Genomic DNA, 72,089 nt, shown 5'->3' with positions numbered 1-72,089 from the left:
ATCCGAAGCACAACTGGTGGCTTTCAAGGCAACGGAGGAGAAGAAGGAGGACTCTACACCAAGTAGACTACCAAACGACGCTTCAAAGCTCGACAACGAGGAGATGGCTTTGATCATCAAAAGCTTTCGCCAAATCCTCAAGCAACGGAAGGGGAAGGATTACAAATCCCGTTCCAAGAAGGTTTGCTACAAGTGTGGTAAGCCCGGTCACTTTATTGCTAAATGTCCATTATCAAGTGACAGTGACAGGGATAACGACAAGAAGGGCAAGAGGAGAGAAAAGAAGAGGTACCACAAGAAGAGGGGCGGTGATGCCCACGTGTGCCGCGAGTGGGACTCCGACGAGAGCTCCACCGACTCCTCCGACGACGAGGACGCCGCCAACATCGCCGTCACCAAGGGACTCCTCTTCCCCAACATCGGCCACAAGTGCCTCATGGCAAAGGACGACAAGAGGAAGAAGGTTAAATCCAAATCATCCACTAAATATGAGTCTTCTAGTGATGATAATGCTAGTGATGAAGAGGATAACTTGCGTACTCTTTTTGCCAATCTTAACATGGAACAAAAAGAAAAATTAAATGAATTAATAAGTGCTATTCATGAAAAGGATGACCTTTTGGATTCTCAAGAGGACTTCCTAATTAAGGAAAATAAGAAACATGTTAAGGTTAAAAATGCTTATGCTCTAGAAATAGAAAAATGTCAAAAACTATCTAGTGAGCTAAGCACTTGCCATGACACAATTGCCAACCTTAGAAATGAAAATGCTAATTTATTAGCTAAGGTTGATTCTCATGTTTGTAATGTTTCAATTTCAAATTCTAGAGATGATAATGATGATTTACTTGCTAGAATTGAAGAATTGAACATTTCGCTTGCTAGCCTTAGGTTTGAAAATGAGAAATTGATTGCTAGGGCTAAAGATTTTGATGTTTGCAATACTACTATTTCCGACCTTAGAGCTAAGAATGACATATTACATGCTAAGGTTGTAGAATTAAAATCTTGCAAACCCTCTACATCTACTATTGAGCACACTTCTATTTGTACTAGATGTAGAGATGTTGATGTTAATGCTATTCATGATCACATGGTTTTAATTAAACAACAAAATGATCATATAGCAAAATTAGATGCTAAAATTGCCGAGCATAACTTAGAAAATGAAAAATTTAAATTTGCTAGAAGTATGCTCTACAATGGGAGACGCCCTGGCATCAAGGATGGCATTGGCTTCCAACAGGGAGGCAATGTCAAACTTAGTGCCCCTCCTAAGAAATTGTCCAACTTTATTAAGGGCAAGGCTCCCATGCCTCAGGATAACGAGGGTTACATTTTATACCCTGCCGGTTATCCCGAGGACAAAATTAGGAGAATTCATTCTAGGAAGTCTCACTCTAGCCCTAACCATGCTTTTATGTATAAGGGTGAGACATCTAGCTCTAGGCAACCAACCTGTGCTAAGTTGCCTAATAAAAAGACTCCTAATGCATCAAATGATCATGACATTTCATTCAAAACTTTTGATGCATCATATTTTTTAACTAACAAATCCGGCAAGGTAGTTGCCAAGTTTGTTGGGGGCAAACACAAGGGCTCCAAAACTTGTGTTTGGGTACCCAAAGTTCTTGTTTCTAATGCCAAAGGACCCAAAACCGTTTGGGTACCTAAAGTCAAGAACTAAAATTGTTTTGTAGGTTTATGCATCCGGGGGCTCAAGTTGGATACTCGACAGCGGGTGCACAAACCATATGACAGGGGAGAAGAAGATGTTCTCCTCCTACGAGAAAAACCAAGATCCCCAACAAGCTATCACATTCGGGGATGGAAATCAAGGTTTGGTCAAAGGTCTTGGTAAAATAGCTATATCTCCTGACCATTCTATTTCCAATGTTTTTCTTGTAGATTTTCATTAGACTACAATTTGCTTTCTGTATCTCAATTATGCAAAATGGGCTACAACTGTCTTTTCACTGATGTAGGTGTCACTGTCTTTAGAAGAAGTGATGATTCAATAGCATTTAAGGGAGTGTTAGAGGGTCAGCTATACTTAGTAGATTTTGATAGAGCTGAACTCGACACTTGCTTAATTGCTAAGACTAACATGGGCTGGCTCTGGCATCGCCGACTAGCACATGTTGGGATGAAGAATCTTCACAAACTTCTAAAGGGAGAACACATTTTAGGACTAACAAATGTTCATTTTGAGAAAGACAGGGTTTGTAGCGCATGCCAAGCAGGAAAGCAAGTTGGTGCCCATCATCCACACAAGAACATCATGATGACCGACAGGCCACTGGAGCTCCTACACATGGATCTATTCGGGCCGATTGCTTACATAAGCATCGACGGGAGTAAGTACTGTCTAGTTGTAATACCCTAATAGTGAGAGCAATAGAAGATACAAGAAATGAGAAATATAAAAGGATAAATGGATCACTTGTGTTGTTATTCCCATTTTAGCATATTTCAAACCACGGGATTAACCCTAACTACCTATAAAAAATATACAAAGTAAAAGAATGGTGCATCATGTTGGAGATTTTGTTTGCTTGTGCATTTAAATAATAACAACAATATATTAGTAGGAATACAATAATGAGTGGAGAATATGAATTAGCCACTAGATTGAAACTTGGGCTTGGAAAGAAATGCTATAAAATTTATAAATAAAATTCACACTAGTATGTTCAAATTATGTATTTAATTGAGAACAATAAATTCACAACATCGGTTGAATTCAAATTTGAAATTTGAAAATAAAAAGAAAAAAAACTAGAAAAGGGAAAAGAATAAAGAAGGGAATAAGACCTATTTGGGCCGAATCTATTTTGGCCCATTTACCCCATCTCTACTGTGCGGCCCATCTGATCCTCACTTTCTCATACGTGCTGGCCATCCAGCATCTGCACGGGGGCGTGTCTTGGCGGTTGGCGCTGGCACTCAGGGCCCATTTGCCAGCGAGCCACACCGTGTACGCATCATCTGCTGACCCGCATGCCAGCCCTGCTCCATCCGTGTGGGCCCCTATGGACAGCTCTATCCCCACCAACAAAGCGCCGTCGAGTCCATCGCCGTGGAGACCGGGATCCGCCCCACGAATTCGGCCCGGCCGTTGCAACCTTGACCATTTGGTGCCAATATAATGCTGGCCGCCACTTCGCGCGTTCGTCCCAACCCTGATTGAAGCCAGAACCACCCACAAACCGAGAATTTTGTGCCGCCGCGGAGGAGAAGGGTGGCCGTAGTCGTCCAAAACTCCGGTGCACCAACGCTGGGCCTGTTCTGGTGACCGATGGGTGTCGCGGGTGTGTGGTGCTAACCTTCGCGCCAACTCCGGGGAACTGGGGTGTTCGGCTTGGGCGCAACTCCTCATCGACGATGTTGTTGCATGCCGGAGCCGCCGTGCGTCATCGCTGGGGTTCTCTGCTATACAATCTGCGGTAATGATTCCCCCTTTCGTTTCGTCTACTCTCCAATTTGGTTTTGCAACGGGTGGGGCGGCGAATAGTGCTCGGGAGTAAGCTCCAGCGAGGTATGGCCATGGCGCCGCCGCGCCAGGTGACCGCGCCGCCGGTGGGTTGGTCGAGCGTGGGCAGAAGGGTCCCTCCGTCCGATCTTGCCTGGGCGGTCTAGATTGGATGGGGGCATGGAGTAATTCTAGGCGTTGGATCGCGATCGTACGGGTCTGGGCTATCACGATGTATTTTAAATCTAAACCGTAGAATCAGGATCCTGCGGTCACCATGCCCTACCGGTTCAGTGTTCCGCTGATCTAATCCGGTCCCTTGAAAACTAATCCAACGGCTAGGATCCATTCATACCCCTTCGATCGGCCCACTTTGCACATGAGACCCCGAAGAAATCACAAATCAACCCGCCATCCGCTCATACTGTGCTCTGTGTCTTAGAAAACTTGCACCGGAGCCCCTGAACTTTCTGAAAAATGAGGCCCAGTTCAGAGACGTTTAAAAACAGAGAAATAATATTAGAAATTCATTTTTAATACAAAAACAAATCTAGAAACTTGTAAAATTCATAGAAATTCCATTTTTGGTCCAAATTGAACCATTCCAATTTCTAAAATTTTGTAATAATATTCTTTATCATTTAGTATCTCTTTTTTTTTGACATGAACTCAGTTAGAAAATTAATTTATCATCTAATCCTATTTTAATCACATTAAACCTTAGGAAATTCATAACTTGAAATCTATAACTCCAAATTTAGTGATTCCAGTTCCTATGATCTCATTTTAATGTGTAGATTTTTGCTGTATATTTTATTTGCATGTTTGATGTGATGTTAATTTATGCTATACTATGTATGTATTGTGTTGATGCGAGTAGACGAGCAAGCCACTGTGGAATCTGAGGTTCAACAAGTAGAGATAGCTGAGCAGGAGCTCATTGAAGGCAAGTTGTGCCCTTGATCACTTACTTTTTCCCAGCCATGTTCTTATTAATTATAATGATCTGCATAGGATAATTTTGATGGGACCCAATAGGTTACCCTAGTTTTGGCTATCTTTATACCTTGTTTACCACTGAAATATTTCTTTGGGTAGTACCTGCTATTGCTTTATGTGGATTTGGGTATGAAGATACTTTATTCATAATTACTCTTTTATTCTCTTTTATTATTACTGTTCATGTTAAGATCATTAAATTAATGGGAACATGGAGCGACCACCCGGGAAAACAGTGCTACCACAAGGGTTTAATGGGACGCCCTTGGCTGATTAACTAGGAAAGCTAGTGGAGGGCTATCTTACCCGAAAGGGGCAAGGGCAGTAGGGGAGTGGTCAGTGTAGGGAGGTCCCTGGTAGATTTTGCTGCGATGGCGGTCAGCCAGGAACCCTGCATTGGAACTTCCTATAAACTGTAGCGGGTAGTCTGAAGCTAGTGGAACTTTGTAAAGGCCTCGTAGTGTTACCCTGCCTCGCCTCCTCGGTAGAGGTGTATGGGATTGGCCATCTCTTGGCAGATGGGTAACATGACTTGTGGGTAAAGATGCGCAACCTCTGCAGAGTGTAAAACTAGTATACTAGCCGTGCTCACGGTCATGAGCGGCTCGGACCCTCACATGATTAATTATGGAACTTAAATTTAATTTGACATTTGCATCGCATTTGGGATTATTTTACTATTACTTTTCTTTATTATTATTAAGGTTTGGTATTTACTTGCACTTAGTAACTGCTAATAAAATTTTGACCAACTTATAAAAGCAATGCTCAGCTTCAGCCTTTATTTCATTGATCAGCCTTACACTTCATGAACTCCCACCTTTGGTGAGTTCATGCCACATTATTCCCCACGACTTGTTGAGCGATGAACGTATGTGAGCTCACTCTTGCTGTCTCACACCCCCCCACAGGAGAAGAGCAGGTGGTTCAGGAGGAGCCACAAGGCGAGGAGTATGATCTGATCTAGGTGGCGTTTCTCAGTCGACATTAGCGCCGACGATCCTTAGTTCGTTTTATATTTACTCTTTTATTTTGTAATAAGACTTCCGCTATGTAATAAATACTCTGATGATTGTGACATTTATCTCTATACACTCTGTTATTATATATGTTGTCTTCTTGGCGCATGTATGAGATGCACCCGGCTTTGTTCCTTAAAACCGGGTGTTACAGAAGTGGTATCAGAGGAAATGTTGACTGTAGGACGAAACCTAGATAGAAATGGACAAACCCTATCCTACTTATCTTACTCTGACTTATTCTATACTCATCTCATCTTGATCTTGTCTCACCTTTTGCTACTCTACTCTGATTGATCTTATCTTTTCTACTCTGAGACAAGATGGATTTCACACCTTGGAATCTTACATTTATGACCTTTTTAAGAGATAGAGAACCTAAGACAAAATTTAAAACTATTTTCTCTATTAAAAATGTTGGTTGATTGTTCTGATGATCAATGCCTGATTTGCTTCTTTGATTGATTGAAATAGTATAGATGGGCATCTTAGCATGTACCACCATAAGGTAATGTATTAGCGTTAGTGGATAACACACTAATCTACTTAGCTAATAAATCCCCCACAATAACAATTCCTCGTAATTACTCGCCTTGTCTACAATTCTTCCTTTCTTACCCTATGTTTCTAACCCAGATGTGCTACCCCTATAGTGTTAGAAGAGAGCACTATAGATGTGATCCTTGATATGTCATGGTTAAAAAAAGACAAAGGCAGTTTATACACTGTGCTAAAGGAACCATAGAACTCACCAGTTCCAAAGGAGAAAGATTTGAAGTTGGAATTGTAGTAACTACCGCCACCAGACTAGCGGCATTCTTAGTAGATGGGAAGTTCGTTGGTGTCAACATCCGTGTGGTTAGAGATTTTTTTGGATGTCTTCCCAGAAGAGTTGCCAGGGATGCCACCATATAGGGAAGTTGAGTTTGTCATTGATCCCTTACCTGGGACTGCCCCTACTTTCAAACGGCCATACAGGAGGTCTGTAGAAGAGTTAAAGGAACTTAAGAAGTAATTAATGGAATTACAAGAGGATGGGTACATTCATCCGAATTCTTTACCTTATGGAGCGTCGATTCTAATTGTACAGAAGAAAGAAGGATCACAAGGAGTGTACGTGGATTACAGGTCCCTTAACGACGTCACTGTGAAGAACAAGTGTCCATTACCCCGCATTGAGGATTTATTCAGACAAGAGGTGCAAGGGTATTCTCGAAGATTGATCTCCGATCGGGTTATCATCAAATGAAGATTAGGTCATCGGATATTCCCAAGACATCTTTCTCGACTCGATATGGATTATATGAGTTCTCTGTTATGTCGTTCGGATTAGCTAATGCACCAGCTTATTTTATGGATTTGATGAATAAGGTGTTTATTGAGTATTTGGACAGATTTGTCGTAGTATTTATGGACGATATTCTTATCTATTCTAAGAGTGAAAGTGATCATGAGGAACACCTGAGATTGGTGCTACAGAAGCTACGAGATAATCAACTCTATGCCAAGTTTAGCAAGTGCGAGTTTTGGATTGACAAGGTGCCATTCCTTGGTCATATTATTTCTAATGGAGGAATAGCAGTGGATCCTGCTAAAGTGAAGGAGATAATGGAGTGGAGAGTGCCCACTACAGTTACGGAGATTCGGAGTTTCTTGGGACTCGCAGGATATTATCGGAGATTTATTGAAGGGTTCTCTAAGATTGCCAAGCCTATGACCTCGCTTTTGGAGAAAGGAAGAGAATTCAAGTGGGATGAGAAGTGCCAAGAAAGCTTTGATCAATTGAAGGAAAGACTAATGTCGCCGCCAGTATTGATTATGTCAGATCTGCAGAAGGGATTTGACATTTATTGAGATGCATGTGGCCAAGGCTTGGGATGTGTATTTATGCGAGAAGGACACGTGATTGCCTACGCATCTCGTTAGTTGCGGAAACAAGAGTTGAACTACCCCACTCATGTCTTAGAACTGGCTGTCGTTGTGCATGCACTTAAGATTTGGAGACACTACATTATGGGAACTAAGTGCCAAGTATACACGGATCATAAGAGTTTGAAGTATATATTCACTCAGAAGGATCTCAACCTTAGGCAACGTCGTTGGTTGGAGCTCATTAAGGATTATGATTTGGAAATTCACTATCACCCAGGCAAGGCAAATTTGGTTGCAGATGCCTTGAGTCGAAAGGAGCATGTTCACTCCGCTTTCGTTGTCCAGCTACCTGATGAATTAGCAAAAGATTTTGAGAAGCTCAACCTGGGAATTGTGGCACATACGGAAGGAGTTACCATTGAGCTAGAACCTACCTTGGAACAAGAAATTCGTAAAGGTCAAGTTGGTGATGCTAAGATTCAGGAGATCAAAGATCTAATAACAGAGGGTAGAGGCCCGGAGTTCACAGAGGATGAGCAAGGCACAATATGGTTCAAGGATCGGATATGAGTTCCCGAGATTGAAAGCCTTCGTGTGACTATTTTAAAGAAGGCCCATGACTTGGATTATTCTATTCATCCTGGTAGTACTAAGATGTATCAGGATTTGAGGCAGAAGTACTGATGTATGAATTGGAGAGATATGTGGCTACACATGTGGCTATGTGCGATGTGTCAAAGAGTTAAGGCAGAACACCAAAGACCAACTGGACTATTATACCCATTAAAGATACCTGAATGGATGTGGAAAGAGATTGGTATGGATTTCATTACTGGATTGCCTCGCACCTCGAAAGGATATGGTTCTATATGAGTTATTGTGGATAGACTGACCAAAGTGGCTCATTTCATTCCGGTCAAGACTACTTATAAGGTATCTCAATTGGTAGAGTGATATATGGCACGGATTGTATGCCTACATGGTGTACCAAAGAAGATCGTTTTGGATAGAGGATCACAATTTACCTCTAGATTTTGGAAAAGTTTTCATGAGGATATGGATACAAAGTTGAATATTAGTTCGGCCCACCAACCTCAGACTGATGGACAGACTGAAAGGACTAACCAAGTATTGGAAGATATGTTGAGAGCTTGTGCCCTTCAGCATGGTGGTAGTTGGGATAAGAGTCTACCATATGCTGAGTTCTCTTATAATAATAGCTACCAGGCCAGTTTGAAGATGTCACCGTTTGAGGCTTTGTATGGGAGAAAATGCAGGACTCCTTTGTATTGGGATCAGACTGGAGAAAGACAGTTCTTTGGGCCTGAACTGATTCAAGAAGCAGAAGAACAAGTCCGTATAATTCGAGAGAATTTGAGGGTGGCTCAAACCAGGCAAAAGAGTTATGCTGACAATAGAAGGAGGCCACTGGAATTTGAAGAAGGAGATTATGTGTACCTCAAGGTTTCACCACTTCGTGGAATGAGAAGGTTTTAAGTCAAGGGCAAATTGTCCCCTCGCTTTATTGGATCATTCAGAGTTTTTAGGAGAGTTGGAGAGATGGCCTATCAACTCGAGCTACCTGATAATCTATCTGATGTGCAAAATGTATTCCATGTGTCGCAACTTAAGAAGTGTATCCGTGTCCTTGCGAAACAGTTACCAATGGAAGAGCTCAGTTTTCAGGATGATTTGACTTACACGGAGTATCCTATCAAGACTCTTGATACATTGACTCGAGTTACAAGAAATAAGGCTATAATGATGTGCAAAGTACAATGGAGCTATCGTGAAGAAGATGAAGCTACTTGGGAAAGAGAGGAAGAGCTTCGCATAGATTTTCCCCATCTTTTCCCTAGATCTTCTTAAATCTCGAGGACGAGATTATTTTTAAGGGGGTAGGATTTGTAATACCCTAATAGTGAGAGCAATAGAAGATACAAGAAATGAGAAATATAAAAGGATAAATGGATCACTTGTGTTGTTATTCCCATTTTAGCATATTTCAAACCACGGGATTAACCCTAACTACCTATAAAAAAATATACAAAGTAAAAGAATGGTGCATCATGTTGGAGATTTTGTTTGCTTGTGCATTTAAATAATAACAACAATATATTAGTAGGAATACAATAATGAGTGGAGAATATGAATTAGCCACTAGATTGAAACTTGGGCTTGGAAAGAAATGCTATAAAATTTATAAATAAAATTCACACTAGTATGTTCAAATTATGTATTTAATTGAGAACAATAAATTCACAACATCGGTTGAATTCAAATTTGAAATTTGAAAATAAAAAGAAAAAAAACTAGAAAAGGGAAAAGAATAAAGAAGGGAATAAGACCTATTTGGGCCGAATCTATTTTGGCCCATTTACCCCATCTCTACTGTGCGGCCCATCTGATCCTCACTTTCTCATACGTGCTGGCCATCCAGCATCTGCACGGGGGCGTGTCTTGGCGGTTGGCGCTGGCACTCAGGGCCCATTTGCCAGCGAGCCACACCGTGTACGCATCATCTGCTGACCCGCATGCCAGCCCTGCTCCATCCGTGTGGGCCCCTATGGACAGCTCTATCCCCACCAACAAAGCGCCGTCGAGTCCATCGCCGTGGAGACCGGGATCCGCCCCACGAATTCGGCCCGGCCGTTGCAACCTTGACCATTTGGTGCCAATATAATGCTGGCCGCCACTTCGCGCGTTCGTCCCAACCCTGATTGAAGCCAGAACCACCCACAAACCGAGAATTTTGTGCCGCCGCGGAGGAGAAGGGTGGCCGTAGTCGTCCAAAACTCCGGTGCACCAACGCTGGGCCTGTTCTGGTGACCGATGGGTGTCGCGGGTGTGTGGTGCTAACCTTCGCGCCAACTCCGGGGAACTGGGGTGTTCGGCTTGGGCGCAACTCCTCATCGACGATGTTGTTGCATGCCGGAGCCGCCGTGCGTCGTCGCTGGGGTTCTCTGCTATACAATTTGCGGTAATGATTCCCCCTTTCGTTTCGTCTACTCTCCAATTTGGTTTTGCAACGGGTGGGGCGGCGAATAGTGCTCGGGAGTAAGCTCCAGCGAGGTATGGCCATGGCGCCGCCGCGCCAGGTGACCGCGCCGCCGGTGGGTTGGTCGAGCGTGGGCAGAAGGGTCCCTCCGTCCGATCTTGCCTGGGCGGTCTAGATTGGATGGGGGCATGGAGTAATTCTAGGCGTTGGATCGCGATCGTACGGGTCTGGGCTATCACGATGTATTTTAAATCTGAACCGTAGAATCAGGATCCTGCGGTCACCATGCCCTACCGGTTCAGTGTTCCGCTGATCTAATCCGGTCCCTTGAAAACTAATCCAACGGCTAGGATCCATTCATACCCCTTCGATCGGCCCACTTTGCACATGAGACCCCGAAGAAATCACAAATCAACCCGCCATCCGCTCATACTGTGCTCTGTGTCTTAGAAAACTTGCACCGGAGCCCCTGAACTTTCTGAAAAATGAGGCCCAGTTCAGAGACGTTTAAAAACAGAGAAATAATATTAGAAATTCATTTTTAATACAAAAACAAATCTAGAAACTTGTAAAATTCATAGAAATTCCATTTTTGGTCCAAATTGAACCATTCCAATTTCTAAAATTTTGTAATAATATTCTTTATCATTTAGTATCTCTTTTTTTTGACATGAACTCAGTTAGAAAATTAATTTATCATCTAATCCTATTTTAATCACATTAAACCTTAGGAAATTCATAACTTGAAATCTATAACTCCAAATTTAGTAATTCCAGTTCCTATGATCTCATTTTAATGTGTAGATTTTTGCTGTATATTTTATTTGCATGTTTGATGTGATGTTAATTTATGCTATACTATGTATGTATTGTGTTGATGCGAGTAGACGAGCAAGCCACTATGGAATCTGAGGTTCAACAAGTAGAGATAGCTGAGCAGGAGCTCATTGAAGGCAAGTTGTGCCCTTGATCACTTACTTTTTCCCAGCCATGTTCTTATTAATTATAATGATCTGCATAGGATAATTTTGATGGGACCCAATAGGTTACCCTAGTTTTGGCTATCTTTATACCTTGTTTACCACTGAAATATTTCTTTGGGTAGTACCTGCTATTGCTTTATGTGGATTTGGGTATGAAGATACTTTATTCATAATTACTCTTTTATTCTCTTTTATTATTACTGTTCATGTTAAGATCATTAAATTAATGGGAACATGGAGCGACCACCCGGGAAAACATTGCTACCACAAGGGTTTAATGGGACGCCCTTGGCTGATTAACTTGGAAAGCTAGTGGAGGGCTATCTTACCCGAAAGGGGCAAGGGCAGTAGGGGAGTGGTCAGTGTAGGGAGGTCCCTGGTAGATTTTGCTGCGATGGCGGTCAGCCAGGAACCCTGCATTGGAACTTCCTATAAACTGTAGCGGGTAGTCTGAAGCTAGTGGAACTTTGTAAAGGCCTCGTAGTGTTACCCTGCCTCGCCTCCTCGGTAGAGGTGTATGGGATTGGCCATCTCTTGGCAGATGGGTAACATGACTTGTGGGTAAAGATGCGCAACCTCTGCAGAGTGTAAAACTAGTATACTAGCCGTGCTCACGGTCATGAGCGGCTCGGACCCTCACATGATTAATTATGGAACTTAAATTTAATTTGACATTTGCATCGCATTTGGGATTATTTTACTATTACTTTTCTTTATTATTATTAAGGTTTGGTATTTACTTGCACTTAGTAACTGCTAATAAAATTTTGACCAACTTATAAAAGCAATGCTCAGCTTCAGCCTTTATTTCATTGATCAGCCTTACACTTCATGAACTCCCACCTTTGGTGAGTTCATGCCACATTATTCCCCACGACTTGTTGAGCGATGAACGTATGTGAGCTCACTCTTGCTGTCTCACACCCCCCCACAGGAGAAGAGCAGGTGGTTCAGGAGGAGCCACAAGGCGAGGAGTATGATCTGATCTAGGTGGCGTTTCTCAGTCGACATTAGCGCCGACGATCCTTAGTTCGTTTTATATTTACTCTTTTATTTTGTAATAAGACTTCCGCTATGTAATAAATACTCTGATGATTGTGACATTTATCTCTATACACTCTGTTATTATATATGTTGTCTTCTTGGCGCATGTATGAGATGCACCCGGCTTTGTTCCTTAAAACCGGGTGTTACACTAGTTATTGTGGATGATTATTCTCGCTTCACTTGGGTGTTCTTTTTACAGGAAAAATCTCAAACCCAAGAAACCTTAAAGGGATTCTTAAGACGAGCTCAAAACAAGTTCGGCTTAAGGATCAAGAAAATTAGAAGCGACAACGGGACGGAGTTCAAGAACTCTCAAATCGAAGGCTTCCTTGAGGAGGAGGGCATCAAGCATGAGTTCTCTTCTCCCTACACGCCACAATAAAATGGTGTAGTGGAGAGGAAGAATCGAACTCTATTGGACATGGCAAGGACCATGCTTGATGAGTACAAGACTTCGGATCGGTTTTGGGCCGAGGCGGTCAACACCGCCTGCTACGTCATCAACCGGTTATATCTACACCGAATCCTCAAGAAGACATCTTATGAACTCCTAACCGGTAAAAAGCCCAACATTTCATATTTTAGAGTCTTTGGTAGCAAATGCTTTATTCTTGTTAAGAGAGGTAGAAAATCTAAATTTGCTCCTAAGACTGTAGAAGGCTTTTTACTAGGATATGATTCAAACACAAAGGCATATAGAGTCTTTAACAAGTCCACTGGACAAGTTGAAGTTTCTTGTGACGTTGTGTTTGATGAGACTAACGGCTCTCAAGTAGAGCAAGTTTATCTTGATGAAATAGGTAATGAAGAGGCTCCATGCATCGCGCTAAGGAACATGTCCATTGGGGATGTGTGTCCTAAGAAATCCGAAGAGCCTCCAAATGCACAAGATCAATCATCCTCCTCCACTCAAGCGTCTCCACCAACTCAAAATGAGGATGAAGCTCAAGTTGATGAGGTAGAAAATCAAGCAAATGAGCCACCTCAAGATGACGGCAATGATCAAGGGGGATATGCAAATGATCAAGACAAGGAGGATGAAGAGCAAAGACCGCCACACCCAAGAGTCCACCAAGCAATCCAACGAGATCACCCCGTCGACACCATTCTCGGCGACATTCATAAGGGGGTAACTACTAGATCTCGTGTTGCGCATTTCTGTGAGCATTACTCTTTTGTTTCCTCTATTGAGCCACACAGGGTAGAGGAAGCACTTCAAGATTCGGATTGGGTGGTGGCAATGCAAGAGGAGCTCAACAACTTTTCTAGGAATGAGGTATGGCATTTAGTTCCATGTCCTAATCAAAATGTTGTAGGAACCAAATGGGTCTTCCACAACAAGCAAGATGAGCATGGTGTGGTGACAAGGAAGAAAGCTCGACTTGTGGCCAAGGGATACTCCCAAGTCGAAGGTTTGGATTTCGGTGAAACCTATGCACCCGTAGCTAGGCTTGAGTCAATTCGCATATTATTGGCCTATGCTACTTACCATGGCTTTAAGCTTTATCAAATGGACGTGAAGAGTGCCTTCCTAAATGGACCAATCAAGGAAGAGGTCTATGTTGAGCAACCTCCTGGCTTTGAAGATAGTGAGTACCCTAACCATGTTTACAAACTCTCTAAGGCGCTTTATGGGCTCAAGCAAGCCCCAAGAGCATGGTATGAATGCCTTAGGGATTTTCTCATCACTAATGAATTCAAAGTCGGAAAGGCCGATCCTACTCTATTCACTAAAACTCTTGAAAATGACCTGTTTGTATGCCAAATTTATGTTGATGATATTATATTTGGGTCTACTAACGAGTCTACATGTGAAGAATTTAGTAGGATCATGACACAAAAGTTCGAGATGTCTATGATGGGGGAGTTGAAATATTTCTTAGGATTTCAAGTGAAGCAACTCCAAGAAGGCATCTTGATTAGCCAAACGAAGTATACTCAAGACATTCTAAACAAGTTTGGTATGAAGGATGTCAAGCCCATCAAGACACCCATGGGAACTAATGGGCATCTCGACCTCGACATGGGAGGTAAGTCCGTGGATCAAAAGGTATACCGGTCGATGATAGGTTCTTTACTCTATTTATGTGCATCTCGACCGGATATTATGCTTTCCGTATGCATGTGTGCAAGATTCCAAGCCGACCCTAAGGAAGCTCACCTTACGGCCGTAAAACGAATCTTGAGATATTTGGCTTACACTCCTAAGTTTGGGCTTTGGTATCCTAGGGGATCCACATTTGATTTGATTGGGTATTCGGATGCCGATTGGGCTGGGTGCAAAATCAATAGGAAGAGCACATCGGGGACGTGCCAGTTCTTGGGAAGATCCTTGGTGTCTTGGGCTTCAAAGAAGCAAAATTCCGTCGCTCTTTCCACCGCCGAAGCCGAGTACATTGCCGCAGGCCATTGTTGCGCGCAATTGCTTTGGATGAGGCAAACCCTGCGGGACTACGGTTACAAATTAACCAAAGTCCCTTTGCTATGTGATAATGAGAGTGCAATCAAGATGGCGGATAATCCCGTCGAGCATAGCCGCACTAAACACATAGTCATTCGGTATCACTTTTTAAGGGATCACCAACAAAAGGGAGATAACGAGATTTCTTACATTAATACTAAAGATCAATTAGCCGATATCTTTACCAAGCCACTTGATGAATAAACTTTTAACAAACTTAGGCATGAGCTAAATATTCTTGATTCTAGGAACTTCTTTTGTTAAAATTGCACACATAGCTCATTTATATACCTTTGATTATGTCTCTTTCATGTGCTATGACTAATGTGTTTTCAAGTCCATTTCAAACCAAGTCATAGGTATATTGAAAGGAAATTAGAGTCTTCGGCGAAGACAAAGGCTTCCACTCCGTAACTCATCCTTCGCCGTCACTCCAAGCAACTCTCCATTTTTGGGGGAGAAAAGCATGAGCACCAAGCAAAAGGACTCCATCTTTGGTATAATCTTCACTCATTTATTTATGACCAAAGGGGGAGAGAGTAACTTATTAGGGCTCTAATGATTCTGTTTTTGGCGATTCATGCCAAAGGGGGAGAGAGTATGAGCCCAAAGCAAAAGGACCGCACCACCACCAATTTCAAAAACTTAGTTTTTCAAAGAGTATTTTCAATTGGTATCTTATTGTGTTCAAAAGGGGAGAAAGTAGTATTTCAAAAATGATATATCAAAACCTTCTTGAACACTAAGAGGAGGATCTCATTTAGGGGGAGTTTTGTTTAGTCAAAGGAAAAACATTTGAAACAGGGGGAGAAAATTTCAAATCTTGAAAATGCTTCATAAAATCATATTCATTTACCTTTGACTATTTGCAAAAGAACTTTGAAAAGGATTTACAAAAGAGTTTGCAAAAACAAAACATGTGGTGCAAGCGTGGTCCAAAATGTTAAAAACAAAGGAACAATTCATGCATATCTTGTAAGTATTTATATTGGCTCAATTCCAAGCAACCTTTGCACTTACATTATGCAAACTAGTTCAATTATGCAATTCCATATTTGCTTTGATTTGTGTTGGCATCAATCACCAAAAAGGGGGAGATTGAAAGGGAATTAGGCTTACACCTAGTTCCTAAATAATTTTGGTGGTTGAAATTGCCCAATACAAATAATTGGACTAACTAGTTTGCTCTAGTGTATAAGTTATACAGGTGTAAAAAGGTTCACTCTTAGCCAATAAAAGACCAAGTATTGGGTTCAACAAAAGAGCAAAGGGACAACCGAAGGCACCTCTGGTCTAAGGCACCGGACTGTCCGGTGTACACCGGACAGTGTCCGGTGCACCACCGGACAGTGTCCGGTGCACCACCGGACAGTGTCCGGTGCACCAGAGGACTCCAACTTAAACTCGCCACCTTCGGGAATTTCCAGAGGCGCTCCGCTATAATTCACCGGACTGTCCGGTGTACACCGGACAGTGTCCGGTGCTCCAAGGAAGAGCGGACTCAGGAACTCGCCAGCTTCGGGAAACTACAACGGCTGCTCCGCTATAATTCACCGGACATGTCCGGTGTAACTGCGGGGCAACGGCTACTTCGCGCCAACGGTCACCTGCAACGGCATTTAATGCGCGCCAGAGCGCGCAGAAGTCAGGCACGCGCGTAGTGGCGCACCGGACACTCTACAGTACATGTCCGGTGCGCCACCGGACATCCAGGTGGGCCCAGAAGTCAGAACTCCAACGGTCGAATCCCAACGGCTTTGGTGACGTGGCTGGCGCACCGGACATGTCTGGTGTGCACCGGACTGTCCGGTGCACCATGCGACAGATAGCCCCACCAAACGGCTAGTTTGGTGGTTGGGGCTATAAATACCCCCAACCACCCACCATTCATAGCATCCAAGTTTTCCACTTCTCAACCACTTACAAGAGCTAGGCATTCAATTCTAGACACACCAAAGAGATTAAATCCTCTCCAATTCCACACAAAGCTTTAAGCGATTAGCGAGAGAGATTTGCCGTGTTCTTTTGAGCTCTTGCGCTTGGATTGCTTCTTTTCTTTCTCACTTGTTCTTGTGATCAGAACTCCATTGTAATCAAAGCAAGAGGCACCAATTGTGTGGTGGCCCTTGCGGGGAAGTTTTGTTTCCGGTTTTGATCTGAGAAGAGAAGCTCACTCGGTCCGAGGGATCCTTTGAGAGAGGGAAAGGGTTGAAAGCGACCCGGTCTTTGTGACCACCTCAACGGGGAGTAGGTTTGCGAGAACCGAACCTCGGTAAAACAAATCCTTGTGTCATACTTCTTATTTGCTTGAGATTTGTTTTGCACCCCCTCTCGCGGACTCGTTTTTATTTCTAACGCTAACCCGGCTTGTAGTTGTGTTTATATTTGTAAATTTCAGTTTCGCCCTATTCACCCCCCTCTAGGCGACTATCAGTACCCTTTACCCACAAGTCATGTTACCCATCTGCCAAGGGATCACGACTTCCCATACACCTCTACCGAGGAGGCGAGGCAGGGTAACACTACGAGGCCTTTACAAAGTTCCACTAGCTTCAGAAAACCCGCTACAGTTTATAGGAAGCTCCAATGCAGGGTTCTTGCCTGACCGCCATCGCAGCAAAATCAACCAAGGACCTCCCTACACTGACCACTCCCCTACTGCCCTTGCCCCTTTCGGGTAAGGTAGTCCTCCACTAGCTTTCCTAATTAATCAGCCAAGGGCGTCCATAAACCCTTGTGGTGGCACGTGTTTCTCAAGTTAAGCTCTATGTTCCAATTAACATTAATGATCTTGACATGAACAGTAAATAACAACGGATAACAAAAGTATAATCATGAATAATGTGTATCTCAATGCCCAAAACCACATATAGCACTAGCAAGTACTACCCAAAAAGTTCAGTGGTAAACAAGGCATAAAGATAGACAAACTAGGGTAACCTATTAGGTCCCATAAAAATTAACCTATGCAGATCATTATGATTAATTAGAACATGAGTGGGTAAAAGAAGTGATCAAGGGCATAACTTGCCTGGGACTTGAGATTCCAGGTACCAACTTGCTTTTCAGATGACTCGTGTCCTCACTGCTAAACGTAGCAATACAGACAAACATGTATAGGCAAAATTAACATCACACCAAACATAAGAATAAACTAATAAACTACGTAATAATAATCTACGCGTCGTAACGAGATCGTGGGAACAAGAACCACTAACTTTGGAGCTACGAATATTGAGTTATGAATTTCTTAAATCATTTCGCACCTAGAATAGATTAATTCAATTAAGCAATTTTAATTCAAGTTTCATGGTTAAACAAAGGTACTAGGTGATAAACAATATTAATACAAGATTATAGAAACTGGAATGAGTCAATTCGGAGTTAGAATGAATTAAATACGGATTAAACAAGTTTATGGACTTATTTTTGTACTAAAATTCAATTTCCCTAATTATTTCTCTATTTTTATCTCCCTATGGACTGAGCGTCGAATTCCAGGAGGATTAGGGACTAACTAGCAATTGTTCCCCAGACTCAGAATTCCCCACAGTGTGGACTGCGGGTTCAATTTCCTACTTCCCGAGGGACTCATTTGCAATTACCCAGAACGAACGGGTATCGAGCGCTGGCAGACGTCGGATTAGAATTCTATGGCCACGATTAGAATACCACAGAAGCGAACCGGTACGCGATCTCTACCGTTGGATAAAGATCAAATGGCCCAAGCTTTATCACGCCTTGGTCTAATCCGAACTGCTCGCCAGGGATTCAACGGCCCGGATCACACGACAACTAGCATACACCTGATTAAATCTACACCGTTGGTGGCCTATCTGATTAGCAGATCAACGGTCACAAGACCTTCTTCCTCCCCGAGTCAGCACAGGCGGCGGCACCAAACCCCCACGGCGGCGACCGATGAGCCCCACCAGACCAGCCTCCTAGAGCGCGATACTTTATCCCAGAAGTCTCTACCCGAAAAAGAGGCTATGGTGAACTTGAGATCACTGGTCTTACCGTACATGGCGGGGCAGTGGAGCTGCCCACGGCGTGGAGCTACCGGCGGCGACAGTCTCACGACGATGAGCATTTCAGGGCACACCCAGGTCCAATCCTTCCTCCCGAAGCCATGAGTACATTCCCGGGGACCCGATGAAGCCCACAGATCCGTCTGCGCGCCCCGACCGACCGCATGAGCTTGTACCCATGGCGGCGGCAATTCCAGCGGCTGGCCTCCCCTGGTTTGCGGCAGAGACGAGCGCGCCAGGTATTTGTACCCTGAAGTAGTGCGCGTATCACGGCAGTCGTTGCGCGAGCGAGGGACTCGGTCCCTGCGCGGAATTCGCGGCGTCAGGTGCGCGCCTGCCCGGTTCGATGGAAACGATGAACAGGGTAGCGGATTGCGTCGAGCGCGAGCTACTGGACAGTGGGCCCAAGCCGTCAGTGAGGGGGGGGGGAAACAAACGGTGCGCGCGAGAGAGCAGTTGGGCCGCAACCCAGCCCATGCGGGTGAGGGGGATTAGGGTTGGCGCGGAAGTTGGGCCAAATTGCACCCGAGCGGCCCAGGAATGTTATAGTTCCTTTTTCTTTTTTTTATTTTCCCACCTTCTTTTCTTCACTTTCAAATTCAATTTGAGTTCAATTTTAATTCAAACTTTTTGTGGCTCTTTCATATTCAAATTTATATGTTCTATTCCTCTGAACATAGTATGAATAAATTTTATTTATTTACAAATTTATTCTGTTTTGCATAGTATTTTCTCTCTGTCTTTATATACATTATTTCCAATTTCCTAAAGTGCATTTTTTTTGTTAACTTCAAACTCTCACTCAAGTATTATATATATTATTATTATTTTAAATGCACAAACAAATAAGACCCAACATGATGCATAAGATGTTTATGTGCCACTTGTTAATTATTCACTTTTCAATGTGGTTATTCACATGTACCAATGAGTAAAGGCAACGCATATAGGGAGAATAATCTTAGTTCTTATGCTTTTACAAATTTGGGTATTACAGAAACCACTCGAGTGGATCCCTCGCCTGGCACGAGATCGGTCCATCATAAGTGACCAACCACATTAACTGCGCCTGGCACTAAGTCATAACGGAGGCGTGGGTCCCCTTTCCACTCACCCTACTGAAAGGGAAATGTGCCCTTGGGCCATTTCTAAGTATTTTGGTGATTGAGTGCCAACACAAGTGTTTAAATGTGAATCTATGCCCATGGATGGACAAAGTGCAAATAAAAAGCAAAGGTATGTTTCTAAGTCTTAGTACATTGGTTTTGTGTACTAATATACTTGTCTAAGTATCAGAAACAGAAAGAAGAAGAAAAGAGAAGAGTTGGTTGTGTACAGCCAAGAGGCTGTTTCGGTCTGGGGCACCGGACTGTCCGGTGGTGCACCGGACAGTGTCCGGTGCGCCAGGCTGGCTCGGGCGAAGTGGCCGCTCTCGGGAATTCACCGGCGACGTACGGCTAAAATTCACCGGACTGTCCGGTGAGCCAACGGTCGGCCGGGCCAACGGTCGGCCGCGCGATCTGCGCGGGACACGTGGCCGAGCCAACGGTCGGAAGGGGGCACCGGACTGTCCGGTGTGCACCGGACATGTCCGGTGCGCCAACGGCTCCCAGATCTGTAACGGTCGGCTGCGCCATTTTAGGAAGGAGATCGGGCACCGGACAGTGTCCGGTGTACACCGGACTGTCCGGTGCGCCCGATGACAGAATGCAAGATCAGCCTTCCAGAATTGCTCTCAACGGCTCCTAGCTGCCTTGGGGCTATAAAAGGGACCCCTAGGCGCATGGAGGAAGACACCAAGCAACCTTAGAGCATTCTTGATCATCCACACTCAGTCTTTGCGCATTCGTTTGTCATTCTCAGTGATTCGAGCTCCGTTCTAGTGAGAACTTTGAGATAGTCTTTTGAGCTCGATTCTTGGCCGTGTGTGTGCGCATTTTGCTGTGGATTTGTGTGTGTTGCTTCCCTCCCTTACTCCATATTTCTTTGTGAATCTCAAGTGTAAGGGCGAGAGGCTCCAAGTTGTGGAGATTCCTCGCAAACGGGATATTGAAAGGCAAAGCAAAACACCGTGGTATTCAAGTTGGTCTTTGGACCGCTTGAGAGGGGTTGATTGCAACCCTCGTCCGTTGGGACGCCACAACGTGGAATAGGCAAGCGTTGGTCTTGGCCGAACCACGGGATAACCACTGTGTCATCTTTGTGTTTGATCTCTTGTGGTATTGTGTTTTGTTGAGACTCCTCTCTAGCCACTTGGCGATTATTGTGCTAAAACTTAACAAGTTTTTGTGGCTATAAGTTTAAGTTTCACAGGATCACCTATTCACCCCCCCCTCTAGGTGCTCTCAATTGGTATCAGAGCCGTTCTCTTCAAGAAAGGGACTAACCGCCCGGAGAGATGGATCCTAAGGGCAAGGGGATGGTGACCAACGACAAGGAGAAGGAGACCTTCGTCAACAAGCCCAATGATGACAGGCCCACCGACTCAGGGTCGGGCCATAAAAGAAAAGACGGGAGGAAGAAGAAGACAAGGCGCATCAAGGAAATTGTCTACTACGACAGCGACGAATCTTCCTCCCCCCAAAAGGACGACGACGACGACGACGATTGACGAAAGACGGTTAACTCAAACTTTTCTTTCGATTATTCGCGCATCCCGCATAGTTCAAATGCTCAATTGCTCCCCATTCCACTTGGCAAGCCCCCTCACTTTGATGGAGAGGATTACGGATTTTGGAGCCACAAAATGCGTACTCACCTGTTTTCTCTCCATCCAAGCATTTGGGAGATTGTGGAAAGTGGAATGAAATTTGATAGCTCGGATAGCCCTGTGTTTATTAATGAACAGATTCATAAAAATGCACAAGCTACTACTGTGTTGCTAGCCTCTTTGTGCAGGGACGAGTATCACAAGGTGAGCGGCTTGGACAATGCCAAGCAGATCTGGGACACCCTCAAGATCTCTCATGAGGGAAACGACGTCACCTTGCTCACCAAAATGGAGTTGGTGGAGGGCGAGCTTGGACGGTTCGCGATGATAAGGGGCGAGGAGCCGACACAAACATACAACCGGCTCAAGACCCTTATCAACAAAATAAGGAGCTACGGGAGCACGCGATGGACGGACCACGACGTCGTCCGCCTAATGCTAAGGTCATTTACCGTTCTTGATCCTCATTTGGTGAACAATATACGTGAAAATCCCAGGTACACCAAGATGTCGCCCGAAGAAGTTCTTGGGAAATTCGTTAGCGGGCGAATGATGATCAAGGAGGCAAGGTACGTGGACGACGCCTTGAATGGTCCGATCAACGAGCCGCAACCCCTTGCTCTCAAGGCAACACGAAGCAAGGAGGCGCTACCCAGCAAGGTGGCACAAATTGAGGCGGCCGGACTTAATGATGAAGAGATGGCTCTCATCATCAAAAGATTCAAGACGGTGCTTAAAGGTCGCAAGGGACAGTCAAGCAAGACCAAAGCCAAGGGGAAGCGCTCATGCTTCAAATGCGGTAAGCTTGGTCATTTTATTGCTAACTGTCCCGAAAATGATAGTGATCAGGATCAAGGGAACAAGAGGGAGAAAAAGAAGAACTATAAGAAGGCAAAGGGCGAGGCTCATCTTGGCAAGGAGTGGGATTCGGACTGCTCCTCGTCCGACTCCGACAATGAGGGACTCGCCGCCACTGCCTTCAACAAGTCATCCCTCTTCCCCAACGAGCGTCACACTTGCCTCATAGCAAGGGAAAAGAAAGTAAGCACTCATGATGCTAGTACTTATGCTTCTTCAAGTGAGGATGAGTCTAGTGATGATGATGAGATAGATTACTCATGCTTATTTAAGGGATTATATAGATCTAAAATTGACAAAATTAATGAATTGATTGATGCCTTGAATGATAGGAATATACTTTTAGAAAAGCAAGAGGATTTGTTGTATGAAGAACATGATAAATTTGTAGAAGCTCAGAAATCTCTTGCTCTAGAAATTAAGAGAAATGAAATGCTCTCTAGTGAATTATCTTCTTATCATGAAACTATTGCTAAGTTAAAAAGTTTCAATGATGATTTAAATACTAAACTAGAAGTAGCTAGTAAATCTAATTCTTGTGTAGAAATTGTTGAAACTTGTAATAGGTGTAAAGACTTTGACATTGATGCTTGTAGTGATCATTTAGTTTCAATTTCAAAATTAAATGAGGAATTAGCTAGTCTTAATGCCCAACTTAAGACTAGCAAAAATGAATTTGACAAGCTAAAATTTGCAAGGGATGCCTACACAATTGGTAGACACCCCTCAATTAAGGATGGTCTTGGCTACAAGAGGGAAGCCAAGAACTTGACAAGCCATAAGGCTCCCATCTCCACCAAGGAGAAAGGGAAGGCCCCTATGGCTAGTAGTGTGCAAAAGAACCATGCCTTTATGTACTATGATAGAAGACAACCTAGAAATGCTTATAGGAGTTGTAATGTATATAATGCCTTTGATTCTCATGCCATGTTTGCTTCTAGTTCTTCTTATGTGCATGATAGAAATGTTGGTAGGAGAAATGTTATTCATAATATGCCTAGGGGAAATGTTGTTAATGTTCCTAGGAAAGTTAATGAACCTTCTACAATATATCATGCTTTAAATGCTTCTTTTGCTATTTGTAGAAAGGATAGGAAGATAGTTGCTAGAAAATTAGGGGCAAGATGCAAGGGAGACAAAACTTGCATTTGGGTCCCTAAGGATATTTGTGCTAACCTTGCAGGACCCAACATGAGTTGGGTACCTAAGACCCAAGCCTAAATTTGCCTTGCAGGTTTATGCATCCGGGGGTTCAAGCTGGATTATTGACAGCGGATGCACAAACCATATGACAGGGGAGAAGAAGATGTTCACCTCCTACGTCAAGAATAAAGATTCCCAAGATTCAATAATATTCGGTGATGGGAATCAAGGCAAGGTAAAAGGGTTAGGTAAAATTGCAATATCTAATGAGCACTCTATCTCTAATGTGTTTTTAGTTGAGTCTCTTGGATATAATTTGTTATCTGTTAGTCAATTATGCAATATGGGATATAATTGTCTATTTACAAATGTAGATGTGTCTGTCTTTAGAAGATGTGATGGTTCACTAGCTTTTAAGGGTATTCTAGACGGCAAGCTTTACTTAGTTGATTTTGCAAAAGAAGAGGCCGGTCTAGATGCATGCTTAATGGCTAAGACTTGCATGGGCTGGCTGTGGCATCGCCGCTTAGCACATGTGGGGATGAAGAACCTCCACAAACTTCTAAAGGGAGAACACGTGATAGGTCTAACCAATGTTCATTTCGAAAAAGATAGACCTTGTGCAGCTTGTCAAGCAGGGAAACAGGTGGGAGGCTCTCATCACACCAAAAATGTGATGACAACATCAAGACCCCTGGAGTTGCTACATATGGACCTCTTCGGACCCGTCGCCTATCTGAGCATAGGAGGAAGTAAGTATGGTCTAGTTATCGTTGATGACTTTTCCCGCTTCACTTGGGTGTTCTTTTTGCAGGATAAGTCTGAAACCCAAGGGACCCTCAAGCGCTTCCTCAGGAGAGCACAAAATGAGTTTGAGCTCAAGGTGAAGAAGATAAGGAGCGACAATGGGTCCGAGTTCAAGAACCTTCAAGTGGAGGAGTTCCTTGAGGAGGAAGGGATCAAGCACGAGTTCTCCGCTCCCTACACACCACAGCAAAATGGTGTGGTAGAGAGGAAGAACAGGACGCTAATCGATATGGCAAGGACGATGCTTGGAGAATTCAAGACCCCCGAGTGTTTCTGGTCGGAAGCCGTGAACACGGCTTGCCACGCCATCAACAGGGTCTACCTTCATCGCCTCCTCAGGAAAACTTCGTATGAGCTACTAACCGGTAACAAACCTAATGTATCGTATTTTCGTGTTTTTGGGAGTAAATGCTACATTCTAGTGAAGAAGGGTAGGAATTCCAAATTTGCTCCCAAAGCCGTAGAAGGGTTTTTATTAGGTTATGATTCAAATACAAAGGCGTATAGGGTCTTTAACAAATCATCAGGTTTGGTTGAAGTCTCTAGCGACGTTGTATTTGATGAGACTAATGGCTCTCCAAGAGAGCAAGTTGTTGATTGTGATGATGTAGATGAAGAAGATGTTCCGACAGCCGCTATACGAACCATGGCGATTGGAGAAGTGCGGCCACAGGAACAAGATGAACAAGATCAACCTTCTTCCTCAACAACGGTGCATCCCCCAACTCAAGACGATGAACAGGTTCATCAAAAGGAGGCGTGTGATCAAGGGGGAGCACAAGATGATCACGTGATGGAGGAAGAAGCGCAACTGGCACCTCCAACCCAAGTTCGAGCAATGATTCAAAGGGATCATCCCGTCGACCAAATTCTGGGTGACATTAGCAAGGGAGTAACTACTCGATCTCGATTAGTTAATTTTTGTGAGCATTACTCCTTTGTCTCTTCTATTGAGCCTTTCAGGGTAGAGGAGGCCTTGCTAGATCCGGACTGGGTATTGGCCATGCAGGAGGAGCTCAACAACTTCAAGAGAAATGAAGTTTGGACGCTGGTGCCTCGTCCCAAGCAAAATGTTGTGGGAACCAAGTGGGTGTTCCGCAACAAACAGGACGAGCACGGGGTGGTGACGAGGAACAAGGCTCGACTTGTGGCAAAAGGTTATGCCCAAGTCGCAGGTTTGGACTTTGAGGAGACTTTTGCTCCTGTGGCTAGGCTAGAGTCAATTCGCATCTTGCTAGCATATGCCGCTCACCATTCTTTCAGGTTGTACCAAATGGATGTGAAGAGCGCTTTCCTCAACGGGCCAATCAAAGAGGAGGTGTACGTGGAGCAACCCCCTGGTTTCGAGGATGAACGGTACCCCGACCACGTGTGTAAGCTCTCTAAGGCGCTCTATGGACTTAAGCAAGCCCCAAGAGCATGGTATGAATGCCTTAGAGACTTTTTAATTGCTAATGCTTTCAAGGTTGGGAAAGCCGATCCAACTCTTTTTACTAAGACTTGCAATGGTGATCTTTTTGTGTGCCAAATTTATGTCGACGACATAATATTTGGTTCTACTAACCAAAAGTCTTGTGAAGAGTTTAGCAGGGTGATGACGCAGAAATTCGAGATGTCGATGATGGGCGAGTTGACCTACTTCCTTGGGTTCCAAGTGAAGCAACTCAAGGACGGCACCTTCATCTCCCAAACGAAGTACACGCAAGATCTGCTAAAGCGGTTTGGGATGAAGGACGCCAAGCCCGCAAAGACTCCGATGGGGACCAACGGACACACCGACCTCAACAAAGGAGGTAAGTCCGTTGATCAAAAAGCATACCGGTCAATGATAGGGTCTTTACTTTATTTATGTGCTAGTAGACCGGATATTATGCTTAGCGTATGCATGTGTGCTAGGTTTCAATCCGATCCTAAGGAGTGTCACTTAGTGGCGGTGAAGCGAATTCTTAGATATTTGGTTGCTACGCCCTGCTTCGGGCTCTGGTATCCAAAGGGGTCTATTTTTGACTTGGTTGGATACTCAGATTCCGACTATGCTGGATGTAAGGTCGATAGGAAGAGTACATCAGGGATGTGCCAATTCTTAGGAAGGTCCCTGGTGTCGTGGAACTCTAAGAAACAAACCTCCGTTGCCCTATCCACCGCTGAGGCCGAGTATGTTGCCGCAGGACAGTGTTGCGCGCAGCTACTTTGGATGAGGCAAACCCTTCGGGACTTTGGCTACAATCTGAGCAAAGTCCCACTCCTATGTGATAATGAGAGTGCTATCCGAATAGCGGAAAATCCTGTTGAACACAGCCGCACAAAGCACATTGACATCCGGCATCACTTTTTGAGAGACCACCAGCAAAAGGGAGATATCGAAGTGTTTCATGTTAGCACCGAGAACCAGCTAGCCGATATCTTTACCAAGCCTCTAGATGAGAAGACCTTTTGCAGGCTGCGTAGTGAGCTCAATATCTTAGATTCGCGGAACTTGGAATGAAATGTAGCATACATGTGTTTATGCTTTTGATCATGATTCTGCATTTTGTTGCTTATTGTGGTGCTCAAGTTGTACAAACACTCCCTGGACCTCACAAGTCCTGTTTGCAAGTGATGCACATATTTAGGGGGAGCTGTGCTACAACTTGACCCTTTGAGACTAACCATGTACTTGAGTTTGGTTGTTTTAGTCTCCAAGGATAATTAAAAGGGAAAAAGGTGGACTTGGAGAAGGCAAGACTTCCACTGCACTCCGATGAAAAGAGTAACTCTTCCAAGTTCATCTTTAAACTCTTATTGCCTATTTGCTCTTAATTGAAGATTTTGGTCAGGCAATGGGGTTAAAGGGCCAAGATTGATCCCGTTTTGGTGCTTGATGCCAAAGGGGGAGAAAATAAAGGCCAAAGCAATAAATGGATCAGCTACCACTTGAGAAACTTTGAAAACAGTAGGATAGAGCTTTTGGTTTGTCAAAACTCTTGCATTGTCTCTTTTGTCAAAAGTTGGCCTCTTGTGGGGAGAAGTGTTGATTATGGGAAAAAGGGGGAGTTTTTGGAATCTTGAATCAATTTTCTTTGGAAAACCTCTTTTTATGTCTCTACAAGTGGATTTGACTTAGAGATAGGTTTTTGAGTTTGATTTGCAAAAACAAACCAAGTGGTGGCAAAGGATGATCCATATATGCCAAATTGAATCAAAATAAACTTGAGTTTTTATTTGAAGTGATATTGCACTTGTTCTAGTTGCCTTATGTTGTTTTGGCATAAATCACCAAAAAGGGGGAGATTGAAAGGGAAATGTGCCCTTGGGCCATTTCTAAGTATTTTGGTGATTGAGTGCCAACACAAGTGTTTAAATGTGAATCTATGCCCATGGATGGACAAAGTGCAAATAAAAAGCAAAGGTATGTTTCTAAGTCTTAGTACATTGGTTTTGTGTACTAATATACTTGTCTAAGTATCAGAAACAGAAAGAAGAAGAAAAGAGAAGAGTTGGTTGTGTACAGCCAAGAGGCGGTTTCGGTCTGGGGCACCGGACTGTCCGGTGGTGCACCGGACAGTGTCCGGTGCGCCAGGTTGGCTCGGGCGAAGTGGCCGCTCTCGGGAATTCACCGGCGACGTACGGCTAAAATTCACCGGACTGTCCGGTGTGCACCGGACTGTCCGGTGAGCCAACGGTCGGCCGGGCCAACGGTCGGCCGCGCGATCTGCGCGGGACACGTGGCCGAGCCAACGGTCGGAAGGGGGCACCGGACTGTCCGGTGTGCACCGGACTGTCCGGTGTGCACCGGACTGTCCGGTGTGCACCGGACATGTCCGGTGCGCCAACGGCTCCCAGATCTGCAACGGTCGGCTGCGCCATTTTAGGAAGGAGATCGGGCACCGGACAGTGTCCGGTGTACACCGGACTGTCCGGTGCGCCCGATGACAGAAGGCAAGATCAGCCTTCCAGAATTGCTCTCAACGGCTCCTAGCTGCCTTGGGGCTATAAAAGGGACCCCTAGGCGCATGGAGGAAGACACCAAGCAACCTTAGAGCATTCTTGATCATCCACACTCAGTCTTTGCGCATTCGTTTGTCATTCTCAGTGATTCGAGCTCCGTTCTAGTGAGAACTTTGAGATAGTCTTTTGAGCTCGATTCTTGGCCGTGTGTGTGCGCATTTTGCTGTGGATTTGTGTGTGTTGCTTCCCTCCCTTACTCCATATTTCTTTGTGAATCTCAAGTGTAAGGGCGAGAGGCTCCAAGTTGTGGAGATTCCTCACAAACGGGATATTGAAAGGCAAAGCAAAACACCGTGGTATTCAAGTTGGTCTTTGGACCGCTTGAGAGGGGTTGATTGCAACCCTCGTCCGTTGGGACGCCACAACGTGGAATAGGCAAGCGTTGGTCTTGGCCGAACCACGGGATAACCACTGTGTCATCTCTGTGTTTGATCTCTTGTGGTATTGTGTTTTGTTGAGACTCCTCTCTAGCCACTTGGCGATTATTGTGCTAACACTTAACAAGTTTTTGTGGCTATAAGTTTAAGTTTCACAGGATCACCTATTCACCCCCCTTCTAGGTGCTCTCACCTACGAGCCCCTTAGACCATAGAGCACTCATGACTTACGAACCCCTGACGAACAAGAGAAGAACCCAGAGGCCAGAGCCCCGCCGCCAACCCAAGACTTAAGGTGTGTTTGGTTGGGCTGTGGCTGTGAAAAAAGCTGTTGTGGACTGTGAGCTGTGGAAAAAGCTGTTGTGGGCCGTGAGCTGTTAAAAAGCTAAAAACTGTTTGGTGGAAACCACTAAAAGCCGTTAAAAATTCTTCGATATATGTTTTCACAATTCCATCCGAAAGCCACTAAAAGCAGGTCCTCGGGTGCTTTTAGTTTTGCACTACGAGAAAGTTGACTTTTAGAAAAAGCTGCTTTCTCGATCTAGCCCTTTGGTTTGGCTTTTGGCTTTTATAGAGCAAAAGCCAAATCAAACACACCCTTAGCTAGGACTCCACTTTGTCACCACCTCTACCATGAATAAGAGATTTGGAAGCATCTCCTCCCTCTTTCGTCCTCTTGTAACTCTTACTACGAACTTTGATCATCAATGCTGTCGATAGCGCAAGCCTTCGATGACGGGTAGTAGGGACGTTCTGCCCGAACCAATATAAATCTTGTGCTCATTGTGCACACCATCTGTTGGGTCTATGCTTCGGCGCCGAAGGTCTTCTAGGAAGAAGCGGTTTTTGGCTGAAGTTGCTTGAGTGAGATGGCCGAAGGTTCTTCATCATGAAGCTTCGGTATTACAAACCGACTTAAGGATGGAATGACCTTTTAGTCCATAAAGGTCTGGGTCAATGTTGTAAACTTTTATGAGGGGCATAATTGTAATTCCTCACAGGCTGTGTCCTGTGCCTATAAATAGTGAACAGTATTCCTTTACTGTTCACGCATTCTGGCTATTGTAATCGCAGCTTTCGGAAACCAATCTTTGCCAAGGCAGAGGTATAATTGTATTCAATAACTTAATATATTAAGTAAATTTAATGTTTGTACATGACTCATTTATCTTTTCATATCCTTTATCTTATCTTATGTCATTTTATATGAGAATATGATTACGAAGACCTAACCTTCGTAATTATATCCTCATGAACCTTCGTCCATGGTTCATTATCCTCAAGGGAATATTGTTTCATGGACGAAGGATGTTAATATTTAACATTTTATGTTGCCTTGTTCTTAATTCATAGCATTTGAGAACAAGTCCCCAACATTGGCGCCCACCTCCGGTGAACTCACTTCCACTTTTTTGAGCTGATGGCTTCGTTCAACGATCAAGCTGGAGCTGCTTCGGCTCCGAAGCTGCTACTTCCGATAACAGGCGGTTCATGTTCAGAGCCAGCCAACAAGAAGCAGAAGAAGGAAGCATAGAGAAGGGTACAGCATGTTGGGGTGCAAGGACCCTTCATCAAGTCAAGATGGTCTCACATCCCTATTACCTTCTCCCAAGAGGACCTCCAACTCAAGGATTACCCACACAATGATGCCATGGTTATCTCTTGTGTTATCAAAGGATTTCTGGTCCACAATGTCTTGGTTGACACAGGCAGTGCAGCTGATATCATATTTGCTAAGGCCTTCAGACAAATGCAAGAGCCAGAAGATAAGATTCATGATGCTACACATCCTCTCTGTGGCTTCGGAGGAAGGCAGATTGTAGCACTGGGAAAGATTACCATGTCGGTGACCTTCGGGTTCATCAACATTCAACAACACTAGAACTGAGCAAGTTATATTTGACATTGTTGACATGGAATACCCTTACAATGCAATTATTGGTCGTGGCACCCTCAATGCTTTCGAAGCAATTCTTCATCCTGCTTATCTTTGCATGAAGATACCTTCGGATCAAGGACCCATCGCTATTCATGGAAGTCAGGAAGCTGCCAGAAGGGCCGAAGGGAACTGGACTGACTCAAAAGCAATCCATAACATAGATGGAGCTGAAGCTTGTGAACAGTATAAATTCAGAAGGGAGAAAGCAGCTTCAGCGGATCAGCCGAAGCCCATGCTCTTATGTGAAGACATAGCAGAGCAGAAGGTGCTGTTGGGCTCTCAATTATCCGAAGAACAGGAGAAAACCTTGATAAGGTTTTTGTTCAACAACAAAGATGTTTTTGCATGGTCAGCCAATGATCTCTGCGGAGTAAATAGGGATGTTATTGAACACTCGCTCAATGTTGACCCATCCTTCAGACCTAGAAAGCAGAGGCTTCGGAAAATGTCTGATGATAAGGCCGAAGGTGCTCGTAATGAAGTTAAAAGACTCCTCAGTGCAGGAGTTATCAGAGAAGTAAAGTACCCAGAATGGCTAGCTAACACTGTTATGGTAAAAAAGGCCAATGGCAAGTGGCGAATGTGTATCGATTTTACAGATCTTAACAAGGCTTGTCCGAAGGATGAATTCCCATTGCCAAGGATAGACTCTTTAGTTGATGCAGCAGCTTCTTCAGAGCTCATGAGTCTGCTAGACTGTTACTCAGGCTACCACCAAATCTGGATGAAGAAGGAAGATGAGCCGAAGACTAGCTTCATAACCCCAAGTGGCACATATTGCTATCTTCGGATGCCTGAGGGGCTAAAAAATGTTGGAGGAAGTTTCAGCAGAATGACTGTGAAGGTTCTCCACTCTCAGATCGGCAGAAATGTGCTAACTTATGTTGATGACATCATTGTAAAAAGCACGAAACAGGAAAATCATATTGCTGATTTGCAGGAGACCTTCGCCAGTTTCAGACAAGCTGGTTTAAAATTGAACCCGGAAAAATGTGTCTTCGGAGTGAAGAAGGGAAAATTTCTTGGATGCTTGGTATCAACAAAGGGAATTGAAGCTAATCCAAGTAAAATTGAAGCTATACTTCGAATGGAGCCACCAACTACAAAAAGGGGGCCCAAAGATTAACAGGGAGGTTGGCATCTCTTAATAGATTTATAGCTAGATCAGCAGAAAGAAATTTACCATTCTTCGAAGTACTGAAATCAGCCGAAGTTTTTCAATGGGGACCAAGCCAACAAAAAGCCTTCGAGGAACTGAAGCAATATCTGATAGATTTAACAACATTAACTCCACCAATGCCAGGGGCTCCTTTATTATTATATGTGGCAGCTTCGCACTCAGCGGTAAGTGCAGCACTTGTTCAGGAGAAGCTTGATGGCCAAGTCAAGAAGCAGGTCCCAGTGTATTTTGTATCTGAAGTTCTTAGTATATCAAAGAAAAACTACACAGAATTAGAGAAGGTATTATATGCTGTCTTGATGGCATCCAGGAAGCTTCGGCACTACTTTCAAGCATACAATATTGTTGTTCCTTCTTCGCAGCCGTTGAAGGATATTATGAGAAATAGAGAAGCTACTGGGCGGATTGGAAAATGGGCTGCAGAGCTCAATGAATTTTGCATTGATTATGTGCATAGATCTTCGATCCAGTCCCAGGCGTTAGCAGACTTCATTGCTGACTGGACGCCAGGGGCTCAGGATGAAGAAACAAATAAAGATGCCGAAGTATGGACAGTGTTTTGTGATGGGTCTTGGGGAACCTTCGGGGCAGGAGCAGCTGCTGTGTTGGTCTCGCCATCCAAAGTTAAAACTTGTTATGCGGCAAGACTCGATTTTAGTTGTACAAACAATATTACCGAGTACGAAGCTCTGCTTTTGGGTCTTCGGAAGCTAAAAGCAATGGGAATCAGAAGGGCCATTCTTAAAACTGATTCCCAGGTTGTTTCGGGTCATATCGACAAAAGTTGCAAGGCTAAAGATCCAAAGCTTGAAAGATATCTAGACATGGTTCGAAGAATTGAAGCTTCCTTCGAAGGATTTTCTGTCAAGAATATCCCTCGAGGACAAAATGAACATGCTGATTTGCTAGCTAAGTCAGCAGCACAGGGGCTGCCTTTACCTTCGGATGTGTTCTTCGAAACAATAAAGGCACCTTCGATAGAACTTCTTGAAAGAGCAGTCCTCAATATATCTCCTGTTTATAGCGAAGATTGGAGAACTGAAATCATCTCTTACCTTCAGGGTAAATTCCTTTCAGATGACGAAACTTATAACAGGAGGATAGAGGCAAGAGCTCGTCCATATGTCATGATAGAAGGGGAGTTGTACAAGCGTGGAGTTTGTGCTCCATTGCTCAAGTGTTTATCTAGAACCGAAGGCATAGAGTTGATGAAAGAAATACATGCAGGACTGTGTGGATCTCACATTGGATCTAGGCCGTTACTTGGAAAGGTTTTCCGTCAAGGGTTTTATTGGCCGAAGGCAGCTTCGGATGCAGCGGAATTAGTTCAAAAGTGCGAAGGTTGTCAGAAATGTGCAAGAGATCAAAAACAACCTTCGTCCTTAACACAGCTCATACAACCCATCTGGCCATTGCAAAGGTGGGGCCTTGACTTGTTGGGTCCATTACCACCAGCCCAAGGGAACTTAAGGTATGTTGTAGTGGCTGTGGAATATTTTTCCAAATGGATTGAGGCAAAGCCTTTAGCCACAATAACTTCGGCCACCATTCAAAAGTTTTTCTGGCAGAATATTGTTTGTCGTTTCGGGGTACCAAAGGCCATAACTGTGGATAATGGAACACAGTTTGACTCCGAAGCTTTTAGGGATTTCTGTGATCAAATTGGTACGAAGATCCATTTTGCATCAGTCAGGCATCCGGAGTCAAATGGGCTCGTTGAAAGAGCCAATGGCATTATAATGACTGGAATAATGAAGTTAATCTTCAATCAACCCAGGGGAAAGTGGCCAGATCAGTTAACCAAAGTGGTGTGGAGCCACAACACAACAGCATCAAGGTCTACAGGCTTTACTCCATTCAAGTTATTATTCGGTGACGAAGCAATAACTCCGGAGGAAGCTAAAACTGGATCAATAAGAGTAGTAGCTTCGGCAGAATCAGGTTCTGAAGATGCTTATTCTGTGGAAAAAGATGCTTTAGAAGGGATTAGGCTTCAAGCTGTGGAAAATATCAATAAATATCAAGCCGAAACAATCAAATGGCGAGATAGAAAGGTTCGGCTAAAGAATATTGAGCCAGGACATTTGGTGCTTCGGAGAGTGGCCAACCCAGACACAGTGGGCAAGTTGCAGTTGAAATGGGAGGGACCTTTCTTAGTAGTATCTTCGTCAAGACCCGGTTCATACAGATTGAAGGATATGGACGGCAACGACATTCCTAGATCTTGGAATGCGGATGAGCTTCGGCGATATTATGTGTAACTTGATGTAACTTTTTTATGTTTTTTCTTTTTCATGGCACCCTTTTCCTTTCTGAAGGGGGAGAAAGGTTTTTAATGGGGCCATCACATGTAATTTCCTTTTTTAGTTTTATAAGAGCAAAATCCCCCAAAGAATGTAAATGTAAAAGCTGAGAACGCACCATCGAGTGCCAAAAAGTAAAAGATGAAGAAGCTCCAAAGTCGTTCCTAAGGGAATGCAGAGCTTACAGCGAAAAGTCAACGCTGATTCCGCCGAAAGTAAAAGGCGAAGAAGCTCCAAAGTCGTTCCTAAGGGAATGCAGAGCTGATGTGTGATTGTTTCTAAGAAAATAATGGCTGAGAGTATAGCTTCGGATATGTGTTGTGACATTCATTCGCACATCACATTACATCATAGCATTTGCATTCATAAACATTCATCCAGGCATATGTAGGGCAATCATCATCATGGCATAAGTAATTGCTTCGGCACCAGAGAAGAGCTTCTTCGCGTACAAAAAGGAGAGCTTCGGAAGAAAGGGAAATGTTGTTTTCTATGCTTCGCTGTGTACGAAAAGAAGGGAAGGTGTTTTTTTTCGCCTTCGGCTCAAAAAAGATAATTTCGTCCACAACAAAGCACTTCACATACATTAAAGGAAGGGTAAGAGCGTGATACAAGGTATGAACAGAATTCATTAAGCACAAGTTTAGTTACATTTACAAAAGTTATCTCAAAAGTTTCCTAAGTTTGTCTACAGTCTACTCCTACTTAATCTTCGGGGGATCTTAGCTTCGGCGTCATTCTTTTCAATCATCGGCTTCGGCTTCGTCATCCTATATGAATTAAATTGTTGTGGGTCAAAACCAAGCTTGAAGGAAAAAGGTAAGCGCAAGGTATGATTTCTTACTGGTTCAAGATGACTCCGAGCTTCGTCTCCAGCCTTTTCTCGCCCGCCTTTTGTCCATACCATTTTCACAAATCTATTGGAAATACTTCGGGCGAGATCAGGAGTGTCATCTAGGATTGATGGTGATAAAGTGAAATTGGGCCTATTGACAATCTTTCCGTGATCGCAGCCAGCTTTTAGGAAGGCTGCAGCAGTGCCCCGAGAAGCTACCCAGGCACAGAAGTCACCGTGCCCAGCTATAACTTCGTCGAGCTCGCCAATTTCACCCTCAATATGTTCGAAGGTCTTCGATAAATCTTCAGCTGAGGGGGTGAATTTCTCACTGCTGGCTCCAACTGAGTGAAAAAATTTTCTTAGTCGTTGAATGCATCTGTTGCCAAATTCCAAACATTTTTCTTGAAGGCCCGCCAATAGTTTTTTTCAAATCTGAATTTTGCTGAGCTTCGGCTTCAAGTTTTGTATTAAGTTCTTGCTTTTCTTGGTCAAACTGCTCAGATTGGCGGAGAAGCTTCGTGTTCAGTTCTGTTATTTTTGCTTTGGCTTCCGCCAATAAACCTTCGGTTGCCTGGAGCTCAAAGTTCTTTTTCTCGATAGCATCTGATTGCTCCTTTATTTTGCTTTCTAAATTTTCAATTATAGCTTCGTGTTTCTTGTCTTCAAAATCTTGCTGCATTGTCAAGGCTTTGCTCAATAGCATACTCTGCACGAAAACAACCTTTGTTAGACATGTTTTTATTATTAAAAACAATAAAAGTTAAGGGAAAAGTAGTTCACCTTGAAATTGGAATAAAATAAACTACCAACGATATGTTGCCGTCGGTAGCGGCTAATGTCCGTTTCTAGCTTCGGAAAACCGATACTCTTTGACAGAGTACCGATAACTTTGGCTCCAGTTTGGTTTCGGATACAATCTAATTTTTCATCATCAATACCTCCGAAGAGGAGTGCTCCTGGCTTGTACCCGCAAGATTTGGCATACTCTTTAAGCTCTTCTATTTCGGGTTCTGACAATTTTTCTCCAACTAAACTTTGAAGCATGAAGGCTTCGTTTTCTGAAGCTTCATCAGCAATTTCCTTCCTTTTCCCCGACGCTGCGGCCGCGGCCTCTTCGGCGGCGGTGGTAGCTTCTTCTGCAGCCATGTCTAACAATATTTTGTCAATGTGTTCGATCGTGCTCTCCAGGTTCAAATCTTCAGCTGAGGCAGCTTCGGCAGCCGCGACCTCCGAAGTTGTGATTTCAATATCTGTCCTTTCCTCAGCCGCTGGTGTCTTCTGAGCTGAAGCTCTTGGCGGTGTCTTGTCTATTACCTCTGTCACACCGATGATCCTCTGTCTCTTTACTTTAGTCGTTTTCTTCATTTTTTCGGGCTCCTTTTCCTTTTGAAAAAACATTGTCAGTTGAGGCCCCAATGGACTTAGCTTCGCAGGCAGGGATTCAGTCATTACCTTCAAAATTGCTTCCACATCGGTGGCAGAGGGTGATGCGGGGGTTTCTTCTTCGTCGGATGTTTTTCGCTTCGGAGAAGATGCTTTCCTCTTCTTCGGCATTTTCTTCTTTGGTGGTTCTTTTTCATCTTCATTTAAGGCTTCAGTTATCCTTTTTCTTTTCTGGCCTCCGGCACCTTTGTTCAGATTTTCATAGTCAGGGTATTCAAAACCCAAGGCATCCAGCACTCGATTCAGTCTTCGCTTCGGACGGGTGCCGAAGGCTGCAGTCATCAATTGATCCTCTTTTTTGGAGTAGTTGCCAAGTATTTCATTGCACATTACTTCAATCGTATCCAGCCACTCTTGGCAAGGTGTTTTAAAGTATTTCTTAAACTTGAAATAGTAAGGTAAACGCACAAGTTCACCTTCTTTCTTTTCTCCCTTTAGCTTCGGCATTTCCCATTCTTTTAAACTAGGAAAAACCTTGAAAGCCAAGAACTCCTGAACCAGGTCTCTTGTACTGATATGCTCTGCAATAATTCTGAATTCATCCATTGCTTTTTGAGTTGGACCTTCCGGTGTCATGTTGCAATGCGGACGGGTTTCTCCGAAGATTAGTTCAAGTGGACTTTGCACAAGCCTCTCCTTGTCATCATCAACCTTGACATAGAACCACTCCGACTTCCAGCCTGCTGCCCATTTGCTTCGGTAGCTGATTACAGGAAATTTTGTGGTTTTCCGGTAAGCAAAATTATAGCAACCAAAATTGTCATGCAATCCATCTTTTCTAGCCTTTGTCTGATAGTGTAGTTCGTGAACTCGACAGAAGCTGTCCGCAAACGGCTCCACCGCTTGGCTTCGGAGGGCCCAGATATAAACGCTAAGCCGAACAATAGCGTTGGGAGTTAGCTGATGAAAGTAGACACCAAACCTCTTTAGTACCTCTGCAATAATCCCATGTAGGGGGAACCTTAGTCCAGCCTTTAGAAAGCTCTTGAAAATGACAATTTCATCCTTCTCCGGCTTTGGGGTAGTCTCCTCTCCCCCGAAGCGTAATAGCTTCTTCTGATTCTCATTAAAAAAGCCCGACTTTACCATTTTGGAGAGATCAGCCTTCGAAACAGTAGACTTTCTGAAGTCCAAGTGACTGGGCTTGCTTGGCATGGCAATCCGATAATCGTCTTCGGGATCAGTTTCCTCAATATCTTCTCCTTCCGCTTCAGCAACTGCTTGTTCTGCCTGTTTTGCATCATCACTGGGAATCTTTTCCAAAGTTACTAGCCCGGACCTCTGCATCGCTTCGGAGATGGGAACAGACTCCGAATCTTCAGTTTCGCGCCCCTCACGCTCAACCCTAGCGGTAGAACGCACTCTGGCCATTTAATTCTGAATTTGTAAAAATCTAATACTTTTTTCCTCCCAAGTTTTTTTCTTCTGACGAAGCAGGCTTCAAACTGGAGCTTCGTTCGTTTCCGAGAGTTAAGCTTCGGCGGTGGTTAAAAATTTTGGCAGCAAAACAGTGCAAATAGCAATGAATGCTGTGGTAACTTCACACCTACTCGTCTGTTTATATAGTATTGCAGGTAGGAAGGCGAAGCGCCAGGATTTTTACACCAGGCGGGCACCCGCTCGCATTCACTGCAAGGTGGACCGCAGAGACCTAACAGTAACTCTGCAAGGTGGGACCGCTACGCGCTGGGAAACTAAATCGTTTCTCGACAACGAGCTCAGGGAAGGTGTTTTTTGGACCTTCGGCTCCCCGAAGCTTGAGAGGCTTTTTTCACGGATCAAGCTCGTTACGAAAAACGATCTAGCACCGCGAAAGGGGCTACTGTTGGGTCTATGCTTCGGCGCCGAAGGTCTTCTAGGAAGAAGCGGTTTTTGGCTGAAGTTGCTTGAGTGAGATGGCCGAAGGTTCTTCATCATGAAGCTTCGGTATTACAAACCGACTTAAGGATGGAATGACCTTTTAGTCCATAAAGGTCTGGGTCAATGTTGTAAACTTTTATGAGGGGCATAATTGTAATTCCTCACAGGCTGTGTCCTGTGCCTATAAATAGTGAACAATATTCCTTTACTGTTCACGCATTCTGGCTATTGTAATCGCAGCTTTCGGAAACCAATCTTTGCCAAGGCAGAGGTATAATTGTATTCAATAACTTAATATATTAAGTAAATTTAATGTTTGTACATGACTCATTTATCTTTTCATATCCTTTATCTTATCTTATGTCATTTTATATGAGAATATGATTACGAAGACCTAACCTTCGTAATTATATCCTCATGAACCTTCGTCCATGGTTCATTATCCTCAAGGGAATATTGTTTCATGGACGAAGGATGTTAATATTTAACATTTTATGTTGCCTTGTTCTTAATTCATAGCATTTGAGAACAAGTCCCCAACACCATCCAGAGTCCGGAACACGCACAACAAATTTACTTGTTGGAGTGAGGTTCGAAACACTAACAAATTCGATAAGTTCTTGGCCATTATCGCTCTGGTCAACCTGCCTATGGCTTATGATCAGGATCGTCGCCGTCGTCGTGATCACTATTTAGTTCTTATCATTTAGTTATTTTTGTAAAGATACATATGAGATACATCTGGATTTCTCCTTAAATCTGGATGTGACGTCTTTTGAGGTAGCTCTTCTGTCTCAGTTGCAGCCAGACATGAGGAAGGCGATGAAGTAGCAACACTTGCAATAGTCTTCTTTGTTGCATGTTTATGATAAAGAGAAGCGATGTTCCTTGTCCTCTTCATAATTTATCTCACCGACTGTATAGGAAGAGCAACTTATTATGGATAATTTATTGTTGCCAAGAAAAACTACGATGATGTCTGGACTATACTGATTTATATACAACAAATATTGGGTGAACAATATATGCCCACCTTCGCATTGCCTTGTCATCGATGCTCGCTCGTCTTCGTGCTTTGTGGATTATTTCCACATCATCTTGCACGAGGGCTGCTTCCCGGGCCGAGAACGAGATAAAAGCCAAAAATGGACTGGGTTGGATCCTCGAGCGGGTTAACCGAACACGTCTTATACCATGGGTTGGGAACCTTTCCAAACCATACCGACCCACGTGGTTTCTTTCCTGTTTAGGCCTTGTTCGTTTACGTCGGATTGCACCCGGAATCGTTCCAGCTAATCAAAGTTTATATAAATTAGAGAAGCAATCCGTCTAGGAATCGTTCTGACCCGCCAATCCGACACAAACGAACAAGGCCTTACTGTTGTTCTCGGTCCAAACGAATAAGATCTTTGACCTTGTTTAGATACTCTAGTATTCACTCTAATTCAATTCAAACAAAGCCTTAGGCTGAAAAACTTATGCGGTTTGAAGGATGAAATTGATGTCATAAGATTTTCGAGATGTTTTTTATTTGGTCTCGCTTCCGTTTAATTGTTTAATCTCCCTGGCACTTTTCCATGTCTATAACTTTATCAATGAAAGCTGAGACTTGATTTCACTAGAAGATAAATTTTTGGACGGTGTTGGAACAATGACCGGAATCGGAAAAAAATCAGATTAAGCTATTAATTACTTGACACTATTTTGGTCGTTTTGCTCGGTCCTTTAAAATAATTCATTTTTAATTATTAAACCCTTTGAAAGGTCATTAGCACCTTTTCAAGAGTTCTCGAAGGTCATTAACATCATTCAAGAGTTGGATAGTAATACTGAAAGTGGGCCGTGATGAGTATCTTTTCTTACTTAAATGACAGTTTTCTCTTCAATCCTATAGAAGCCACCTGGAAATAAATAACCAGCTGGAACCATGCAGAGACAGATGAAATGTTTTTATCTGGTGCAAGTCACGCCATTCTTTATTTTCAGAGGAGTGTACAAAAACATTTGTGGTGGCAAACAAATGGAAGAAAAAAATTACAAAAAAGTCCAGGTCAGCTAGGAACGGAACGGACTAGTTAAAATGCAAGTTGAAAAAATTGCAATTGGCAATGAAGAAAGTAAACAAAAAAACAAACAAACATTTGTCTAATTCACAATTCCCTTTAATTTGAAGCGACCGGCAGGATAGAGATAGAGGAAGAGTCTAATCAACATTTGGGTAAGTCTGACGGCGGCGGGAGCAGCTTCTGGTGCGGGAGGCTGCCGTCGAGCACCAACCATGCCATCCTGAGGCCCCATGTTGTGTGCGCCTCCAAATGGCAATGCATGAACCAGACCCCTGTACATTCAGTTCAGTTCAGTTCATAGAGCACGCGCACGCACATGTGTAAGAAAAAGGCACGCATGCAGAGGCAGAGCTGCTCTTAAGCGATGAGAGTCTTATTACCGGGGTTGTCGGCGAGGAAGCGGATGGCCACCCATCCGCCGGCCGGCACGCCGACGGTGTTGCGCTCGACGGGGTCGACGAGGTTGAACTTGGACGGGTCGTTGACGGGGTCGTAGTTGCCGTACCCTTGGCCGACCACGAAGAAGTTGAAGCCGTGCAGGTGCAGCGGGTGGCTCTCGACGCCGAGGATGCTGGTGCCCTGCATGACGAGCTCCACGTTGGCGCCGTACGGGACGACCATGAGCTTGGTCCCGCTGGCCACGTTGGTGTTGTTGGGCGGCGTCCCCGTGTAGTTGAACGGCGCCAGGGGCGCGACGGGGAAGTCCGGCGAGTAGACGCCGCTGGACAGGCCGGTGAAGTGGGAGTGCAGCAGCGCCTTGGTGGGGAGCACGAAGGAGACGTTGTTGACGGACGCCGCGAACTGCGTGGTGTTGGTGGGGCCCTGGCACGTGGCGTTGGCGGGGCACGGGTGCGTGCCGAGCCCGACCGCGAAGAAGAACCGCCTGTCCACCGTCCGCGGCACGGCCGCCGGGTACCGCGGCGTCGCGAGGCTGCGGAGCTTGGCCGTGAAGTTGCCGACGAAGCTGGTGTCGTTGAGCTGCGGCAGGGTCGGTCTGTAGAGCGGCAGGGCCTCGTTGAAGCTCCCCGCGGAGGCGGAGGGCCGGGGCGCGTCGGGGTACAGCTCGTACTCGAGGATGCCGGCGACGGTGGTGTTGTCGAAGGTGGCCGGCCTGGCGGTGGAGTAGGGCGCGGCGGACATGTAGTAGTTGGCGCCCGGGTAGGACGGCTTGGCGGCGAGCAGCACGTTGGTGGTCTGGCCCGGCGCGATGAGCAGCGTGTCGACGGTGAAGGGCTTGACGTAGACGGCGTCGACCTCGACGACCGTGAGCGAGTGGTTGGCGACGGAGAAGAAGAGCTCGTCGTTGAGCGCCGCGTTGATGAGGCGCAGCATGTACGTCTTCCCGGGCTTCACCTTCAGCTTGTACGTGTCTGTAGTGCGCAGGCATGCCACGCGGTGCGTGACCGGTGAGTGAGTGCAACGTTTCGTCGTGCGTCGAAGTCGATCGACGACGACGTGACGGAATGGGAAAGCGCACCTATCCGGAGGCGTAACTAAGATTTTGTTTACGTGCGACACCGGCGGCCGGCAAGCTAGGTTGCGTAAGTCCACCGGATGTGTTAGGATCCGACGACGACAGCGACGTCGTGCGAACATTCCCACAGAGATCCCGTTTCCAGAAAGGAACTCGGAATCTTCTCACCTTTGGTGACTTGAACCACTCACCTTAGTGAAAACGAGGCCTCTTTTATTTTTTTTTTCATTTATGGTTGCGTTTGAGGATCTAGACACATGCTTGGGAAGTGGAAAAACAGAGCGCCCGTGAACGTCACCTTTTTTCCCCTTCTCTGTTAATAAGGCGACTATGATGATGTCTCTCGAGCGGTAATATATACGTATTAAACTAACGCCTCATCCTTCAAAACACAGCAACACTGTACTCCCGTATGAGTTTAGACCTCAGCGCTTCAAAGGAACGTACCTTTGGCAGAGCAGTTGTAGAGCGGCCCTGGCAGGCCGTTGATGGTGTGGGCGTCAGAGACATTGGGGCCAGCGCCGAGCTGAAGCGCCTGCTTGATCACCACCTCCGTGTCCGCCAGCCACCACTCACCTACCACTCCAAAGCACAAAATTAGCACAGGGAGCAACAGCAAGAGGTCGTTTTCTGGCGGCACTCGGCCGTCGACGTCGTCCGGCCGCCAGCGCCATGGACACTCACCGAAGATGACGGGGACCTCCTTGTAGGGCGCCGGGAACGGGTAGGGGACGCCGAGCTTGGGCAGGATGACGAGGGGCCCGTAGACGGTGGCGCGCAGCCAGGAGATGTGCGCGTGCCACCACAGCGTGCCGCGCTGCCCCACGACGGTGTAGTTGTACACGTAACTCTGCCCCGTCTGGATCGGGCACTGCGTGATGTACGCCGGCCCGTCCGCCCACCCCGTGCGCAGCTGCCGGATGCCGTGCCTGCACGCATTGCACAGCAAGGCAAGCGCCCGGGTTGTTCATCGTTCGAGATCGATCATCAGATAGTATACTACATGGTATGTAACGAAAAGACGATGCTCCGAATCAATTAACTAAATGAACTTGTGTTCTGCTGCTGGCGTGTGTGTGGTGCGGCGTTGTGGTGCTAAAAGTGGGTGGTGTGCATGGTGCACACCAACGGCGGCGCGCGCACTTTTGACTTCCATGGACACCGGGCCGGCCGGTACGAGTACGATCACTAGTACTAGCTTTATTACCAGTGCAGCGAGATGTTGTGCTGGGCGTGGTTGGTGACGCGGATGACGAGCCGGTCGCCTTCCCTCGCCACGATCTTGGGCCCGGGGAACTGCCCGTTCACCGTGATGATGCTCTTGCTGGCGCACAGCCGTGTCACGTTCGCCATGGTCACCTGCATGCGCATGCATGTATATATATTATGCGTCCATGCATTTTATGCACAAGTACGTAGCATGATGCATAGACTTTTTTTTTCGCGATCGAAGGTCGCGTTGCGCAAGCATATGAACACAGCATTAGTGTAATCGCTAGCATGCATGACACAGACATGTTGTACGCTCGATCGATCGAACGAAGACGACGACGTACATTGAAGTCGTAGTGCCTCGTGATGCCTTGCACTTGGACGACGGAGGCGAGGAGCATCAGGGCCGCCACGAGGAGGGAGCACGGAAGAGCAGAGGAGATCGCCATGGCCATGCGCTGATGGTTAAACCTCGCTCTATGCTACACAGCTGCTCTGCTGTTGAGCTCTAGAGGGGAACCAAGACGGCGGCCGGCCAGGCGACTCAAGAGATGGGTGGAGGAAGAATAATGTGTGCTGTGTTGGGAGGGACAGCCACCGGAGTCCCCCCCTCCATATATAGGGCGTGGCGAGCAACGCTAGCAGCGTGTCAACTACCACCGCCATTTTCTTAGGCTTTTCTTACATGGTCGACAGGAACGCAGCTTGCGAAAAAGGTTTGGTGGTCCGGTAGATGAACGATCAAGGGCTGGCGGGCGAGCTGCTCGAGCTAGTAGCTAGCTGGACACTGGAGGGAGGGCTCTAGCTTTAGAGTGTGGCCAAAGTATGCGGCAACGATCCTTCTCTTTTGACCATGCACGCACAGGCACAGGGCACTGCAGGATCTAGTTTAATTCTGCTGATCTTGCATGCCGCCGCGTGCCTTTTCTTTTTTTTTCCCCCGGTGCAGAAGTTTGCCGGAAACTGAAAGGTAAACTGTACGCACAGATCGAGCACACAGATCGAGTAAAAAAACCGTTGTATCCCCGGTACGTAGTGATGACGGAAATCACCCCGATATATAATATATACTGCATGTACTATGAACTAAAGAGCTTGCTCCGCATACATGTCCCCCGGAAGATCTTGCCCTAGCTACTACACTCATGACAAATCTGACATACTGACAATTGAAGAAGGTGTGCTGATGCATATGGTTCATTATGGTCCTAACCCGTACTTAGCTTGATGGTTTGGAACCTGAACAAAATCAGTGAGGTCAAGTGTCGAAATCCACAGATAATATATCCTCCACAAGCTAGCGACTGGAAATCATTTTTTTTCGGAAGAAAAATATCCCATGCCCACTTAATAAAGCAAAAATTGATTGCGCACAGGCCCCGGTGTTGAAAAAAACAATGTGTTCACCTGTATTTTGACAGTGCCATATCTAGGTTTTCGCAGCAAGGAAATAAAGCAGGTCTTCTAGATACTGCCCGCCCGCCGGCCCGCCAATGTTACTTCCTAGTTAGGTTGCGCGGCTTAATCAAAAACATCGCACAGACAATGCATGATTCACGGCGGGGCCGGGGGCCAAGCACGCCAATAATTCTTTGGACGAAGGAAATAATTCTTTCTTGCTGGCTAATTAAATTTCAATTCAATTGCAAAATGAACATATGCATGTTCGTCGCTGTCGTCAAGTAGCTTCCTACCGCGTTCCGATTTCTCCAAGTTGAGAAATCGCTCGACGACGCCGCAGGGTTTTCACCCTACAGTAGTTCAGTGAATCTGCGAGCTAGCTAGTTTGTAGGCCGGTGCGTTTTTAAGAATACAATGGAAATGCATGATCACGATCCCATCCCTCGCCATGGATAGCATGCAAGACACCCATCTATCCAGTAGGTGCTACCTGCAATGGTTGGTGTCTAGCTCCGCGTGCCTTCGATCTTTCCTTGTACAATTCCCAACGGGGAGAAGGATGCTTGACCCAACACACGACTGATGAGCGATGCAACGTTTCCTCATCGCAAAAGTCTATTATATTGACCGGAAAAGAACCAAGGACAGCGAACACGAACAGTAACTTGTAAGATCGAAGGCATAGTGCATGCATGAAATTGGATCTTGCAACTCTCCCGACCCCCTACATACTCCCGACTCCCGAGTCCCTGGTAATACGTACATGTATACATCAACAATAACATTTTCTATAGCCAAGTAACCGCGGTGATTCATGACGCTTTTTTTTAAAACAAAATGTAGGTGCCTCAATGTTTCATGTCTCTATCTGTGATCCATATATGTACTGAACAAACTGGTGGTGAAGGACACACAGTTACCAATTTTATCAGGTACATCCAGTAATATAGAAGAGGGCAGGGAGAATGCTAATTAATGTATCCCAACAACACTCCTAGTAGGGTGGCTGGGGTGATTAATCAATTTTCCGGAAGTCTGAGAGTTCCTGAAGGAGCAAGAAAGTTTTAGGTGATCTATCTCTAGCAGACTTCATATCCCACTCTCTAGCTATCTCACTCTCTATTTCAAACTTCACTCTGCAAATAATAAAAGTACAATACAAAAACAGTACTTTGTACGACCGTACGTTTACACAGACTGCTGGAGATGATCTAATAGAATAGGGAAAAGGACATGTCCGCATGTACAACCATAATAGGTTGGTTCAGTTTTCCATGCATATATAAGAGACACTTAAAAAGACTTTGTGATACAACTCTGATCATATAGTCCATAAATGCAGTTAAGAGACAATATGTATGAAAAGTAATGTACACACAAGCTCTTCATGAAGAGCTGATTTCTTGCATTTTTTCATCTAAATCCATAGATACCTCTACTTCATATTAGATAAAGTTGTACATGCTTTAGAGAAGAGGAAACAGAAGTGCCGAGTGCGCTGTCCGAGTGAAGGAGATGGTGACTAGAGAAGTGTTGCTTTTGAGTTGGATCGGCTTGGAGGACCAATTGGATACTTATTGGAGACAAAAAGCACATGTAAAATGGTTGGACAAGAGGGACAGGAACCCAGACTTTTTCTAGGTTAGAGGAGGCACAACAGTAGATTAATTAGTATATAAGGATGAAAATTAGCAAAAAAATCGTCATAGATTAATTTATGTCTTCACTCTCTTGTAGATTAATGGATGAAAATTAACTAATTTTATGGATAGTTAATTTTATGGATTGTTGACAAAAATCAGGAAGTCTAATTTCCCGTTGGTTACGGTCAGCCGACAAAAAAATAGTCTGGTCATGTTGCAAATTAATTATTTGTATCAATCTACAATATACATACACATATTCATATGCATCTATTCATAATATATATTTTCGTCAACATCACATATTCACGAACGTATATTCATCCACATTAAATACATTCACTAACACATATACATACCATTATTTATTTCTAACCTTAACCCTGGGTGAAGTGTGTGTTCAAAGTTTATAATTTTCAAGTTTCGCTTATTCACTCTACCTCTAGGCGACTTTCAGAGATCAACGGCCGAGATCCTCCCACCGCCCTCAGACGCGGAGGCGCCCACCACCCGCGGCGGCATGACTCGCGGAGAACTGTGCCTAAGCACCTCGGTCCACAAGGTTCTATTCTTCTAGGGTCTACTTGCAGTGGGGAGTGTAATGAAGCACAGGGGTGAGTTCTTACCGGAGTTATCCTATGACGAAATCCCCGACGACGGCAATGGCGGATGCGGCCGCGATCTGCCAACTCCGACGAGAAATCCAACAGCGCTTGCTTGTTGCATAGGTCCCGCGACCTCTCGAATTCGACCACCCGGTTCAAGCGAAACACATAGGGCCACCGAAGAACGCCGAGCACTCCCCAGTCGTGAGTTCGACTACGGCGGCACTCCTTCAAGTCCCCACGACAACAACGCCCAGAGATTCATTGGAGTAGAGCACATTGGAAAGTCACGGTGGAACCCATTTTTATTCGCAGGAGGGGGGTCCGACTCCCAACAAACCTCGCGAGGATCTAGCTGGCAAGGGGAGATCCGGGACATCGTCGTCTGTTGCGTTGGGCACAAACATTGCGCGGAGTCCGGCCACGGCGCGCGAGCTACGGGAGAGACCGACCTGAAAGGAGGAGGTCCACGTGCCAGTGGGAGAGTGGGGAAAAGGCAATGACTGACTCGCTAGGTCCCGTGTGGAAATGACACCGGTGCGACAGACCGGTTGGCCCCACGTTTCAGTGGAGTGGTGAGACCGGTGCAGATGTGAAGTGGGCCGGTGCGCGCTTGAGGGGGAAAAGGGAGATGGGCCGATCAGATGTTTTCGGCCCATGCGCAGGTAGAGCTCTCTTTTTTCTTTTCTTTTCTTTTCTTTTTTTTTCCTTTTCCTTTTTCTTATTCCATTTTTCCTATTTCTAAGTTCAAGTATTCGAACTTAATTTAAATTCTTGTTTTGAACTCCAGATTTCAAATAACAAACAAACTCTAACATGAATAATACTCCTACTTCCTGCAATAATATTATTTATTTATTATATTATTTAGGTAATGAAATACACACCACATTTATTACATAGAATATTATTTTGGGTGTGTCATCAATTTAAAGGTATATCCCAAAGTTCATATTCCTTTGTTTTGATAGAAAACATTTTTCAAATGCCTAATCTTTATTATGATATGATTTAACTAATATTATTTTATTATGATAATTTACTTTAGAGAGGGTTAATTCTAAAGTTCTTTTATTTATCAAGGGTACTTATTTTGATTATTATTATTTTTATTTTCTACAAGATTTCCTTAACTCACAAGTTAAGATTTTGGGTGCTACACTCGTGGGCTACTATCGAGGAAAAGATCCTCTGGCCCCTGTGGCCTGCCAGTAAGGGAGAGCGCACGAGGGAGGGACCTTCGGCTGCCAAGGGCCACCGGTAAGTGAGGAGGCAAGGGAAACATCTACCTAGAAAGTACACGTCCCCGGATAAACTCTGAGGCACCGAGCCCGGGGTCGGGCATGACGGAGTAGAAGAGGGGGGCCGGATGAAACAAAAGGAAACCACTTGAGTGGGTTCCTTGCCTGGCTCGAGACTGGCCCACCGCAATTGGTCGACTGGTTAACAACGCACTCATGACCTACATAGCCCTATGGTCAGCGACACACTCATGACCTATGAGCCCCTCAGCCCGCGAAGCACTCATGACCTTTCGAGCCTAGGCCTGAGAGTGTGAACTATCCACAGGACCTACAACGCAACGAGCCACGCCGGGACCCAGGCTGCAGAGGCTAGGGGTCGGCGTGGCATAGAGATAGTAAATATGGTGCCAAGGCCCACACCGCCCGTGCCAACCGTCATAATGAGCACAAACAGAGATGATAAGGCGCATGCGGACAAATGACCATGACATGGTAAAGACACTCTGTTTTACCACAAAATAGTGGTTCCTTCTCAAAGGAGCCACCGAACGTCGACCCCCACCTTGGCCTATAAAAGGAGGAGGTCGGCCATGAGGATAACGGGAAGACTGGACCCAGACAGACCTAGACGAGCTGATGAAGACAGAAGTTACTTGATAGGAGGCAACCACATATGCCCAGAGAGACCTGAAGACCTGAAGACCAGAGCCAACGGTTAGCGTACGACTCTAGTTTTGTAGTCTTTAGGGCCACTCCCTCAAAAGTGACTTGGGAGCCTTTCCTCCCTCTCTCGCCCGGTTGTAACCCTAGTACGAGCATCGAGCAACAGAGGTGCCGGTAGCACGAGCTGCCGAATGTAGGGACGTTCTGCCCGAACGAGTATAAACCTTGTGCCCACTGAGTATACCGTCCTGTCGGGGACCATAATTAGGGGTACCCTCAAGGCTCCTAATTCTCAGCCGGTAACCCCCATCAGCATAAAGCTGCAAAGGCCTGATGGGTGCGATTAAGTCAGGGATCAGTCCATTCGAGCGACTCGATCACGCCTCGCCCGAGCCTAGCCTCGGACAAGGGCAGCCGACCCCGGAGGGTTTCCGTCTCGCCCGAGGCCCTCCTCCAACGGCGAACATATTTCCGGCTCGCCCGAGGCCCTGCCTTCGCTAAGAAGCAACCCTGACCAAATCGCCGCACCAACCGACCAAATCGAGCATTTAATGCAAAGGTGGCCTGACACCTTTATCCTGACGCGCGCCCCCCAACCGGCAGAGCCGAAGTGACCGTCGTCACTTCGCCGCTCCACTGACCGATCTGGCAGGAGGACAGCGCCGCCTGCGCCACTCCGACTGCGGTGCCACTTGACAGAGTGAGACTGACAGGCAGTCAGGCCCTGCCGAAGGCATCATAGGAAACTCCGCTCCGCCCGACCCAGGGCTCGGACTCGGGCTAAGTCCCGGAAGACGGCGAACTCCGCTCCGCCCGACCTAGGGCTCGGACTCGGGCTAAGTCCTGGAAGACGGCGAACTCCGCTCGCCCAAACCAGGGCTCGGACTCGGGCTAAGTCCCGGAAGACGGCGAACTCCGCTCCGCCCGACCCAGGGCTCGGACTCAGGCTAAGTCCCAGAAGACGACGAACTCCGCTCCGCCCGACCCAGGGCTCGGACTCGGGCTCAGCCCCAGAAGACGACGAACTCCGCTTCGCCCGACCCCAGGGCTCGGACTCCACCCTGGCCTCAGCCGACGGCCTCCGCCTCGCCCGACCCAGGGGCTCGGACTCGACCTCGGCCACGGAAGACAGACTCGACCTCGGCCTCGGAGGAGCTTCCACATCGCCCAACCTAGGGCGTAGACCAGCCACGTCAACAGGAGGCGCCATCATCACCCTACCCCGAGCTGACTCGGGCTGCAGGGAACGAGACAGGCGTCCCATCTGGCTAGCTCCGCCGGATAGGCAATGATGGCGCCCCGCGTACCCTGTGACGGCGGCGGCTCTCAGCCCCCTTACGGAAGCAAGAGGACGTCAGCAAGGACTCAACCGCTCCGACAGCTGTCCCTCCGCCAGGCTCCATCGCTCCTCCGACGGCCACGACATCACACCAGCTGGGTGCCAAAATCTCTCCGGCTGCCACAACAGCATGTACTTAGGGCGCTAGCTCTCCTCCGCTAGACACGTAGCACTCTGCTACACCCGCCATTGTACACCTGGATCCTCTCCTTGCGCCTATAAAAGGAAGGACCAGGGCCCTCTTAGAGAGGGTTGGCCGCGCGGGGACGAGGACGAGACAGGCGCTCGCTTGGGGCCGCTCGCTCCCTCTCCCGCGTGGACGCTTGTAACCCCATACTGCAAGCGCACCCGACCTGGGCGCGGGACGAACACGAAGGCCGCGGGATTCCCACCTCTCTCACGCCGGTCTCCGGCCGCCTCGCTCTCCCCCCTTCGCGCTCGCCCTCGCGCTCGACCCATCTGGGCTGGGGCACGTGGCGACATTCACTCGTCGGCCCAGGGACCCCCGGTCTCGAAACGCCGACAGTCCGAAGCCTAGAACGCGTACATAGAAGTTTACTTGTTGGAGTGGAGGTTTGAAACACCGACATAAGTCATTTGAAAATCTCAAAAATTTAAGATAAAAATAATTTCTAGTGGCGGTTTATTAAGAAAATTGTATGTAGAAATCCTACAAGTGGTTCCTTCAGAATCCGCCTGTAGAAATCATCGATTTTTCTAGACTGTTTTCTTAAGAAACCGTTAGTAGAAATATGATTTCTACATGTCGATTTCTTAAGGAGCCGCCTGTACAAATAGTACTAGCGTTTGATAATCGAAACTGTTTATAAAAATTAGACGCCATCGTAGCCTTGAGCTATTTTCTACCGTTGAATGTTTGACTTTTTAAAAACAAGAATGTCAATTATTTTAGGACCGAGGCAGTACAAAAGATGGTAGTAACTCATAAGTAATCAAAAAAATAAATGGCGTCTGTCTAGTAGCATCAGCGGACCTTCCTGCCCGTGTCTCTCACACAGCTAACCAGACGACGACTCAAGCCGGAAAAAGCACACCACTAAATGGAAGCATAACACCAACCCCAGCACAAGCAAAAGACGGTAAGATATCCTGTGCAAATTAGAGAGCACGCAATCCCTGTTCCAAGATGGTCCGGGCCGATCAATCACGGCCGTTGATGGCGACGACTAGGCCAGCAATTCCTCGTGTCGTCTAACATGTGGGCAGATCCGATGGCGGAGGCAGCAGCTTCTCGTTGGGGCGTTCTCCGTCCAGCACCAGCCATGCCATTTTCAGGCCCCAGCTGACGTGAACTTCCAAGTGGCAATGCATGAACCACACCCCTGTACATGCACGTGCAGCAAACCGAGACCAGGTCAAGATAAAATTGTCCACGAAGCTTGGGTTATCCCTAACCAAAGTAAAACCTTTCCCTTGATCACCAGATCGTTGCTGATCTGTTGCAGTTAGCATGTCATGATCTTTAACAAAGTCTCACCTGGATTGTCTGCGCGGAACCGGATGGCCACCCACCCGGCCGCCGGCACGCCGACGGTGTTACGCTCGACGGGGTCGACGAGGTTGTACTTGGCCGGGTCCTTGGCGGGGTCGAAGTTGCCGAACCCTTGGCCGACGACGAAGAAGTTGAAGCCGTGGAGGTGCAGCGGGTGGCTCTCGGCGCCGAGGATGCTGGTGCCCTGCATCACCAGCTCCACGCTGGTGCCGTACGGCAGCACCACCAGCTTGGTGCCGTTGGACACGTTGGTGTTGTTGGGCGGCGTCCCCGTGTAGTTGAACGGGACCAGCGGCGCGGCCGGGAAGTTGGACGAGTACACCCCCCTGGACTTGCCGGCGAAGTGCGACTGCAGCAGCGCCGTGGTGGGGAGCACGAAGGAGACGTTGTTCACGGACGCCGCGAACCGGCTGCTGTTGGTGGGGCCCTGGCACGTCCCGTTCACGGCGCACGGGTGGGTGCCCAGCCCGACCGTGAAGAAGAACCGCCTGTGCACCTCCCGCGGCACGTCGGCCGGGTACTCCGCGGTGGCCAGGCTGCGGAGCCTGGCCGTGTAGTTGGCGACGAAGCTCGTGTCGTTGATCTGCGGCAGGGTCGGCTTCAGCGCCGGGAGGTTCTTGTCGAAGGCCGCGTGCGGGGGAGGGGACGACGTGGGGTCCTCGTACTCGAGGATGCCGGCGACGGTGGTGTTGTCGAAGGTGCCCGGCCTGGCGGTGGAGTAGGGCGCGGCCAGCATGTAGTAGGTGGCGCCGGGGTAGGACGGCTTGGTGGTGAGGAGCACGTTGGTGGTCTGCCCAGGGGTGATAATGATGGTCTCCACGGTGATGGGCTTGATGTAGACCGCGTCGACGTCAACGACGGTGAGCGGGTGGCCGGCGATGGAGAAGAAGAGCTCGTCATTGAGCGCAGCGTTGATGATGCGGAGCATGTACGTCTTCCCGGGCTTCACTTTCAGCTTGAACGTGTCTGCGTGCATGCATATCATAAGTATGGATATGAGTTAGTATAAAGAATCATAGCCGTTAGCGCTCATTAACTAGTTTTTATATGTTTATCGTCATTGTATGTATGCACAAGGCTGCGCATGCATGCATATATATCTGGGGCAAAAACCTTTTGCAGAGCAGTTGTAGAGCGGCCCAGGCAGCCCGTTGATGGTGAAGGCGTCGGAGACGTTGGGGCCTCCGCCGGTCTGGAGCGCCTGGCTGATCACCGCCTCCGTGTCCGCCGTCCACCACTCCCCGAACAAGACGGGGACTTCGTCGTAGGGCGCCGGGAACGGGTAAGGGACGCCGGGCTTGGGCAGGATGACGATGGGCCCGTAGACGGTGGCGCGCAGCCAGGAGATGTGCGCGTGCCACCACAGCGTGCCGCGCTGCCCCGTGATGGTGAACTTGTACACGTAGCTCTGGCCGCTCTGGATCGGGCACTGCGTGATGTACGCCGGCCCGTCCGCCCACCCGCTCCGCAGCTGCCGGATGCCGTGCCTGCGTGCGCGCGCGCCGGTGATCAGTCGCCCGGCCGGTCACAGCCTAGATAGGATGAGGATCGATGGATGTGCATGCAATGCAAGGGTGTCCGGCAGGCAGGTATGCACGCGTGTGTGCAGTGCAGTGCAGTACACATTACCAGTGGATGCTCATGTTGTAGGGGACGTGGTTGACGACGCGGATGACGACGAAGTCGCCCTCCCTCGCGAACACCGTCGGCCCCGGGAACTGGCCGTTCACCGTCACGATGCTCTTGCTGCTGCACAGCCGCGTCACATTGGTCATTTGCACCTGCATTATATTATCGCCGCAACATTAATTATTAGATGCATTATTGCTAATGAGATTGCATGCAGCTGCATGTCTGTCCGGCCGTCCGCATGCCATTAATTAATGGAGGAGGCAAGGGCGCAAGGCGTGTGCATGCTGATTGTTGCACTTGCACACACACATGCATGCATGCAGACATGCTCACATCGAACTGGTACTCCCTGATGGCGCCCTCCGTAGCGTCGACGGAGAAGAAGAGCACGAGCACAGTGACGAGGGCATAGCAGCAGCAAGGAAGACGGTAGGGGGTAGCCATTGTTGCAGTTCCTACAACGAAGAAAGCAGCTAAGCAGCTAAGAACAAGTGCTTGAGCCCGCGCGCGAGACTCCGATGTGTAGTGGGTTGGGTCACTGGGTTTGAGGGGTGCAGTGGTAGCGATGCCCTAGACATATCGAGGTTCATACACATATATAGCAGACGATATGAACGACGAAGTTGCAAAATGCATATGCAGGCATGCACGGGGATGATGATTAGCCTGTACGCTTCTGCAACTTTTTTTTTTTTGGCAATGCATGCACGCGCGTCGTTCAAATGTTTGCGCCGAGTTCAGTACTGTACGCTTTTGTTTGGTGCAAGGGTTGGTTGGTTATTGAGGTTGACCACGCGAGGTCGCCTCAAGGCAACAACAACACTGCTGCCAGCGCGCGGGGCCCAATGCATGCGGAACACGGCAACACTGTAGTAGCTTCGGAGTGTAGCTAAAGTCAACCCGCTCGTCTGTTTGTATGTCACATTATTGACCACCCTCTTATATTAGCTTTTTTTTATATATTTCCGTGACTTAGCTAACACGCGGAATGCACGTACACCCTTATATATATGTTTGGAAAATATAGAATATCAAATATCTGGTACGACGTACGGCAGCGGAGCTGTTTCACCGCATTGATTTCTTATTGACTCGAACGGCGGCCTCTTAAAAATAATCGATTCAGTCGGATTTTGCTTTTCATGAGAAAGAAAAAAGAGGAAGGGATTGCCGAAACCTGATTTACGCTAAATTGACGGATATGGATTATGTGCGATTTACTCAAGGGGAAAAAAGGGGCACATGTGAGTAGTAAGAATTTCTAGGTACACTTCACTTTCGAATACCGAGGAGTTGAGGTAACCCCACACACGCAACACAAGCACAGGCTATTTTCACCAGGCAATTTGGCTTTGGCTGGGCATATACTTGCTTCACCTACCCCCGGCCTCACACACACCAGAGATATATAATAATGTGTTCAAATCAGGAGTGGTTGAATTCCAGCTGCCCCCGGAGCAAAAAAAGGTCAGAGGCGACACCAAGTGGCCCCTGTTGTGGATCACAATTTCTGCAGGGTTCCAGACGTATCCTTAAATGCCAAGGGATAGCCGGAGCCAGTGAGGATAGCGACTAGAGCTGGATCGGAGGGTGGTGACTCCGTGTCGCATGATTAGGGAAGTGTAGTATGAACCAACTGCCGGCCGGGAAGATCCGTGGCGCTGAAGCTGCGCCGGTTAGCTGCCTGGTCACGGATCATCGACCTAGCTTCGAACAGTTCCTCTCTTCGTCAAGTATCCAAAGGGGGGGAGAAGGATGCCTGACCCAACTCCACGCTCTCTTTTGCTTTTTCTTGCACCTGGATAGGCGTAGAAATTGTGCATGATATCAATCTACCGTATATATTAATCTACCGTATAGGAGTATATATGCTTATTATCTTACTGTTCAGCGTCGTCTATGGATCATTACCACGTTAAAACCCGGCATCAGTCCCAGCAGAATCAGATTCAAGAGTAGAGAGGTTAATCAGCAAAGCACCAGATTTTCCTCCACTACTACAGCACACCTCTGTACAGGCGGTCTGGTTCGCCACTACACAGGCGGTTCCAGGAACCGCTTGTGGTGCACCGTCTGTGATGTAAAACAACATCACAGGCGGTCAATCAAAAACCGCCTGTGAAAAACACAGATCACAGGCGGTCCAGTTCAACTGAACCGCCTGTGATAGACACACATCACAGGCGGTTCAGTTGAACTGGACCGCCTGTGATAGACACACATCACAGGCGGTTTTAATTATAAGCCGCCTGTATTTCCCAGATTCATATACAGAAGCAGATTCATATATATTTTCCAGATTCATATACAGAAACAGAATTAATAACAGATTCAAACAAAGATTCAAACATCCCCATATATAGCAGGTTCCATACACAGATTCATCCACATATATATCAAGTTCCATCATACACAGTTTTATACACATCAAGTTGCATAACAACTCAACATCTCAAAGTTCCATAGACATCTCAAAGTTCCATAAACATCTAAAGTTCCTAACTAAAGACCTAAACACTGTGTGATATTGTGTACAAACTTAGTTCTGGGAATTTTTGCAAATCTCCATTTACATTGTAGAATAGCCCTTGTTGATGAAGAACTTCACGGCGCATAAAGTAAAGCAAGTCTCTTACAACCTTAGCCACGCCGGTGGAAACCATATCTTTTTCTAACCATTCAGCATTGATCTTAGATTTAGGAACCTGCAATGAAAGCAAAAAAGCAATCGGTGCTAAGAGTAATGTGATGAGCAACAATATAACATAAAAATTGCAATATAGACAATGATAGCGAACTTACATCCTCACGATTGACCATGTAATGGAAGGTGACACGACACCATTCGCATACATAATAACCGCACAGGACAGTACCCGGAGGTTGTTTGTCACCATATGGAAATAATGATATTGACAAATTAGGCTTGTCCTCTGGATGTTCGCCGCCAAGATCTTTCCAATAAAAACGGTATGCACTGCATATAAGAATAGCATTGTGAGATTAAGAATACATTTGTTAAGATGTAATAAGTACAAGTGTGCAATAATAATCATACTTGTCTAAAATCTTCAAGAAGTCATTATACGTAGCCTTTTCCATTCTCAGTGAGTCGAAGACCACGACTTTACCATCCTTTGGCCAGATCATGATACAAATGTAGTGGTCACTATATAGACATAGACGAAAACACATGTTAATATCACGATTGCCATAATTTATAGTTCAAAATTAAACCATGTCGATAACTTACTTAAAGTGGTGCGGAGCTATTATTAAGTCCTTGCCATGTTGTACATGATTGTACATGGCTCGTCCAATGTATGCCGCCATTACCTTCATTTTATTTCTCTGATTCTGTTTGACGGCTTTCTCAAATTCAGCATCGTCCAAGTCTTTGTATTCTTCTCCTTGCCTCCGAGCAACTACTTTGTAGCGAGCTTGGGATATCATCAACGGGTCAAGAAACCCTGTCTTAAGTTGTTTCTTCTTATCATCCATGTATTGCATCCTACGTGTAATAGTGTTAATCGTTAGACTCTAGTTTATGTGTGCGTGTACAAAACTAACAAATATGAAAGTTTAGAGGTACTTACAAGTAGAAGAGGGTTAAGTAGTTCGTTTCCATCCTTTGTCGGTGGTACAACGACCAGAGATCGTCAAAGAATAAATGCCGCACAGGATTTATATGATCATTGCTCCAAAATGCATCTTCTGGCACAACAAATGTGAATTCCTCGAGTTTGTATTTGTTGCTAGCCACCATGTACCACTCATGCATTCTAATCTCCGGAGTCGACAACTTAGAAAGTTGCACCGTCGTTAAGAACGACCTCCCGTTCACAAATTTAGGAGGAACATCCTCCTTCTTGTATACCGAGATATTGGTTTTAAGACGTAATGATTCTCGAGTATGAATCATTCCATCTTCTTCCCATACTTCGAAATTGTCTATTTGGGCCGGCCGTGTGCCTACTCCATGAGATGTTGATACTGCTTTTGATTGATTAGTCATAACTCTCTGCAATTTATGCAGGTAGCGTGCCACTGATTCTGACGGTTTCTTGACATCGTCTGTGGCGATTCGCTTATGAATCTTCTTTGAAATAGTTGGCCCTTCAACATTGGTGCCAACCTTTGGTTCCTTTTTTATGTTGACGTCGACATTCTGAGGAACAATTTTGTCTATGCCCCCCTCGTCGAGTTCCTTCGCAAGAGGCGATATGATTGTTTCAACGATTTTTTTGGAGGTCGGTGTCATATCTTCCTGCACCATGGGGTGTGGAATGATCGAACTAGCTTTTTGTTGCATTGGTGTTGAATTCGGCTCATCACCAAACTTGATGTCACGTCGATGCCAAAGGACCAACTCGTTAATTGCCTCATGCAAAGTTATGATCCCCTCAACTGGAAAATCTATCTCCCAATCTTCACAACCATTGTCTGTGATTTCTAGAACTTCGACCACAGCATAGTGTGGCGGGACAGGATTGTCCTTGTAGTTAACAAGTCCTGGTTTTACCAAACCAGTAGCAGCTTGCTTTGTTTTTGTCCCAGATCGATTGATTGGAATATGAAGAAAGCAAGGCTTGTCCTCAACAATATCGTCTACAGGGTACTTGGTCAAGTCTTGCACAGATCCAACGCTGCTAGGGACTATAGGTGGACTCATGTGGCTTGGCTTGAGTTCAAATGATATGCATTCTGTTTTCTTCATTTTGTTCATCACGTCATTAATAGCCTTTTGTACCCTTTCATCAATAGTCTCTTCAAGGGTCCTTTTCGACTTCTCGTGTTTCCTATATGACGACGCATACTCTGGAAACGCCTCTCTCCAGGAAATCTTAGAAGAGATTCCCCGAGCCCGTCCAGTGTGTTCAGGATTGCCTAGGGCTACAGTTAGTATGTCATTCTCCCTCCGAGGCTTAAATTCTCCTTTTTTTCTCTTATCTGCATATTCTTGAATTTTTGACGAAACTTCGCCTACCAATTCTGGATGCACAAGTTTGCCGTCCTCACTCAAACCTGCTCGACCTAAGATCCAACGAATAGCTCTCTCATCGATATCTTTTAATATTGGGTCCAAAGTGCCGTTAGTTATAGCTTCCTCGATAATCTTGTTCCACTGCACAACTTTATGGTGATATCCGCTTGACCCCAGGCGATGGGGGTGTTTGTTCATCTTCGCTCTCTGAGAATTAGTTTCGCCCAGTTCTTTGGCCTTCAGTTCGGTCTTCTGACGAACAAATTCCTCCCACTGAGCTTGAGTGATTTTCCCCATTTTCTTGGGCGGAGGAACCTTATTCTTCTTAACAAAGTCCCTATTCATCTCGGCCTTCCACCCACGAAACATCTTGGCCATAGCAGAGAGCATCGACTTCCTTACTGCATCGTCTGTGCCTTTTGGGAACTTGAATGACTCAGACAACTTAGCCCATAGCTTGTTGCGGGTGTCTTCATCTAAATCCTTCCATTTTTGAAGTGTGATTGGCACTATATCTCTAACAGTAGCCCCGCAGGAATTTCGAAACTTTGTAACCACGTCAAGTGGTTCTTCAGGAAACCCCTCTGCATTTAGTTTTGTTACATACATAACTGCACCTTCTTTCATCTGATTTGGACCTCGTCGCCCTCGTTTCCGCTTATGTGAAACGGATGATTCAGGCATCGGAGCATCCTCCGTGTTTCGTGTAGAAGATGCATCCTCTTTCTTCTCTTCATTTGAAATCTATATAGTGAAAAAATTAATGGCCTATCATATATGAACATTATTTTACAATATAGTCGACATATTTCTATTTACCTCTTCATCGTTGGGAATATAGTCGGCATCAAGCTCATCTGATGTTTTTTTCTTCCTTGGAGGTATAGGAGTACAAGGATTGTCGTCACTAGAACTATCCTCCCCGCTCCCTTCACTGGAGCTGCTCGTTGTCTGCCATTCAAGTTTGGTCGCGTCTTCATCAACTTTGTTAGACGCACCTGTGCAGACCACATCCATACTAGGCTGCTCGTTGTCTGCCATTCAAGCTGGTTCCATCGATAAAGGGATATACTGTTAGTCTGATATACTGGTTCCATCAATAAGGGAACTTGGAGAAAAGGCACTTTCCAATGCAGTTAGATAGAGAAGGCATGGCTGTGATGTTATAATGCTGAAGGACCCCAAGAAGAGATTATGCCCTATAGTCTACCACCTCTCGTTATTTGTGGGCTTCACCGAGGGCGGGAAACATTTGGTGACATCAAACGACCTTCGGGCTGGGGACGTCTGCGAGCTTGTTAAGGGGCCAGACGATGGTGAGCCGGTGTACTCTGTCCGGATGTGTGGTCACAAAATTTAAAGCCGCCCCGGCTTCATCTGTGCGCTTCTCTTCTTTTATGTCGGCTACTAAGATCACTTAGCACCCCACCTAAGAGAAGAGAAGCACACACATGCAGCCGGGGCAGCTTTTAATTTTGTGACCACACATCCGGACATAGTACACCGGCTCAACATCGTCTGGCCTCTTAACAAGCTCGCAGACGTCTTCAGCCCGAAGGTCGTTTGCTATCACCAAATGTTTCCAGCCATCGGTGAAGCCCACAAATAACGGGAGGTGGTAGACTACAGGGCTTAATCTCTTCTTGGGGTACTTCAGCATTATAACATCACAGCCATGCTGAAGGACCCCAAGAAGAGATTAAGCCCTGTAGGACCCCAAGAAGATATTAAGCCCTGTGGACTACCACCTCCCGTTATTTGTGGGCTTCACCGAGGGCGGGAAACATTTGGTGACATCAAACGACCTTCGGGCTGGGGACGTCTGCGAGCTTGTTAAGGGGCCAGACGATGGTGAGCCGGTGTACTCTGTCCGGATGTGTGGTCACAAAATTTAAAGCCGCCCCGGCTTCATCTGTGCGCTTCTCTTCTCTTATGTCGCCTACTAAGATCACTTAGCACCCCACCTAAGAGAAGAGAAGCACACACATGCAGCCGGGGCAGCTTTAAATTTTGTGACCACACATCCGGACATAGTACACCGGCTCACCATCGTCTGGCCCCTTAACAAGCTCGCAGACGTCTTCAACCCGAAGGTCGTTTGCTATCACCAAATGTTTCCAGCCATCGGTGAAGCCCACAAATAACGGGAGGTGGTAGACTACAGGACTTAATCTCTTCTTGGGGTTTACACACTTAAGATTGTAGGAGCTAGTGCTCAACTACTAGCATCTATAGATATGGACACAAGTCCAAATTTGGTGCTACTCGGCACCATCGATATCACTAGAAAAAAAAATACATCAAAGAGATACACTTCCCAATAGTACTCGAAGATAGTTCATTGACTTGACACTCTCTAAGAGGTTCATACAAAATACATTATCTCTAAGAGTGAAACCTACGATACTCATATCGTGTTGTTTAGGACTAAACATCAACAACCCCTTGACTGGTCGCTATCATACTCAATTCCAAAATATTTTTCCAATATGTCGGCTTGAGTAAGGAGATCTGGGCTTGGGAGTTCCTCCAAATCATCTGCAGCTTCATCATCTTCAGCATATTGCAGGGCTTCATCTTGAATAATTTTAGCCCTCTTGGAGTCAGCATACTTTTTGATGGACAGAGCACACTTCTCAAGCATGTCGCATACATCTCCAATTTGAAACAAAGTGGTCTTAAGTGTGTACACTGATTCCGGTTCACTAGTATCCACAACCCCATCAGTCACTAGACTGCGAATGATGTCAACATGTGTCTCGATGACTCGAACTGAGCTCTCAACCATGTCAAGTGGCTCTTTTTCCATCTCTAAAACTGAAAATGGCCAAGCCTCACAATCAACATTGTCATGGCTATGAACAAGTCAAAGATGGGAGATAAGAACAAGTCTTATAACATAGGGTTGGGAAGCAAAGATAGGTAGTCAAAAAACTAAGAAGGGAGATAAGAACAAGTCTTATAACATAGGGAGATAATAACATTGCCATGGCTATGTACTTCCATGATGTATGTGGCCATAAACACTAAAAATAGACTTGTTTCCCCAATCACTATGGAGATTTTCTACCAAGAAGGGGTCCTAGTAGTTGCATCAACTATCCATGACAAAATTCTTCATAAGCATAATTACCAACATTTAATCACAAGGGATACAAGCTACTAAAGCAAAAATGGTGACCTTCACAAAATATGTAAGTGAAAACACCAACAATATAAGCATAATGACCAACATTAACAATATAAGATTAACAATAATTAAGGCAGGGGTCCTAGTAGTTGCATCAACTATCCATGACAAAATTCTTCATAAGCATAATTACCAACATTTAATCACAAGGGATACAAGCTACTAAAGCAAAAATGATGACCTTAACAAAATATGTAAGTGAAAACACCAACAATATAAGCATAATGACCAACATTAACAATATAAGATTAACAATAATTAAGGCAGGATCAAGGAGTGCACCGAGGGCTCGGAGATGGGCACGGCGGCGCACTCGGCGCTCGGGCTCGGCGGCGCTCGGGCTCGAGGACGGGGACGGCGGCGCTTGGCCTCGGAGACGGTGGCGCTTGGGCTCGGGGACGGGGAAGGGGACGGTGGCGCACTCGGAGATGGGCACGGCGGCGCGCTCGGGCTCGGGGACGGGGAAGGGGACGGTGGCGCACTCGGAGATGGGCTCGGCGGCGCTCGGGCTCGGGGACGGGGAAGGGGACGGTGGCGCACTCGGAGATGGGCTCGGCGGCGCTCGGGCTCAGGGACGGGGTGGAGGGCGCCTCGGAGACGGTGGCGCTCGGGGACGGGGACGGGCGCTCAGCTCGGAGACGGTGGCGGTTGGGCTCGGCGACGGCGTGGAGGGCGCTCACGGCTCGGAGACGGGGACGGGAACGACGGTGCAGCAGCCTGGCGGCGTAGTATCAGCTCCGGGCGAAAACACTAAACCCTAAGCCACTGTACCGACGCGTTTATATAGTAAACACATCACAGGCGGATTTTAAGAAAAACCGCTTGTGATGTATAACATCACAAGCGGTTTTCTATGTCGACCGCCTGTGATATGTAAACATCACAGGCGGTCGGAATAGAAAACCGCTTGTGATGTTATATATCACAAGCGGTTTTTTTAAAATCCGCCTGTGATGTGTATGTAGTATAAAAGGCTCGGTTCCAGCGCAGGAACCCTAACTTCCGGAGCCCGACGCCGCTAGGCTGCACACTACTGTAGCGGCGGCGGATTTTTTTGATCTACGGGGAGAAGGTTTTGTTTTTGATTTTCGGGCTTGATTTCAAGAGTTTATGCATATATATGATCTCCGTTTGTTTTATTTCTCATTTTGATACGATTTTTTGCCTCAATTTTGTAATATAGACCGGAATTGAAGAAAAACTCAGGAATTCCAAGATTTAGACTTGTAGTTGATCTGATTTAAAGATTTTTTTTGAAGAGTTGTCTCACCTCAAGGTACCTATATTGCTGCAATCTTGTTTCATTTTCATGCACATTAATTCGTTCATGATTTAGGGATTAAATTCAATTAATTAGGGATATTTTAAAAAATTTTGTCTCATGTGCTAGGTACATCTCGATATGATCTTGTTTCACTTTCATGAACATTTATTTTTTCATGTTACATCTCGATATTGACGTTAATCAATATAGGGATAGGTAATGGCGGACCGAGGTTGGATGTACAATGTGCCAAGACCACATCCGTCGTACATTTGAAATTTGAGAAGCTTTATTGAAGCGGCCAACAAGCACGCGAATTTGCGAAAGAGCAAGGAGATATTATGTCCGTGCATCGATTGTGATAATAAGATAGCTTGGAGAGATATAGGAGTAATCCAATCACATCTGCTAAAAAGAGGGTTTAAAAACAATTACACGATATGGTCAGAACATGGTGAGTTGGATCCGTGTGAAGTGCCTGGTAATGACGAGAGAGTTGTCGGAATTTTAGATCTTAAAGTTGATGGTGAAGTGGATAATGTGGATGCTAATCAAGAATTTGAAGAATTTGATTGTGAAGAGATGTTGCGCCATATGGAACCAGAAATGTTAAGTTCTGTGGGATCGCAGAAAGGGCTATCTAAAATGGAGGGACTGGAAAGTGCCTCAAAAGAACCTTTATATGATGAATCAAAGGGTTGTGACAAAGAGTTTACTACACTGCGTACAGTTCTAGAACTTCTGAAGTTGAAGGCTAGCGCCGGATGGTCTGATACTAGCTTCACAGATCTTTTGAATTTTCTGTCTCAATTACTACCAAAACCCAACAAACTACCAACAAGCACTTATAAAGCGAAGAAGCTTATATCTCCCATAGCTCTGGGTGTGCAAAAAATTCATGCATGTCCGAACCATTGTATTCTGTATCGTGGCGATTTTGAGAACGCATCAAGATGCCCAGTTTGCAATGTCAGTCGATACAAGAAGAGCTACAATCAAGACTGTGTAAAAAAATTCCCGAAGAAAAATAAAAACAAGAAATCCACTATTGGACCTGAAAGTGACGATGACACTTTTGATGACATGGATGGGAAAAAGAAGTCAAAGAACCCAGCTTTGGTGATGTGGTATCTTCCGATAATTGATCGCTTAAAACGTTTGTTCTCAAACCCTAGGGAGGCTGAGCTTATGCGTTGGCATGCTGAAAATCGCAAGCAGAATAACAAACAGATTCGACACCCTGCTGATGCATCACAATGGAAAAATTTCGATCTTATGTATCCTGAGTTTGCCAAAGAAACCAGAAATGTAAGATTTGCTTTGGGTACAGACGGAATGAATCCATTTGGTGAAAAAAGAAGTGTACATAGCACCTGGCCCGTGACTTTAACGATGTACAACCTTCCATCATGGTTGTGTCACAAAAGAAAGTATATTATGTTGACTATTCTTATTCAAGGTCCGAAATCAGCTGGTGTTGATATTGATGTGTTCCTAGAACCTCTTATGGAAGATATGACAAAGCTCTGGAATGAAGGAGTTAGAATATGGGATGAGTATTGCCGTGAGTATTTCAACTTAAGAGCAATTATATTTGTTACCATCCATGATTCTCCCGGTGGCGCCACACTATCAGGGCAAAAGACTAAAGGAAAGAATGGTTGTGTAGTGTGCGTCGATGGAACTGCTTCCATGTACCTTAAATCATCCAAGAAGTTGGTGTTCATGGGACACAGACGGTTCTTGATGAAGCAGCATAAGTACCGAAAGATGAAAGAGGAATTTAACAATCAACTGGAAAGTGAAGGTGCACCAAAGCCTTATAGTGGGAAACTTGTTTTTGAAATTGTAAAGAACATTCATGTTGTATTCGGAAAGGGAAAAAACAAAGGAGAAAAGAGAAAGAGAACTGACCCTTCAACTTACACAACTTTCAAGAAGCAATCAATATTTTTCAAGTACCTCCCATACTGGAAGGATATGGAAATTTGCCACAGCATTGATTTGATGCATGTAACAAAAAATGTTTTTGACAGCATCATTGGAACCTTGTTGGGCATGCCGAGTAAGACAAAAGACGGACTTAAATCACGCAATGATCTAGTAGATCTTCAAATCAGACCGGAACTTCATCCAGTGGATAGTGGCAAAGGGAAGCCTTACCTCCCCCCAGCTAGCTACAACTTGTCAGTTGAGGAGAGAACAAAGATTTGCAAATGTTTGCGTGGGGTCAAAGTGCCCACAGGTTTCTCATCCAATATCAGCAGACTAGTCAGGATGAAGGACTTGTCTCTATTTGGCTACAACTCTCATGATTGTCATGTGATGATGACGGTGTTCCTCCCAATTGCGGTAAGAGCCCTCAAAACAGAGCATGTCAAAGTTGTCATCACACGCTTGTGTTACTTTTTCAATGCGGTTTCACAAAAAGTAATAGCTTTAGAAGACTTGGACTATCTAAAGGCATACATCATCGAGACTATGTGCAAGCTTGAAATGTGTTTTCCTCCATCATTTTTTGATATGCAAGTACACCTAATCATACATCTCGTGGATCAGATAAAAATATTAGGGCCAATATATTTACATCATATGTTTCAGTTGGAGCGATACCTGGGAGTATTAAAAGGTTATGTGCGAAATCGCGCTCACCCAGAGGGTTCAATCATGGAGGGATACACTACAGAAGAAGTGATTGAGAGCTATATAGATTACATCAGTGACGAAACAATGATAGGTGTGCCTGTACCTAAACATGAGGGTAAACTATGTGGGAGAGGGAGAATGGGCAAGAAAACTTTTCGCGTTGAGGATTACAAGCTAGTACATTGTGCTCATGGTAGTGTACTACAACATCTCACGATAGCCGAGCCTTACATAGAGGAACACATGAATGAGCTTCGTAAAGAAAATCAGAACCGCACAGAGGACTGGATCATGAGGGAGCACAAACATCGTTTCAGCGAATGGTTAATGGACAAAAACATCCCATTCGGAGACTCTTCGGATGAGAAAACAATGAAGAATTTGGCTTCTGGGCCATCGTGTTTTGTGACATCATGGCAAGCATATGACATCAATGGGTACACATTCTACACTAAATCAAAAGACATGAAAAGTGTTGCACAAAATAGCGGTGTTCGTATCGATGCTTTTGACCTACATGGACATAAGACCACATATTTTGGATTCATAGAGGAAATATGGGAACTTGATTATGGCACAAGCATGAAAATACCCTTGTTTAAGTGCCAATGGGTACAACATCCCGTGGGGGTGATAGTGGATAACTACGGACTCACACTGGTAGACTTAAAGAAAGTAGGATATAAAGATGACCCGTGGGTTCTCGCCGAATGTGTTGCACAAGTGTTCTATGTACTCGATCCAGCAGATGAGAAGATGCATGTAGTTATTTCTGGAAAGCAAAAAATTGTTGGAGTTGAGAATGTGGGAGACCAAGATGAGGAATACAATAAGTATGAAGAGATGTTCGTCTTTAACGGTCCAGAGAGAATCAAGCGTGTGGAAAAGAAAATTGATAAGAACTTAAAGCCATACATGCGGAAAAATGGTAGTTCATGAAAAATTGTATGAATCAAATTGTATTTGTTATCATGTATGATCGACTATGAATTGTGGTTGCCAATTAATATAAAATCTCTCTAGTTATATATCTATGTGTGCTATTATAATTCATTTAAATTGTATTTGCATATTATTGTTAAAAAATAAATATTAATTCATTTAAATTGTATTTGCATATTTCTGTTAAAAATTAAAATTATTTTCATATTTAAATTGTATTTTCATAATTTTACAATCACAGACGGTTTTGCCTTAGGGTCCGCTTGTGAAAAGGACAGAGCATCACAGGCGGTCCTAAACAAAAACCGCTTGTGATACTATTACATCACAGGCGTACTAAACCGCCTGGGACATCACAGGCGGTTTTCTAACCGAACCGCCTGTGATGTAAAAATCCTACCGCTTGTATAGAGCCAAATTGTACTAGTGCTCGTACGTGCATCAAAGCTAGCTTTGTACAAAAACCAAACACAGATCCCAGAAATGTGAAGAAGATATTGCCCCCCAGAGCTTTCATATACCGAAAACTACCCGTACAAACTTATTTGGTGATGCATATAATTTTTGTTATTCTATGTATCACCACTTGCACCTTCTCCAAATGTGTTACATATACCGAAAACTACCCGTACAAACTTATGATGTGTGATGAGATTTGTCAAAGAGTAGTCATATATATGCATCACATTTTCTTATACATGACACTACTTACACCCCTCGGATAATTATATATAGTATGGACTTGTTCACCTTCTCCAAATGTGTTGCAAGCTTGACATTTTAAGTCAACATATTAATTCAAAACAATTGCACACATTTAGGGGAGCCACATATGTACAATTATCCAAAAAGAGTTTTACTGCTTCAAATATTTATCTTTTTGACCTTATATGTTTTGTCATCAATCACCAAAAAGGGGGAGAGATTGTAAGTGCAATCAACCCCAACTAAGGGTTTTGATGATTTAATAACAAAACAAATAAGGGTACTAGCAAGTTTGCTCCTAGTGTATACTCAGTGTCTATAGAGATTAAAGGAGTAACAACTTTAGTTAAGAATTGGAAAGGGAAGTTTCAAGGACAAAGCAAATACATCAGTGGTGCCTTGAAAGGATTTAATGCGATGATCGTGTAAAATTATATATATATCTTGAATCGCACGATCAAATTCTTCCTTATTAATTTTCGCAGAGGTCATGGTGTTTGCTATTTCTCAAACCTCTAAATTCAAAAGCTATTTTTGCAAACCAAAATTCTTTGGACACTTTGTGTATGCGGCTGTTGTTAGGATTGAGAAACGAAGAGTGTTCCTGTTGAAAAGCAGTTGAGCTTTTTCAACCGAGTTTAACTTCTTCAGCTGAATTGAGCTTTTTTAGCTGAGTTGAACTTTCTCCGCTGAGTTGAGCTTCTTCAGCTGAGTTGAGTTGTTTCAGTTGAGTTGAACTTTCTAAATTCAACTAGTTGAACTGGCCCTAAGCAGTTGAGCTGGTCTCTGGGTCAGCTGCCCAGTCTGACCTGTAATCTGCCAGTCTGATTGTGTGTCAGCCTGCCACCAGGTGGTTGAACCGGCCCTAGGGGCGGTTCAACCGGTGTCAGTACCTGTTGACAAGTCAGACCTGCAGTCTACCAGTCTGACTGACAGACTAACTATCAGCCTACCCCTAAGTGGTTGAACCAGCCCTAGGGGCGGTTCAACCGATCTTGCACAGAAAAATCGAGTCCAGCGACTCTTTTTGACAAGACTCTATAAATACCCCATCATACCTCTCTCCTCATTCACCCTAGTCGCCCCCACAGCTATTGCTCACCTAATTTGAGACAAAAGCTCTCTCTCTCACACACACACACCTGATCTAGCTCTCAAATCAAATCGATTGACAGAGCCCCTTTGGTGTGAGGTTTGTGCTTGTGACCCTCGGGTTTGGTTTTCCTCTCCCTTCTCATTCTCATCTCTTGAACTTATTGCAAATACCTCTTATGCGATATTGTTGTTCTTAGAACCCTAGAGTTCCTAGACGAATTGAGGTTGCTTGGGAGTCTCCAAAGTTGTGGACGGCCTCAGGAAGTTTGTATTGCCCGCTCTTGTGACCAGATTTGAGAAAAGATTCCCTTGACCTTGGTGGTCGGGTTGTGGAGGATTAGTATTGGAAAAAACCTGACCCTTTGTGGGCTCCTCAACTGGGATTAGGACACCTTTGTGGTGTGGGCGAACCTCTGAAAAAATCTAGTGTCTTTGTGTTCTTGCTTGGATCCGTGATTGTGATTTTTCTACTTGGCAAGATAGGCATATAGGTTTATTCATCATGTGGATCTTACCGTGAATTAACTCTCGTATTTCTCACCATCCACACTTAGTTTATCAATCACATTTTACATTCGAAGAGATCCCTCATAATATTTCTGCGTAGTTCAAAGCCTAGATTTATTCTAGCAGTTGAACTGGTTCAGAGTAGTTCAATTTGCCTTTATAGCAGTTGAACTGGTCTGCACCAGTTGAATTATAGATTTGACATTATCTCGAAGTTTGTGGTGATAATTTTCAGGTTTAGCCTGTTCACCCCCCTTTAGGCTACTTTCACATGGGCGTCCTTCCACAATAAGATGACCAAGGGTATCACTAGACTAGAATCCATCGAACACCATCATAATCTTCATCTGCAAACTTTTGATCAAAATTAAGCAAGGGTGAACACACTTATAAGTGATTACCAAGCCCAATTAAGTATAATTAATAATCAGCATAAGCTCAAAACCATTTGAGCAAATTATCATCAACATGAAGCTCAACCACTTGACCGAACCATTTAAGCCTCTCGCTTAAACAAAACCGATAACAATTTAATTCCATCTTCAAGTTCAATTATCATGTGATGGTCCATGTCGCTCTTAACCTTGAGCACGACTAATAAATCGGTTTTACACTCTACAGAGATTGTATCTTTACCCACAAGCCGTGTATCCCTTCTAGTCTAGGTTAGCTAGACCTATATTCACTTCCGAGGTGAATGGTTAGGGATCCACTACGAGGCCTGTACAAAACACACTTAGTACGAAGTAACCCGCAAGGATTCCAAGTCGGTGTGGAGGCCCTCTAGGTGAGGTAGTGAAGCGTCCCGATCCTTTGGGACTCAAATGTGAAACAATTACTAGTCCCAGGAGGCTAGTAAACACATTCCTTACTTCAAATAGTATAGAGTTTAGATAAAGGTTATTACAATACCGGGGTACAAGCTCGAGAGAGCCAAAATAAGAAGCGCAGTAGGAAAATATACTAGCCCAAGCCACAGGCAGAACTGGGTGCAGACACAGCCCTCTCAATCAAGCATAGCAGAAAAGAAGTCTTCGGCTGCTGAAAAACATAAATAAATCTGGGTGAATACACTAGGTATTCTGTAAGCCCACCCCGCTTCCGTAGAGAGAAAGAGACCTATAATATACATGCTTTATTTGGTGGAGTTGAAGTCACTCTTCATTTTCTTAGAGAAAGGCAGTTGCTGTAAGGTTTTTCCCAAAGACTTAAAGGTAACAAAATACTCAACCACCACTGAGCTTCCCGCTCCCGTGGCTTTAGTTTCTTTCTCAACACCCACTTACCCACACATTTCTCTGTTCATGGAACTCATAGAAAAATCTCTAATTGTCATACCATACCAGACTCGTCCATACCAGTGGACACGGACTATTCGAATAGGTTTCAACTCTGCGCAGAGGGGTACACTTTACCCACTAGCCCGGTTTCTGCGATCTCACCGTCGCGAGACCCGAATGCCGGATCTCTTTCCTTCCTCGTACGTCCTAACCTTAACAGTTATCCGGAAGGAGTCAGGCCACCACCATGTCCAAACCGGACAAAACTTTCCCCCTCCTTATCCTCCCGGTGCTCCCCAGCCTTCATAACCCTGGGGTTGGACCGCACAAGTTCGGATTGAGTGACTGCCCACACAGTCTCGAGTGGTTGTACTAATAAGGAGTACAGGTAGTGAAAATGACAAGCCGGTCCTTATGTGAGGGGACAATCCTTCTGCTCACGCCTAAACCAGCTGAGCCAACACCTTAGGCCCTCCCCTAAACCAGGGAGTCCTTGATCATCCCACTCCCAAGGTGATGAGGGTGAGTACCCTTCATCGCATAACCTTTTAAAAAGAGACCTTATTTGAAGAAACACATTGCCCTTTTTCCCAATCCACATTTCGTATCCAGAATATGTATGTCAATGCGGGCCATCTCTCACTCACAATGCAATTTTCCCACCCTGAATTCCCGGCCTAGGCAGTGGTAGAGAGAATAGGTAATTTATGCATCAAGGGAAGGATGGACTTGCCTTTGTCGAAGCTTTCCTGGCACAAAAGATCTACTTCCGGGAGATCGGGCTCCGGCCCTTCTTCCGGGGCTACGGGTTTCAGATCCGCGGTCCCCGCTTCTTCTAGTAAAACAGTCGATAAAACAATACATCAACAGTAGTTTACTAATTGTAGTGTGTCATTTACCAACATTATTATTACTTAGGACTTAAGAAATCATTTGGATAATTTTTGGTGCATAAAATATTGAAGAAAACTAATTAAATGAGAAAAAGGTGAAGAAAAGAAAAAGAAAAGGGATTTCTTCTCTGATGGGCCGGGGGGAAGGTTTTCGGCCCAACGAGGCGCGGGGTAGGCGCGCGCGAGGGCGCCGGCCCAGCTGCGGCCCACGGGCGAGGGAGACGGCGCGGGCGCGCGGGAGCGACGGCGTCACCGCGGGGCCCACTCGTCAGCGAGAGCGGAGGGGGGGGGGGGGAAACGGCGCTACGGTCTGACGGCGCGGGCGAACCGGCCGAGCGGGGGAGAAAAGTTGGCCGCCGGTGGGCTTGACGGCGATTCGCCACCGGTGGCTCGGTTCTTGGTCCACGGGGAGGTGGATTGGCACGTGCAGGGGCTGGCGATCCTAGGGGTAGGCTTAATTTGGCTAGAGGGGGCCGAGAGGGGGCTGTCCGCGAGGAGGTGGTGGAGCTCCGCGGCGGGGATCGTCGCCGGTGGCCTTTGGGTGAGGGACTGGGGTGGGGAAGTGGTGCTTTGCATTTGCGGCAACGTGAGGAAGCTGCTCGGTTCACTTCATCGCTCGCTAGACCAACGGAGAGGGAGAGAGACGAGGGGAAAGAACTCACCGGAGAGTGGGAAGACGGTGGCGCTTCGCGAATTGCGCTCAGGCGAGGGGAGGAGGGGAGTGGCCAAGGCCGGTGCGGGGAAGGAGGTGCCCGGGGTGACCTTTTTATAGGCGCCCGAGGGGAGAGGAGCGGCGGAGCTCGGCGGGCGCCGGTGTGGTGCACAGCGCCGGCATTAATGCCGCACAGTGGCGCCGATGAGACTCCACGGCGATGCGGTACCGGGCAAGGACGTTGGTCAAGCGGTGAGGACGGGGCGGTGCCGAACTCTTCCTGTGCGGCGAGGGGATGGGCGAGGGGACGACGATGGAGGGGACGGCGGTGAGGGGACGGTGGTGCATCGTACGCGAGGAAGACGACGCGACTGACCGGTGGGGCCGGTCTGCCAGTGAGAGGGAGCGCGCGAGCGAGAGGGGCTGGCAGGTGAGGCTGGCTTGTCAGCGAGAGAGAGTGAGGGGAGCGCGCGGGCGGCTTCGCGCGCGAGCGGGCCGGCTAATGGGCCGAGGGGGGGAATGCGCGGGCGTGGGGGAGGGGGAAGGCAGCCGCGACATGGGCCAGAATCGGCCCAGCAGGGGGAAGAAGAGTTTTTTTCCTTTTCCTTTATTTTTAACAACTCATTTCCATTTTTGTTTCTTTTCTTTTTGGACAAATCATTTAGTGGATAATCTAGGTGTTGGAAAATAAAATCTAAGTGAGGTGCTTGTGATCAAACAAAGTGTATGCATATGATGGGAAAAATCTAAGGGAGTTTTGGAAAAGAGGGGAGGGTAGATTAGGGTTTCAAACCTAGGTTAGAATTTTGGGA

At 45.7% G+C, this 72,089-nt stretch overlaps 2 protein-coding genes and 1 non-coding gene across 3 annotated transcripts; 1 reads left to right on the top strand and 2 right to left on the bottom strand.

The window, feature by feature from the left end:
- Positions 1 to 40,408: 40,408 nt before the first annotated feature.
- Positions 40,409 to 43,656, bottom strand: LOC732787 (laccase-like). Its single transcript, NM_001310744.1, has 6 exons — positions 43,424 to 43,656; positions 43,075 to 43,226; positions 42,552 to 42,796; positions 42,315 to 42,443; positions 40,774 to 41,763; positions 40,409 to 40,665 (listed from the first exon to the last, which is right to left on the bottom strand). The coding sequence occupies exons 1-6, from the start codon at positions 43,532 to 43,534 to the stop codon at positions 40,535 to 40,537; spliced, it is 1,758 nt and encodes a 585-aa protein (NP_001297673.1). The 5' UTR covers positions 43,535 to 43,656; the 3' UTR covers positions 40,409 to 40,534.
- Positions 43,657 to 50,856: 7,200 nt separating this feature from the next.
- On the bottom strand, positions 50,857 to 53,686 carry LOC100281551 (L-ascorbate oxidase). The gene is made up of 5 exons (NM_001154470.2): positions 53,453 to 53,686; positions 53,117 to 53,268; positions 52,601 to 52,974; positions 51,473 to 52,453; positions 50,857 to 51,317 (listed from the first exon to the last, which is right to left on the bottom strand). The coding sequence occupies exons 1-5, from the start codon at positions 53,561 to 53,563 to the stop codon at positions 51,187 to 51,189; spliced, it is 1,749 nt and encodes a 582-aa protein (NP_001147942.2). The 5' UTR covers positions 53,564 to 53,686; the 3' UTR covers positions 50,857 to 51,186.
- On the top strand, positions 52,383 to 52,525 carry MIR397a (microRNA MIR397a). Its single transcript, NR_121164.1, has one exon. It is a non-coding gene; the product is annotated as a microRNA MIR397a (primary transcript).
- Positions 53,687 to 72,089: the final 18,403 nt, after the last annotated feature.

This window comes from Zea mays, chromosome 3 (assembly GCF_902167145.1).
Source record: "Zea mays cultivar B73 chromosome 3, Zm-B73-REFERENCE-NAM-5.0, whole genome shotgun sequence".
NCBI lineage: Eukaryota > Viridiplantae > Streptophyta > Magnoliopsida > Poales > Poaceae > Zea > Zea mays.
The sequence above is the reverse complement of the archived record's forward strand: the minus strand, read 5'-3'. Positions and strand labels throughout refer to the sequence as shown.

Coding starts and splice junctions, on each gene's coding strand:
- LOC100281551 (NM_001154470.2), bottom strand. CDS start 53,563: ATGGCTACCCCCTACCGTCTTCCTTGCTGCTGCTATGCCCTCGTCACT. Junction 52,975..53,116: donor TACAACATGAGCATCCACTG/GTAATGTGTACT, acceptor GCGCGCACGCAG/GCACGGCATCCGGCAGCTGC. Junction 51,318..51,472: donor GTTCCGCGCAGACAATCCAG/GTGAGACTTTGT, acceptor GTGCATGTACAG/GGGTGTGGTTCATGCATTGC.
- LOC732787 (NM_001310744.1), bottom strand. CDS start 43,534: ATGGCCATGGCGATCTCCTCTGCTCTTCCGTGCTCCCTCCTCGTGGCG. Junction 43,227..43,423: donor CGAGGCACTACGACTTCAAT/GTACGTCGTCGT, acceptor ATGCGCATGCAG/GTGACCATGGCGAACGTGAC. Junction 40,666..40,773: donor CTTCCTCGCCGACAACCCCG/GTAATAAGACTC, acceptor CTGAATGTACAG/GGGTCTGGTTCATGCATTGC.